Source organism: Bidens hawaiensis, unplaced genomic scaffold (genome assembly GCF_021521415.1).
Source record: "Bidens hawaiensis isolate Kalapana, Puna unplaced genomic scaffold, B.hawaiensis_p1.1 tig00014901_1, whole genome shotgun sequence".
Lineage (NCBI taxonomy): Eukaryota > Viridiplantae > Streptophyta > Magnoliopsida > Asterales > Asteraceae > Bidens > Bidens hawaiensis.
Window position 1 is genome coordinate 403,978 of NW_027492319.1, and position 72,089 is coordinate 476,066.

Consider the following 72,089-nt stretch of genomic DNA (forward strand, 5'->3'; position numbering starts at 1 on the left):
AATAAAGGCCCAGATAAAACCATATGTTGGCGGAAAATAATGACGACGGAGTCCGAAAATAGCTTCTATGCAGCCATAATAATTTCGTTCTGAGATAGTGGTGGCTGCATAGATGTTATTTTGGAGTCCGTTATTATTACAAAATAGCTTTTAAAAATTTATATAAAAATATATATTTATTAATAATATATACAAAATAGATTTTAAAAATATATATAAAAATATATATTTATTAATAATATATATAAAATAGATTTTAAAAATATATATTTTTCAACCTTGTTTTTTTGCATTCGGTTGTTTACATATATTTTAAAAATAATAGTGGTGACTGTGTAGATGCTATTTTGAACTTTTGAGCTACCAGTGCAACTGCTGTGAGCAGGCGGAACACTTTAGTAGTCCCCCTTCATATATCCCGACAGTGTCCTTTACTTGGGATTTTGGTGATTGTGTCGGGAAGCATTGGTAGCTTTGTAATAATAAAGTCCCGTATCACGTCCATGGGGTGGGTTCCCAAATGTAATAAGGAAGATGGCACCAATCTTTGATGAATTCGGTGTCCCCACAAACAGTCGCCTTGCATGATAGATCGCAAGGGCCAGCTGATGGAGGAAATATGTGGCATAACGGTACCTGTTTATGGTACTAGTTCCGGTGTATCTAGGAGTGCTCCGGAATTGACATTCCGGGTGGCTGCGGAGCTGCTGTCGGCCGGCCGAGATACCTGGGCGTAATGATTATCCACCATTTCTAGTGGGGGAAACCTGTAGCCATGGGCCGGCAAAGAGCTGCTGTGTTGATGCTATTTTGAACTTGTATTTATTCAAATTTGATGTAATATCCAGTGCCTTTTGATGTATTTTTTCAAATTTGTAATTTATTATTGGTTTAATATAAAATTTGTGTTGTTAATTGTTATTAGTTTCAATTCGTTTATATATTCAAATTTGTAATTTAGTATTGGTTCCATATCAAATTTTGTGTTTTTATTAGTATAAATCCATTTATATATTATGAATATATAATATTATTTTATATAAAATTTATTTATACCTTAGATAGTTAAATTAAATAAATATATATATATATACTACTAAGCGGCGGATCTAGCGATGTGCCGCGGATCGAAGTTAAACACAACCCTAACCCGCCTCCCCCCATCAGTTTACACATTCCATCTCAAACAAACATCACATTTGACACTAAAACCCTAATTCGCCGTCCCCCAATAGTCCAGAACTTCGTCACCAACTCCGACACGGCAACAATAAGGTAACTATGGTTTACTCTATTTTGATATAGGTGTTCATCAAACTGGTTTATTTAAGGGTTTAGATTAAGGGATGGATAGAAAACGGGTTTGGGTTACGGGTATGATGTTTAACAGTTTGGGTTTGTGATAAACGGGTTTGGGTTACCTTGTTCGATTGCTCTTGATTTAATTAGCAGATCCGTAATTAGAGACTCTGTTATTGTTTATTTTTATAATTTTGGTTTCTGTTTGAGTTCAGATCAAATTTAGAGTGAATTAGATTATGATATGAATAGATAATTGGATAGTGTTTGTGTGGATTGTGGTTTGGATTTGGATTTAGCCGAAACAGAGGAATGGTTTTGTCTTAACTGGGTTTGATAATAATCGGGTTTGGGTTACGGTTTGACACGGAAACGGGTTTGGGTTACGGGTTTGACCCTGAAACGGGTTTGACAAGGAAACGGGTTTGGCTTACGGGTTTGACAATAACCGGTTATATTTATGTGTTAACATAGATGGCGTATACATACATTTTTGGGGATGAAGTACTTGATGATTACGAGCATTTGAGGTTTGACCCGCAGTCCGATTATCAAATCCGGTTTACGCAGCTTCGGAAAATGGAGCCACAACCTTCCTCGACCTTTCTACGGAGTTTATAAATATGGTTCGAGCGGAAGAGAGGATAGAAAGAATTGTTGGGAAGAATACACCGTGGGAGAGATTGTTTACCGCAGAGCAGGGAACGTACCGGGCTCTCACGTTAGAGTTTTACTCTACGTTTGTTTTAAGGTATTTTTTTTCCTTTTCAATTAACTTATAAATAAAGTAGATTTCACCAACATGTAAATATTGTTTCAGGCCACGCCCGGAGGGAGATTTGCAGGCCCCGATGCTGGTTGAGGGTGCGGATACCAGTAAGGCGGAGGTTCGGTTCCGTATTTTCGAGAATTGGCGTTATCTGTCGATGGAGGAGTTTGCCAGGGCGCTGGGCTTGTACACAATTGAGGATATTACCGCCCCTGTTTACACGCAGAGCATACACGAATCACCAGATGACGTGTTGAAACGTTTTTGGACGGCGATTAGCGATACACCTTGGCCTACTACCCCCTTAGGAGAATACAAGCCAGACGCCAAAGCCTCTGCCATCAGGGACCCGTTGCACAGGTTTGTACACGTATATGTATGATATTATATCATATTAGTATTATATTATATTATAATATTATATTCTATTATAATATAATATAATAATATTAAATTTTATTGTTTTTTTGTACAGGTACCTACACAGGCTTATTGCACATACCGTACAGGGTCGTCACCGGGGGGGGGGGGGATCACTGCAACCTCCATGACCTCTTTTTTTTGCGATGCCTGCTTACGGGGAGACACTGGAACCTTGCTCGCTGTCTCGGCGACTACTTCGCCATTTACTCGCGCAGGCAGGGCCGCGAGAAATTGGTCGGTGGCACGTACGTTACGCGGATTGCGTTGTCTTTGGGCTACGGGAACCTACTGGAAGACCAATCCATTAAGCCGCCGCTTCTACCGCAAGAGCTGGACCGTGGACGGGCACAGGGCATGCAAATCGTCAAGAAGATTGAGCGCCAGTATCACCTGGTCACTAATTTCAATTCTGGCCCATACGTAGAGGTCTCGCTTGTTGAGCCTCCGCCAATCGAGGAGCCAGATGTGGATATTCAGGGGGGGCGAGGTTGACGGTGATGAGGACATGGAGGACGGTGATCTGGTACGTTATATTTTATCGTTTGATTTTTTTTGTATCTTCGTCTTATTAACGTTAATTTATCGTGTTCATAACAGCCACCGCATCAGCACCCGCAGCGCGTTTCGCGTACACATCGCGCCGTGCGTTTGGATGCGGCCACTAACTCCCGCCTACAAAGACTAGAGCGTCAAGTGAACTGGATGGTTGGTTATTTGTCTGCCCAGCAGCATGGAGCCCAGTACACAGTACCAGCGCCACGTTTCGACGAGATGGGGGCGATGACGACGCGGGTGGTGCCGCATTTTAGATTTATTTTTTGTATGCTGTTACTTTTTGCCCAAACTCGTTTGTTTTTTTTTCGAACTCGTAATGAATTAATTATTATTATTTTATAAACCTGGTTATGCGTTATGCTTATTTTGTTCGTTTTCAATTTTAAAATTGTTGTTTCGTTATTAGTTTAAAACAGACAAAAAATCTGTTACACCCGACATACAAAAAAAGAAAACAAACATAAGTCGTTATGTACTAATTATTATTATACAAAGGTTGTTCGTTTTATTTTGTTCGTTATTAATTTTAAAATTGTTTTCTCGTTATGACATTCGAAAACCGATCAAAATGACCTTTCAAAGCCGATCAAAAAAAGGTTACTTGAGCCAAAAAAATACAAAAGAAACAAAATAAAATTAAAAGACAACAAAAAGACAAAAACATAATAAAACAAAAAAAATAAACAGCAAAATGACAAAATAACACAACTTTCCAAAACACAACCATTAAGCGGATTATCGCCCGATCCACGGCTTAATGGGAGGGTGTTTAGGAAACACCCCATGGTGTATGTAAAAAATGCCTATATATATAATGTTTAAATACAAATATTGTTTCTTAACCTATACAGGTATGGAAATGTTGGACATTTAGATGACGATATCAATAGATGGGATAACGGTAATCATCACGTTAAAAATATATCGCTGTTAAGATTATTTTTAAAATGTTTTGTTTTTACAAGTTCATGTAACTTTTTGTACAATAATATTTATTAAAAAGAAATTATATCATAATGTCGAGCATTTAAAATTTCATAATTATCTAATTTTTATGGGTTAATTATTTAACTTTGTAGTTTGTACATAGATATGACCAAGATGAACTTACTCCTCACTACAAAGACATGTGTCGCCTCCGGGAGGATTTGTAGGCTTTACTAGCTAAGAGACCTTTGTATGCTATCTTACACAAATAAACATATAAATATTTGATTACCGTCGTTTGAGTCAATCAAAAACCTAATTATTCAAAATAGTTAGAGCAAGTAGGGTATCATATCACAAGGAGTATGTGGTCAATGTCTTTTGTGTATAGATTTAATGTTATGAAGTAACTGGTTTTTAATGCTGATCACACAAGCAATTTAAATTGGATTTAGAGAACTAAGCAACGAACAAGTAAACGAGTTGTAAACAGTTAACAAAGCAAATCACATCCGGGAAGAAAGCAACCAACAGTTATCTCATGCAACCTAACAGATTAATTATTAACGATTAACTGAAAACTGATCAATCAGACAAAACCTTAGACATCAACAATCACTTTACACACGGCACTGGTTATCAAACAGTCCTTGCCAGTGTGACTCAGTTAAGGGCAATTGTATGTTTTATCGTATTTAATCTAACCAAACAGTTATATGATTAATTATCTAGCAACCGGTAACAGTTCGTTCAGACCAACGTAAACCTAAACCGACCGAACACTCAGAAATACCAAACATCAATAATCATATATCAATCATCAATAATAATACAATAATATTCATAGTCACATGAGAAAAACTGTAAAGGTTACAAACTATACATCCCGGGTGCGATTCTAGAAGATTAGCCGATCCTTGACATCATTGGATCTTCAATACGGATGATATGAATCATATGAAGGGTCTTGGCACGAGCTATGGTGGTGGAAATCGCCTCTTGGAGCTGCTGGAAATCGCCTCTAGCCGCCAAGAATGAGATGGAATGAAAGATAGGTCAAAATGCAACCAAAAACCCTTTTAAAAATGCTGTTACGAACTCCGGACCGTGGCCCACGGTCTCTACCGTGGGTCTCGGTGGCTGCCGGGCCATACTGGACCGTGGCCCACGGTCCAACCGTGGGTCAGAGGCCACGGTACGGTGACTTCTGTCCGATTTTGGGTTGGGTTGACCGTGGGCCACGGTGGGACACTTTCCCAAAATCTTGTTTTCTTCATATCTTTCTCGTTTCAACTCCGCTTTCTTCGCCGTCCCACGTTCTCGTAATTTCATCCTCTATCTCATCATGCTCTGGGAGCTGACTTTCAACCAACTTGTATAGTGGCTCCGATCTTCCCGAGATATCATTCCATGCTCGTACAAGTCTCCAATTTAGCATCTTTAACGATCAATGACCTGAAATACAAAAGCACATATGAAGTACCAAAGTTCCTACAATAAACGATTAAAACTAATAAATAAATGAACTAAAACACATACAAATTAACCAACCATCACATCCCCACACTTATCTTTTGCTTGCCCTCAAGCAAACTCTAAAGTAAACATTAACTTCCATCATAGGTATGTAAATTATCGCCATTAAATTATCTAAAGTAAACATTAACCAACCATCACATCCCCCGTGCAGCCTTCTCGTTACATGCACGCTCCTCAAGAGATTCCTCCTAACCTTTTGGCACGCCATGATCCTGCCATTTTTCATTTACTTCTGGCGGTTTCTTTACCTCTTTCTTTTTCGTCTTCTTTCCTTTTCTTGTAGTTGCTTCCTCACCATCTCTAACTCCATGCAACATCTCATTCCATCATTTCACATTCATGCTACTACTTAGCTCATTCCTGTCAGTCACAAAACCTTTCTCTTTTGTGTGATCCTTGCTTAAGGATTCACACTTGTCAACAATGGTAACCGTTTATCACGATCTCCACACTCAATTTCCAATATCCCATTAGCACAATTAATCACCGCATGTGCTGTGGCAAGGAATGGTCTACCCAATATGACTTGTGGTTGTGTATTATTCACATGTTTAGCATAGTCAAGTACAAGAAAGTCAACTGGGTAGAAAAATTCCTCCACTTGAACCATTACATTAGTCACCATGCTTTGGGGAAGTGTATGAGTTTGGTCCGCCAACACCACAGTGGTGTTTACCCTTTCTAATGGGCCAAATTCATATTGATCATATAAACTACCGGGCATGATACTAACACATGCTCCAAGATCTAGAAGTGTCTGATCAGTTTTAAATTTCCCAATTTGAATTGATAAAAGTGGCACTCCTGGGTCTTGGAGTTTACTTGAGGTGGTATTATTCTCCACCTCCTCATCTCTCATGTTGGTCAATTTACCATTTAAACATTTTTCACATGTGCAATTTTCACAAAAAGACATTTCATATGTTTTTGGTTGTGATTCATTTTGGAAAATTGATTCATTTTGACTGATACGATCACTCTCACCACTAACATCTTCCACCACCTCCTCAACAAACTGTGGTGGTGAATCCACTTCAACAACAGAAATTTCAAAATGAGGTAAAAGACTTACAGCATTGATGTGCACATTGTTTCCCTTCTTGGAGCTTAAGCAGTAATGGTTCGGGTTGACTGTAGTATCGCTCGGGAGTTGACCTGCGCACTTTTGCAACTTTGCCATATCTGCTACGAGCTGACCAATTTGCTTTGACATTGCCTCTGCTGATTTATCATGTAACTCAAACTGTTTCTTCGTTTCAGCCTTATGATTTGTCATAAACTTCATCAATGCATCCAACTTTGAGTGCACCGACTCATCCTCATTTCCCGGGGACCCCCTCTGCTGCTCCTGATTACCCGATGAATTTTCACATCGGTTACCGTCTCTGTTATACCCCCGATTCTGCATACGAACCTTATTGCTGCTGATAACCGCCCTGGCGGTAATTACCCTGCGACCTGTTCTGGCTCGATCCCTGAAAGTTCGAGTTCAACTGAGAGGACGCGTTCCCGTAACGAAAATTCGGGTGGTTCCTCAGGCCCGGGTGATGTGTTCGAATTGAACCCTTGACCTTTGGAATCCCCGTAAGCATAATTAACCTCCTCGGTGTCATCTTCCTCATCATCATCAAACTCAGGGCAATTTTCTGCCTTATGCCCGAGTTCACCACAATCTTCACAAACCGGGAACTTAACACCAACTTTCCCGACCTCTTTCTTCTTACCCCCTTTTCAACTCAGCCAGTTCACGTTCCAACTCAGTAATTCTCGCAGACTCACTCGCGACTGACTTAACTGATTTTGATGAATTACCACGTCTTCGTCTTTCAGCTGCTGCTTCTGCCTTGGAATCTTCACACATAAACTCTAAAAATTCCCAATCATCTTCCTCGGGCTGATTCAACAGCTGACCATTACACGAGGCCTTAAGATGCTTTCGGTCCTCGTATGTCAAACCATCAACAAAACACTTTACCAGTTCCCATAGTTCGATCTGGTGATTTGGCATTTCCTGATCATGTCTTTATACATGGTAAAGGCCTCATGAAATAACTCACCAGGTAACTGTGAAAAGTGACGAATGTCTGAACGGGCCTCGGTAGTCTTCGACTGTGAGTAAAACTCGTTTAGAAAAACTTGTTGCATCTCGGCCCAGTTTCTGATACTGTGCATCGGTAGTGAATTAAACCAGAGTTTTGCTTTGTCTTTTACCGAGAACTGGAATAACCGCAGCCGGACTTCGTCCTGATCAAATGTGTCATCACCAATAGACCCGAAAATAGCCGAAAAATCGGTCAAGTGCGAATACGGGTCTTCCGAAGCCATCCCGTGGAAATGAGGAACGATGTTGATGTAAGATGGTCGGGACTTGAAAGTTTGTCATCCCGGCACTCGTTCCTGTGGGACCAACAGGGATGCTCTGTCTAAGATAGCCGGTCTGAACCGATTGTTAACACCATGAACCAGGGCCATATAATTCCTCCTCCCCCCCCCCCCCCCGGGGTTTGCCAAACCTCCCCGCTTAACTGGAATACCACGAACTCTTTCGGGTTGTTCCGCCCGATTCACTCTTTCTCGACCCCTTCCATTTCTGTTAACGGGTTCAGCCCGTCTTTGATTAACCGGCTCCTCCACCTCATCTTCATAATTATTATCACCCTCAATCTTTGGTTCACCAACCTCGTTCTCGGTCTCAACGCCCGATTCCTCCTAACCCATCGATCTACCTCATCATCAGCTGCCCAAAACCTTCGTTTCCATTATTATCTTCACGCTCATCCTCTTCTTCAGTCGGAACACTCGATCGAACATCATCAATATTTATCCGAACTCGACGGTTGGGGTTATTATTTGGAGAGGATGGTCCGGCTTGGTCAAAGTTGAGGTTTAAGTTTCGGTTAAGGTTTCGGTTTCTGTTTTGATTTCGGGTTCTGGATGCACGAGCTGAGTTATTTTGGGCGTTTTGGGCGTTTTGCTCGTTTTGGTTATTGAAATTGAGTGGTGGAAGTATGTTATCTGGGTGAAACTGGTTATTTTGTGGGAGTGGGTCTTGGTTTTGGTTATGGTTTTCGTTTTGGTTTTGGTTTTCGTTTTGGGTTTCCATCTCAGAATTTCTGTTTTGTACTCGGTTCTGCAGAGCTAACCTCTCGCTTTCGTGCTCATAAGCTAATGGAGACAGTCGGCCCGAATGGCGGGTGCGCATAAACCTGTAATCTGCACAACTAACACAACCCGCGTAAAATGAAAAAAATACAAATAAAATAAAGAAAAATAAAATTTAAACTAAAAAACTGAAAATTAAATTAAACACGAAAATCAAATAACACGAAAAACAAAAAGCGCACTAACTCCCCGGCAACGGCGCCATTTTGATGACCGTCGTTTGAGTCAATCAAAAACCTAATTATTCTAAATAGTTAGAGCAAGTAGGGTATCGTATCACAAGGAGTATGTGGTCAATGTCTTCGCCGTTTTTGCCCACGTTCTCGTAATTTCATCCTCTATCTCAACATGCTCTGGGAGCTGACTTTCAACCAACTTGTATAGTGGCTCCGATCTTCCCGAGATATCATTCCATGCTCGTACAAGTCTCCAATTTAGCATCTTTAACGATTAATGACCTGAAATACAAAAGCACGTATGAAGTACCAAAGTTCCTACAATAAACGATTAAAACTAATAAATAAATAAATGAACTAAAACACATAGAAATTAACCAACCATCAATATTTCAAGCATTAAGTATTTTTTGTATTTACCCGACTATACAGAACAATGCAAAATTTATTCAATTTTATCAACTAACATGTTTATGACAATGATTTCTTCTTTTCTCTTCCTCTAATTGAGTACTTAACATTCATTGCATTCTTCTTCCCTCATAAAGGGATCACGATTCTTCTCTTACAACAAATTCTCCTAGTGACGTCGGTTTTCTTAATTCATGAAAGTGTAAGAGTTATTGATACAAATATGATTTGTACACCATCAAAGTGGATACACTCACAATTAAATTGCTACTGGTAAACTGGTGATACCAACTTTATCTGATTATCAAAGTAAGATGTAATCGTGATAATGGTTGCAAGTAATTGAGAAAATAAAATAAAAAGTTAGGTTTTTTCATTTGAAAATGTGAATCCTCTTTATGTTACAGATTTAAAACATACATTTATACGAATGCATTGCTTCGTTAGTTATATGTGCAAAATGATCCTCTCTTTGAGACCACAAGATGTCGCTATCTAGGAGATTTTTATTTGTCCTCTTGGCCCTATCAATGATAGCGACCTATAATCACTCTTTAGAATCACAAACTGTTGTTTCTGTCAGTTCTACATGTCTTTCGGATTGTTTTGTTGTTCTAAAATGTTACCCTTACACGCAACATTAATATGGAAGAGTATAACTAGTTTATTATACATCAACGAGTACTTGGAGGTGTATCGTCACTTTGTTAGTGTTAAAATCATCTCATTATATCATACGTTCTTATGTTAACGTTGCTCTTATACAGAAAAATTAAGTTGCTTAATGAAATAGTTCAATGACAAAGATGCGTCCATTAGAGTCAATGTTACTAAAATCACTTATTTAGTTCTTGTGGAAATGATGCAAATGGGTTGTTAAATAATGGAATTTTCTTTGAACATCTTATAAGTTATAAATACTAAGACTATTTGTTTATTTGAAAGAAAGCGCATGCTTGATTAGACCTACAAACTATAGTTTCATACAAAGAACATTCCCTTGTTTTCCCTAATTTGGACACTAAAAGAAATAATCATTTCCATTAGAAATTAATGACATCAAATCAAATCATAGTGGTATCAAATTATATATCAACATGATAGTTTGTTACCATGTCATTTGTCAATGTGCCTTCTATGTATTATATACACTAAACATTATCCTTTGTTTTATCCTTGTGAATAATTTCTTACAAAATTCATTTTTTTGAGGGTGTTACAAGTAATCTCATTTGAATGCCCTCTTGATCAATTTGATTTTAAAATAGAATAAAATAACTTTTATATATCTCTCTTTTTATCACTTTTCTAGACTTATGTTACCATATTATTTACAACTATTCTTTGTATGAGTACTTACAAAACAACTGATGTGACCAACAAAAGTATGTAAGTTTTTTTCTCCATAACCAAAATTTCCAAACCCAATACCTTATACAATAAATACTTGTACATTACGCATTACAACTTGTAAACATTTCTTACACCTTAATATCTCCACTCTCACTTTTTTACCATTAAACTTCTCAACAATCAACATATGACACCTTTACATATCCTTTGCTACTCAACAACAAACCAAACCAAACTCATAACTCACCTCAAATGTTGGACTATGAATGGGGTAACCTTAACCTTAACCCACCGGCGATCATCCTTAACGACACCGTCAACCCACCCAACTCACAAACCTACGATCACTACTTCAACCAAACCACCAACAACACACAATACCTCGACCCGAATCTCTTCCTCCATAACCCGAACCCGACCCATTTCACCCCACTTCACGACCCACCAACCTACACCGGATATTACTCCACATACCCACTTGAACCGGATGGTTTAAATGGTCAAACCGGGTTCATGTTCATGCCAAAGCAAGAACCGGCCGGTTCGGGTGTTGACTTTAATAATAATATTAACAACCGGATTGGGTTGAACTTGGGAATGGGTGGACGGACGTATTTCTCGTCGGCGGATGATGAGTTTGTGAACCGGTTGTACTGCCGGTCCAGACCGGTTGAGCCGGTGGCGCCGAGGTGTCAGGCGGAAGGGTGTAATGCCGATCTTACCCTTGTGAAACACTACCACCGTCGGCATAAAGTTTGTGAGTTTCACTCCAAAGCTTCCACTGTCTTCACTGCCGGGTTGACTCAGCGATTCTGTCAACAGTGTAGCAGGTTATTATTTATTTATCATTTATATGGTTTTTGTTCTAAACTATTTAACCCTTTATAAAATAAGATGTTCACAGTTTGAAACCGTGTAACTGTCCAAACTGATAATCTGTTTGTTTTTTGTATTCTGTCTTTTGCTTTTACTTTCGGTCAGTCAGTTATTATGATTTTTATTTTACAATTTTACACTTCCAAATTGTATCGTGAAAATTGTTGTAACTTTTTATCAGTTTGGTTTAAGTTTAATTTTTTTCTTTAACTTTTGGTTGATCTTTTTTTTTTCTTTTAGCATCATTTTTATGGTTTTTTTTAACAACAATACCCGTACTCTCATTCATACCCACATTAGGTGTTATGTAGTTTTGTACCATGAGATAACCGAATTTGATTGATGATTGTTAATTAATTTGATAATTATAAGAAGGAATTACTATTTTTATAAATTTTTTTGATTAATACCCTTGGGTGTTGAGCACAATGATTGGTGTACATGGGGTTGATCCCGAGGGCAATTTGTGTCCGTAAAAATTCTGTTTCTCAGATAAGCTGCAAATTTACACACTGATACCGTGCTTCGTACTGTTTACTTTTGCTTCTATAGGATAATTGCCCAAACTACCCTTTTATAGTTTTGATCTATTAAATACTACACCTAGTAAATGACTATTTATTACTTCCTAGTTATTTACATAAAATTTTAAAAAGAAATTAATTTATTTGTGTGTATAATGCTATAAAGATTCCATCTGTTGGCGGAATTCGATAACGGGAAGAGAAGTTGTCGTAGAAGATTGGCTGATCACAACCGTAGGCGTCGAAAATCATCACACAATCAAGATAACAGCAAGTCTCTTTTCACTGTCACAAGCATTCAAAGTTCATCTTCTGAGATCACATCCGGTAGACCCTAACTATTTACATTGTCTTCTCAAATTATATGTATTAATACACACAACTTTGTGCTTCTTGTATAAACTTTTTAGGGTATGAACCGGATTCGAGAGCTTAATCTTGGTGATTGGCACAATGTTTGCATTCCTCTACTAGGCGACCAAGTAGTTATAAAATAACGTTGTAATTATATTTTAGAGTGATTTGACAAATAATTTATTTCCTCGAATTTTAGTTATGAATTAAGTGACTGATGAGCTTGATTATTATATACATCTAAATTAATTATCGAATCTAGCTTTATTTATGATGCTTTTATCATCTAATGCGTGCAAAGATTTTTGGTACCACAAAAACTAAGACTTCATATCGTCGAAAATTCTAATGTTTCACTCGTTTGTCTTGAGATATGGTTGATAATTATGGTATTAAAAAGATTACATAACGTCGTTTTGTATACTATCAATACGCGTGCACCCTCTTTTTGTTGTAAATTTGTCTGATTCATAGGAGAAAGTAAGAAAACTAGAATTTGGTCTAGTCAGAATTAAGTTGGTCTATAATTCGACTTGAATCGTTTGGTTACTTGGATCGGTTTGGTTTAAACTCTTAAATTCATCACTCGATTTAGAGTATAGGCACGTAATGTGTTTGAGATATTTTTTTATCCCTTTGTTATATTTTTAAGTGAAAATAGAAATATTTTAGAACGATGAGGGTAAAGAAGGAATTGATTAGAGGAAAAGTGAGAAGAGGTCAAAAAGTCAAGCTGTCTCCTGCATGGAAACTACATTTGGTGAACTTGTTATTCTATGAGGGTCCTTTTAAGCAGTATTCATGTGGTCCACTTCTTTAAAGTTTTCAGCTTTTCACTCACGTTTCTCTCTCCGTCTAGATGCATAAAATCAAAATAGATACTAGATCATCATATATTCATAAACCAATCCAACTTGGTCTTTATCAGAGAGTATAAAATTAATTATTCTTTCCTTAACCTATCCAATCAAACCAAATTTTCCACACTCATTAATAATCCATCCTTAACTAACTTTTTTAAATAAATATAATTTATAATTTTTGTTTTTTTATTAAAAATGACTAAAAATATAAAAATATTTTTTTAATAAATATATAATATATTTAATTTAAAATATTTATAAAAAACCGAATAATATATATTTATCAAACATACTCAATACTGTAAATAAACAAAATAACAATCGTAGCATGAAATATGAATTAAACTTACGAATGATACAAAGTACGTTCGCTCATTGCCAACTTTTTGTCATATATGCTCAACCAAATCGTTTTTTAAAGCGACGCAAGCTTCTCTATTGGTCATATAACCGGATTTTCAATTTGTTGCTTAGAGTATTGAAAAGTTTTTTCATCATCTCCACTTTAGCTTCTTGTCGCATGTCAATATTTACTTTATATTAAAATATATATTTTTTGTACTCTATTTTTAATAAAATTTATACCAGTGTGTTCATAAAAATAAACTGAACAAGACTGTGTTTTTAGATTTTTTTAAAATCTTAATTATTAAAATTTATTATAAAAAATCAATATTATAGTTAAAACTAATTAGCTTGTAAATAAAAGAAAAAAGGAATTAAATATAAGTCTAATAAAATAGTGACATGTGGCAGTGAGTGGGTTCGCAAATTACTTTGGTGTGGTGAACCGTTCGGGCCATTTCTTTGATTTTTTATTTTTTATTTTTTAATTTCAAATAATAAGACAAACCATGTGTGGTTTGCTAATGAGAGTAGTCTTAGAGTCCAAGAAATGCCAAGGTGTTACAGATTTATGTGACGAAGTTTGGACAAAAACGCATTTGAAGTTGGAGAGTGTTGGCTCAGTTGTTATTTGGCCTCACAAAATGGACCAACCGAAGAATTAAAAGGGGTTTTTAATGGGTTGCTTAATGACCAAGTTAAAGTTATTAAGTTTCTTATTAGCTAAGTTAGAGTTAATATTATAAATAGAGGCAACTGACTTAGGGATTGTCAAGATGATGCAATTAAGTTAGGGTTCATAAAGAGTTAAACCAAGTTAGGGTTTGAGAGTTATAATCAGATTTATGAGTTATATTTTCTGGTTAATATAAACGAGAGTTAATCGTTTACTTCGTGTTTATTATCGATCGGGACTTGAGAGAGGGGGGCTCAAATTTCAGATGAAAACAAATAAATTTATACCATATAAAATTTTTCTAAAGAAAACAGGTAAATTTACACTGCCGAGAAAAAATGGGGAGGGGGCCTAAACCATGCATATGCTTCGCCCTTGCCCACTTCCCATGTTGGAGTCACGTACATCAAACTCGCCAGCTCATCTTCTTGCCTCCCCCTCCACCTCTTTAGGCGCTATTGTGCTAATGCCTTGCCCCTTTGTGCCCCTATAATGCTTTACTGACACTGCTTAATGTCACTAAGTGTTGTCAGTTGATGCTGATTTAGACGATTAACCCTCTCTTCTTCATACCTCTGCTACACACTGTCTTAGTATTATGCTATTAGTGTTTCGAGTGTATTTGTCTTTTGAATGACAATATCATTCGTACATAACAATATTTGAATTTTCATCATTGAGGATTGACATCTTATTTTTAACATTTTTATTATACCATTGGGCTACAAGCTCTCTGGTTGTTTTGAAAGTTTACTTTACAGTTATCCGGTTATTATACTATACATGTGAAAAATGTGTTTTAGAAGTCACATGTGTGAGTGAGAACAAACTATCTGTCTATGAAAATAGAGAAAATGTTTGTCCGCATCACACCCTTTCAAGAATGTATCTATAACTTTTCCTGTAAGATACATGTTTTTGAGTTGGTTTGCTTTTTTAAATCATGTTATATGCTCGAATCAAATTCACAATAAAGATATAATTATTTATAAATTATTTGATTGTAATTGAAGAAACACGGATCTACTCCCTTTGATGGGTCCTAGATCCAGTGAATCAACAGGGTATGATACGGTTAACTGCCAATACGATATGAACACAATTCCCAAAGTCCAGTGACGTGAACCTGCAAAACAGACACCGTGAGCTCGTTACGGGAAGGACAAGAGGGGGGGGGGTCTTCCCGTAACCACCCTCCGGCGTGAGAATAAGTACAATTCCGATGAAGATAAAGTACTTAAGTAAATTCAGAGAGTACAGTGGGAGTGAATGAATACCTCATGATAATCGAGAGGGTATTTATAGCCGAAGGATGTGGGAAAGTGATTGGGTCAGCTGTCTCTTTAGAAGATGCTCTTGTAACCACCTGGACACGTGTCCTCCTACGATAGGTTTAGTTCATACATTGCATGTGCATCTATAACAACCTGGACACGCGTCTCCCTGATATTGGTCGATATGTAACGTTGGCCATGTGCACGGTTATAACGGCCTTGTCAGGCGTCACTAGTTGATTGGCCGAGGGATCACGTATTGCCCAAGAAAGCATCTTGATAAATCTTCTAGAAGGTAATTAGTTATTGACAGCTGTCTCGGGGTACTACTTCGTAGTTATTTATGTGAACGAATGTTCCGTCACGCGGATGACTTTTGAGGGTGCTAGGATGCTTCCGCATGCCTCGGGGGTGTTTCTGCCGCCAATAGTTATGCGGGTGTTTCGTATTTCCCGCGGGTGGCTTATGAGGGACTTTTGGTTAACTCGCGGATAACACTTAAGGGTATTTGAGTCTTTTTGGTACCCTACCTCTATCATAATAGTCTTATTATTCAATATAGTGATCACATACCAAAGCCAACTAAAAATCATGTGTTAGCGACTATTTTTGTTGATTCGGTGTTAGGGAGTGTGGGAACCAAGAATGACCCAACATTTTCTTTCCATCAAAAGTTAGTTTTGTTGCATTGTAGGCAACCAATCTTGCTTTTATTATCACTATCGGTCGTCAAATGATTAAGGTGAGAACAACTTGATATAGGCATTCTCAACTTAATTAGCATAAGACGAGAACAAGTAACCGCCAACAAATATTTAGCGTAGTATTGAAAAGTTGGAAATAGTTAGAAACGTGCGATGTCCGGATTGAAGTGTAAATCTCCATGGCGATAAAGTACAACTGGAGGACAATATTTAACTACTCGCCCAACCATTTATGCCCTCTTTTTATGATAAAGTTGTAAAGACATTTAGTAACAGATAAACGTAAACAACCATTTACAAAGGTGCAATGGATCTGTTTGCATTGATAATGTAGATGTCAAGTCACTACTTATATATAGTGACTTATTTATGTAAGTAATGAGTTACGAATTAGTGATAATCACTATTTGAACTTCATACACACATTAAATAACAAACCCAAGTATTATGGCCTCCATCTTAGATTATTTTTTGAACGGGTAACTCAACCCCCCCCCCCCCCCCTAACTAATCATGGTCGTAAAATCTAAACATTTGATCATCATGAGACATGAACCCTCAACTACTTGAAGAGGAACACAACTATATACACATCTTGATACCAATAAGGTATAAGTTCTTTCGTATTTGTGTCTCGTATATGCAAAGAAAACAAATAACACGCAAGTTAGTTTCACATATGTAATTTTCTTAGCTAACTACCACCGAAGGTATATATGCTGATGATAATGAGTGAATAGTTGACCGAGATAGCACTTTCGTGTACAAACATGCTTTTAAGCATTGGTGGAGTAAAAGTACGTTAAACGAGTGAAAATAGATACGAAATAATGGATCCATGTATCATGGCTTTAGATGTAATAGTTTTATTTGATACCGTATAACTTTGGAGAAAATTGGTTAATTTTGTGATTTCTTTTTTTTCTTTTTTATCTTATTTCTTTTCATTGTATAGTAAATATCCAATTTTGTGATTTTTTTTTCTCTTTTTTACATGGTTATATGCATATAACTTACTGTTTTTTTAATCCTAACCAAAAATTACATATGTATACAATGTTAATGTTATAGTGTATCACAATGTTCAACCACCAACAACCTTATATTCATATCCCATCTTTTCTTACTTCAACACTTATGTCACCCCATGTGTGTGATTTCATTAGTAAACAAAGGTTTGTAACACACACATTCAACATTATCTGCCATGTAGAAAAGTTTGTAACATACATATTTTTTTTTATGTATCTTAAAATACAAAACATGTCTAGATGAACACCACCATGACACCATCACCAACTTATTAGGAGTGGCCCAACAAAGATTCCAATCTCATGAAATTGGAGAAGAGTCTCTTTCAAATGACTTATCATTTTCACATTTGTGGGTGTCTTTTTCTTTCAAAGGATCAAAAGGGCATGTTAAATTCTAACGATGTCTCTCAACCTTCCAACATGTTTTAGAATCACCCCACCCACCCTATTTTTGCTTGCGTCATCAAAATTGTTGTTTAAGGATATCAACGACATAGAACATGCTTCTATTTTGATCTTTTGAGACTTCTATCAAGATTGGGTACACTAAAAGGCTAACACAAACTTGCTATATTTATTTTTATTTGTGGTATTAATGTGATCAATAACAGAATGAAGTTAGGGTTTGGTTTCTGTATGTGAGGATCAATTCCATTCTAGTTACTTGAGACGTCTATACATTTGTAAATTCACTTGGCAAGAGCCTTTAAAGTTTAACCCAACAAATCTTAAAATATTTAAAAAAATAAGAAGTTTTAGTTTATAATTTTAGAAATAAATGATAGATTGAAAATATTGAGAAAAAACTATAAAAGGCTTTAAATATTCTTTTAAGGTATACTTTTTATTTACCAAGTCAAAATTTATTTTAGAAATAAAGTTTAAAGATATATAAAAAGTTTATAAAGTGATACCGATGTCAATGGTTTAGAATTATCACCAATAGCCTAGTAAAACTAAGAAGTCAACCTTTCATGCTGATTTGACGTCCTAGACCTAACTCACTCATGAACACCATAAAAAGGAAAACACATATGGTCATGTCGACAATTCCAATGATTTCTTAAAATGAATTATATCACAAACAAGATTACATTGATTCATAATTTTGTCAAGCGAAAACGATTTATCGGAATAGATGTATTAATAAAACTATAGTAAGTTATTTCCATCAAATGAAACATAAACACTAATACTAAATTTTTAACTCCGTTAACTATAAACTTTTTGGTTTTTTTTTTCGGTTCACAAATATAATAAATGGATTATTATTATCATATTATGCTAAACTTTCTTATATAAGTGAACACAAATTTAAGTCTCTCTAGATGCTCCAAAATGTGTTGAACAGCCTAAGTAGTTGTTTTCAATACAAAATGACACATATAATATAGATTAAAGGCGAATATTAAATTAAACAACATTATAAGATGAACAAAAAATAAAAAGAATACACACAGTAAGTGTGTGAGTGTGTGTGTTGGTGTTTTACCATTTCAAAGGTTGCAAGTGGGAGGTTGTGTGTGGACGGTGTGGCTTTTTTATGTGGGTGGGGTTTTACTTTTGAACCTACAGAAAACAGAACTCAGCTCAAAATGATGAAACAACAGAGGGTTTGCAGTTCTCCACGTGACATGCACGTGACATATAGGCCCATATTGGCTGAATATGTGTACTTGGTGGGCCCATGAACGTTTGCTCTTGGACAATTATCAAGATATGGGAAGATTTGGTTACAAAGGTGGTAAGCTTGATGGTGATGGAGATGTCAAATTCTGTTCTTCCATACACTTTCACACCCCCTTTACTTTTAAGTTGTTAAAGAGACTTTCAACCCATCCACACATTCTTTATTGGTTCATAAGGGTTGGCGGGTTGAACTTATAAAAATCCTTTTTATTCTGGTTTAAACGAGTTGACGGGTAACTTGTATGACGGTAATACATTGGAAGACAACTCATTTATCAAACAATTACTTAATTAGACACGATTCGTATATTAAATGGGTTGGATTGGTCCACCTAATTTTAATTTTATTCTCATTACCTTTGGTTCGTGTTTGAATTTATCACCTCGTTCTGATTTCTATAATTTTTGTTTTCTTTTGAACTTTTTAGAAAACATTGCTCTTAAAAGTTAAAACAAGTTAATATTTTCAAATTTCGTACAATGCATTAATAAAACGTTGCTCTTAAAAGTTAAAACAAGTTAATATTTTCAAATTTCGTACAATGCATCCATTGCCTTGAACTACACTACTTGATATTTGTAGCCGTTACAATATGTAGATAGTGTATGGCGTACTTGGTAAGTTGGCATTATCTGTAGCTCTTGTCTCTTAGTAAAAGCAGGTTCAATCTAGAGAACCAGCCCAGGAAAACGGCCCAAAAAATTTAGTTGGCCCGTGTCTTGACAAGATGCAGACGTAAAGGATTGTGGGCCTACAAAATATTTATAGCATTAAATTCAACAGTTTTAACTGTTAACTTTTAGGTATTTCGAACTGTATTTTAGATATATGCCTAATAATCTACCGTTTTTTCAAAGATATATTACACTTAGTGGGTGTTTGGGATTCCTTATTTTTATCAACGTATATGTTATAAACCTTTTGAAAAGTTAATAAGGTATATAAGGTTAGAGGTGCACAAATCGGGTTTTTTCTAATGCCCCGGTTCGGGTATGGACCGGATTCGGGTATGATCGAGTATTTGAAAATCGGGTATTGAGAGAAATCGGGTAGGGTTCGGGTAGGGTATTGAGGAGAAAAACTCAACCCAATGTACCCGGGTAGGGTATGATCGGGTTTGAGTATAACCGGGTATTGGAACCGAGTATGTGTCCGGGTACGATCGGATATTAATACCCGGTTTTGAATTTGTAACTTTTTTATTCATTTTTAAATTTGTTTAAAATTTATATTTGCTTTGTAATTTATAAAAACAATTAAACTATCTTATAAAAACCATAAATCCACTTAAATACAAATTATTTACTTAATAATATGCATTTTAAAAAAAACTTAAACATAAAAGTTGTGAAGTAAACAAAAAAATATACTATAAAAACTCATGTATTATTTCGGGTATTAGAAAATTGGTATCGGGTATAACCGGGTATGGGTATAGGGTATGACCGGTTCCGGGTATTTACGGGTATAAAGCGGTTACGGTTCCGGGTACGTGTATTGAGCTCAAAAAACATACCCTATCCATACCCTACGGGTAGGGTCGGTTCCAGTTTCGGGTATAGAATACCCGGGTATAAAAAAAACCGGTTCCGGGTATTTTTTTCGGGTCCGGTTCCGGGTACGGGTTTTTTGTGCACCTCTATATAAGGTGTTTGACAAACCATAAGGCCTTATGGATTTTAACTTATGGAGAAGGCAAAATAAAGAGGCTTTGAAAAGTTAGTAATTTGTAACTTATTAACTTAATGATTGTCATTTTTAGTAATTTTGGTTTTCCCCAACACATAAGCTAATCCAAACATTTTTTTAAAAACTTCTTAAAAAGTTCATGTGTTAATAAGTCCTTTTATCAAAAAGTTATTTTTCTCTTAAATACGCAATCCCAAACACACCCTTATTAGAAGCTAACGAAAATGATTTTAAAATATATTTCTTGTCTGAATTCGTATTAGCAAGTTGATTGATTATTAACCACAATATTACACAGTGAAAGTTTTGGCAAATAACATTTTTAGTAACTAACTGTAATAGATATCACCTCTCTTAAACCTTTCTTAATCAAGTTCGTACTTGAGCGTTATAATGAGTCCATAGGCAAGGTCCTTACCACTTTCATGCATGACATTGAGGTCATCTACCTCACTAGTTTTTGAAAAGGAATGACATACGAAAAGATTTAAAACCTTACAGATAACAATATTGTTAAAAACATAACGATGGCATGCCTCATGCCATTTTTGGATAACCCAAAAATGCCTCACACTTGACTCACCTTAAACATGTATCAAAACATCAGCTAATACGCTAATGCTGACGAGTCTATAATTTAAACATTTGGGCTAATTACCAAAATAAACAAGTTTGACCTACATTTTACCAAAACAGGCATGCATAATTTAGCAAACATCTCTCCAATCAATGATTTTTTGACCAATAAACAAGTGACACGTCAGCGACGCCGACTAAAGCAGCTAAGCCTTAGCCGCCACTTTATGGACACATAATTTGTGAAAAGTAAACAGGACCCAACTTTAGCCTATAAAAATCGACATGTGTTAAAGACGGCTAAACTTAGCCTACATCTCTGGTTATTTAGGGCATCCTTGACTCTTAGCTGGCTTTAGGATACGTGTCTATTCACTTAGCCGGCTTCATATATTCCTTCTTAGCCGGCTCCAACTCGGCTTGTAGGCTAAAGCTTCACTTAGCCGTCTTTTTTCTTTCTTTTAGCCGTCTAATTTTAGCCATCAAAATTTAAATATTTACTAAACCAATTAAATAATTAGCCGGCTTTCTTGTTTTTCTCTCTTAGCCATTTACATTTAGCCACCATATTAAATACTTTAACTACCAAATTAAATATTTAATCGGCTCGCATTTTTTTTCTCTCTTAGTCGTCTGGATTTTCTTTCTTAGCCGCCAAAGTTAAATATTTTTAGTTACCTAATAAACACTTGGCTCGCTTTCATTCTTTTATTACTACTAGGATATAGCCAGTGTAAACAACTGGTTGTGTGACTATGACTACCTGTTCAATCAGTTTGGTAGCATGTCTAGCACACCATCAACAAGTACTCGAGTTCCAACATTTATATCTGAACCAGTGTTGATGCAAACTCTTGTCGACAGCCTGAATGATGTCAATTTGTTTGCTGGCCCCTCCAACAGAAATGTATAGCAAGCAGTCCCTCCTCCATCCATCATAAATCCTGCTCCTCAACCCACTGATACAACTGATCTAGTAGCCGTTGAAGACGTTTCTGATTCTGACTCAGATGACTCGTTCCAGTCTGCTGACAATGTGGAACCAGTTCAGATTGAGCCCACAACAAATGTTCAAACAGCACCGAGTGTGGTTGAATATGTCCTTGCTCGCGCTGTTGTTGGTGCTGAATCGCCTCAAGCTCCGAGACGTTGAAAGAACAAGTTCTACACAATTAGCAATAAAGGAAGCGTTCGATATCGGATCTTTCCCTACTTTGATGATTCTCCTATCGTCTACTGCAAATGGCATCCTAGTAGTGAAACTTGGGTCATTTGACGAGCAAACGGAGATCTGACCTACATATATTTCAAGGATATGCATACTCTATGTGAGCTTGACATGAACTACTTTAGAAGAATCATGGGTCACTACACGACATAGAAGGAGCTGAAGGTATGGTTCAACCGGTTTCTGAGCAAGGAATGGAAGATGGATGTAACATCTCGAAAAAAGTCATATTTATTTTGGGTTAAAAATGTCAAATTTGAATATGAAGGACTCAATAATATTTAAATAATAAATATGGAAAATGAAAAATAGTTATAGATTATATTAAGTAGAAAGAATTCCATAATTAAGGAAATGAGGGAATGAAATCCAACCCACAAGGAAAGAAGGAAGGAAATATAACTCCTTCACATGAGTATAAATAAGGAAAATAAAGTCCATCCCACACGGAAAGTGAGAAACTTTTGGAAGCTTTTATAAGGAGAAGAGTTTCCATAGTAATATTCTTTTATGCCATGCATGCACCAGTGTTCCTAGCGGAGAGTGCGAAACACCTGACGCGCACGGGCGATAGGCGCAATGTGGCGCTTTGATGGCGCACGCTCGCATCGACGCGAGCCGCCTTAATGTTTTTGAAAAGTGGAAGCGAGACCAAGAAATGCCAAGTATTCAAAGTCAAGGAGCAAAAAGAAAAATATGTTTTCCTGACCCATCGCGATGCGCGATGGATCAGAAGATAACCTATCGCGCATTGCGATGGGTATGTCACAGAATCCCAAAATAGGCGGTGCCGCGATATGCGATCACCTAAAGCCACTACGTCATCGCGTATCGCGATGACGCGGTTTGACAACTCAAGACGCGTGTCACACCATGTGGCACCACGTGTCATGCCACGTGGCAAGCCTATTGATGACACGAAGAGCCTAGTCGTGATACGCGATGGCCTTACAAAGGTCCATCGCGTAACGCGATAGATTAAATTCATTAATCTGCCGCCAGATCCATCGCGATATGCGACGGATCATTTTCATGACCTATCGCGTATCGCGATGGGTCAGCTGATCAGCCCTATAAATAGGGTGACCAGCCCCCTCATTTCATCACACTCACTCATTTCTCTCTCTAGAAATTACTCTCTCACTACCTTGTTTTCCATGCCACCGACCCGATGACTGTACCTCAAAAACCGTGCAAAAACCCGACATTTCCTCGAAGTACGTGCAACCCGACGAGCATCAAGTGTCACCTCGATCTGCGTGCCAAGAGTGTTGATCAAGAAATCTCGATAAGCGGGCAATTTTGCAGAAGTGCTGCCGAAAGTACTAGGTGTTTATAAGTCAAACAAGGTAGGGGTTCTGCCCGAGCAAAATATTATTATAATATTAAATAGGCTTAGACCCTAGTCGAGGGTATACTCGATACCTCAAAAATATAAACAGATAAAATATGAATAAAAGATATCAAGATAAATGTAATTCTTTGTTATTAATATTATTTGAGTTTTTACATAATAAATATAGAAATTAAGTATACGTTCTTCGAGAAGAAGAAACGTAGTGTTTAGAAAATGAAAATGATCGAACTAGATGTTAGAACATATTTAATAAAGGAAAGATGTTTTGAACTAAAGGTTCAAAAAGAAAATATAAGTGAGGTAAAGATTATACAAAAGGACTAAAGGTCTAAGCTAGATTGTCAATCTAGTATTAACAAATGGTTATACTAGTTCTATAGGTCCGAGATAACAAGAAAGACAAACTCGATCAATGAAGTGACGATGCTCATTTAAAAGGTGAATATGCCCCAAACTTTTGCAACTCTTTTAATCGAGTCATATAAATTGATTACATGAGATTACGTATCTCTACAACATTATGAATAAAAGTAGTCGTTGGCCCTCAAGCTGTCGTGTACGTTTGTCTGGATCCTTTCATATGTGGTTAGAATGTGGGCACACCGCGCCACACTTGGTTATGCCTCTGCCATGACGGGCCGAACCTAATTTATGTCCGAGAGAGGGTAATCATGTGTATACTGATGGTACCTAAGTAATCTCGAACGGTACGGTGTTTGCTGAGCGGTTTCGTGTTGAGCTTAAATTTATAATTGTGATTTAGTTTTTAACTTATTATTCCTAAGACACGATGGGCGGAGTCCCAAGTTATGTCTTGAGGGGTAATTAAGTAAATTAAATATTTTTGCGTCAGTTTATTCACCAGCATGTGTTGCTGACGTATTAAACTGTTTTACAAGTAATGAAGATTAGATGCTTGGGGACAAAGTAGCCATTAAGCGATCGATGGTTCAGATGAATTTTGTGAATGTTAAATATAAATGGTGGTTTTAACAAACAATCTTTTGTAAATATTAATAAGGTATTTTTATAATCTCGTGTTTTGAATATATAAATATGTTTATATTATATCCATGCTAAATTTACGCATTTAAATCGTAACTCTAATTTATTTACAAAAACGGTACCAACTATGGGTCACACGCCTAAGCCTGAGATAGGTGTGTGACAAAGGATTACCCCAACTTCAAACTCAATAAGACTAAATCCTTCCGACACCCAACGGAAGTTGATCTAGCAACGGGAAATAAGAAGAGGATGTGGAGATACAAGACACACAAAGACGGGCGAACGATTTATCATGGTGAACCTTTCTTGCCCAAGTTGTTCCAGCACTTGGGAGTTCGACAAACACACAGGGGAAGAAGTGATTCACTGCAAAGACATGCACCACCTCCGTTTCTTTGACGAGCACGAGCTGTTCGCGCTCAACAAGGAGATCTTTTGAAGCTGCACAACTCCCCGCTAGGAACAGTCGAAGATGTCCGAAGGGAAAACATGGATGGAATAGTTGAGAAGTTCAACAAGTTTGTGCATTATCTTGTTAACAATGAACTGTTCAACTGCGAGTCCGGCTTCGACTACAAGACCGACTGAAGACAAGAGCTAACAGATCACATACAAAATACTAGAGGGAGATTGTAGAACCCCCGTTTTGTATTGTAGTCTTATGTATGTTTGGGCCTAAGGCCATGTATGTTGAGCCCAACGGGCCGTGAATAATATATGTAAGCATGGCATTGCCTCACCTACAAAAGGTGAAGTATGCACATGCCAAACTAACCTTTTGCCAGATACTACAACCTTATCCTCTCAACAACTCTCTCTACCCTCTCTCTCTTATCACTTCGGGTAATAACTAAACACAAACAAGATCCGAGATCTCGATTGGCAAAAGTGATTTCCGCTAGCTTGTAGTTAGAGATTGATTCAAGAACTTATAGTTGTTTGATCCATTCATAGGACCTACATTGACCAACAAAGCCCCAAAGGACGACGGTAACAAGCATATTTTTAAAACAATGAGAAAAAAAAGATCTTGTGTGATAAGAAAGTAAAAAAACTTTAATATGGTGAAGATGGTTTTACAAGATAGAGTGAAGATAGTTGTATAATTTTATAAGAATGGGTGGTGAAAAATACATTTTGGTAGGTAAATGTATTTAGTTCTGATAACTAAAACATGCCATCTAGGATAAAAAAATTGTCGGCTAAGAGAAAAAAAATAGAAACCGGCTAATATTTAATTGAGTAGGTAAAAGTATTTAATTTTGGGGGATAAATTTACACCGGCTAAGTGATAAAAAGATAGAAGCCGGCTAAGTATATAATAGGATTGGTAAGGTTGGTAAACTATTCAATTTTGGCGGCAAAAGTTAAACAACTAAAAGAAAAAAAAGAAGACGACCAAGTGAAGCTTTAGCCTACAGGCCGAGTTGGAGCCGGCTAAGAAGGAATATATGGATCCGGCTAAGTGAATAGTCACATATCTCGAAGCCAGCTAAGTGTCAAGGATGCCGGCTAAATAACCAGAGATGTAGGGTAAGTTTAGCCGCCTTTGACACGTGTCGGATTTTTATAGGCTAAAGGTGGAACCCGTTTACTTTTCACAAAATTCCGTGTCCATAAAGTGGCAGCTAAGGCTTAGCCGCCTTATACGGCTTCGCTGTCATGTCACTTGCTTATTGGTCAAAAAAACTCAACGATTTGAGAGATTTAGGCTAAATTAGACACGTCTATTTTGGTTAAATTTAGGTCAAACTTTTGATATTTTTTTCTTAACTTTTGTATCAAACATTAATATCTTTCACAAAAATTTTATAAAAGGTTTTATATGATGTTGTAGAACTTAAAACAAAGTTGTAAATGTTGACAATTTTCATAGAAATTTTGATGTTGACTACTTCCAAAAATATTTTAATGTTTGATAAAATGTTACGATGATAGCGCGCCGGATAAATATTGTGATAAGTCTTTCGCAGAATTGCTCTCGATTTATAGTTCATCTCTAAACCTGATCAATTGTTTAATATTTGCGTCCAAGCTTTCGATGTTCGCTTTGACCTTGCGATTCACTATCTAGAGGTGGATGAAGCGGGCCAAGTTTAGCTTTCGCTATATTTCTATCGGTCGAGCGAACTGGTTCATCCGGTGGATCAAGAACAAAGTCATTTCGGTGGCGTGTAAATTTATTTTGGTATGAGAAGTCGAGTGGTAGTGAGAAGAAATGGGTTCGTTGGTGCTAGTTGATGTTTTTAACCGTTTAGACAATCGGCCGACACACATCAACGATGTGGTAGACACCACTTTGAAAAGGGTTGGTTAAAAGTTTTTTGTGGTCAAAACGATAAAAATTATATTTTTTTATAAATGTTAGGTTATTATTACTTTTAAAAGTGGTAATGACTAAATTCTTGAAACCCATAAATCACAACGGTAAAAGAAATGGACAATTTTTCATGTAACGGGCTTGGCTAAAAAAGGGATGGCGCCCCTTCATAATGACCCCGTAGTCATTTTAGCGTCCGTCCATAGTGACGAGGCCTTCCCTACACGCTCTCCATATTCTTCACTACACAAAGCATCAGGGCCGGCCCTGGAAATTCACGTGCCTTGGCCGAGCTGAAAGAAATATGCCCCTTAAACCTTAACATACTAAATAATGTAAACACATTTTTTATACGACGATAAAAATTATAGCGATTAACATAAAAATTAGAAAATCATGATATTATAATGAGTTTATGACACACTTAATAGATTAATAGCTAATTGAGGATCTGTGAAGCTCTCATAACATTTTTTATAGCAAATTGGTGAATTAACTCTTCCAGTTTATACTCTCTAATGGTCCGTTCTTGATAACTTTCATCGCCAGCCCGCTAAGTCTTTCTTGAGGCGTTTTGGGTCGAAAATAGGATTTAAATAACTATAATTTTGAAAAACTCATATTTTCATATGCTACCGTGACTGTTGGTGTTCGAAGTCGACGTGGCTGCTGGTCTTCGAAGTCGATTTTGCTATTATCGCGCCTATTCATTTCGTCTATTTGTTTAACTTATATTGATTAATTAAAAGTACTTGGCATTTTTAAAATTTTAGTGGGCCTATAAGTCTTTGGTTAATCCAAAAAAACGGGGTCTAAAAGGTGTTTGAGTAATATGAAGATAATGATTATAAACATTCAGGTATTCTATATATATAACATCAGGAATTTTAAAATTTTTTAAGAAAACATGCCCTGGCCGGTCGCCCGCTTTGCACACCCCAAGAGCCGGCCATGCAAAGCATCATACGTAATTGGCGCTTTGGAGGCGTGAAGACGCCTCACTAGTGATGGGTGGGAGGTTGCCTTTGCTTTAGCCATGTTTGAGCTAAGAAGATGGGTGCCATTGGACGTCACCACTACACATTACACATGATCATCTTTTATCTATTATAAAAGAATGTTACACGTGGTGGGGAATTGAAGGTTCACGAAGTTTTCCGGATTTTGGAAGCATTGACTCTAGCTAGAAACGGTCCACCACAACTTTCGATTAGTTTGAAATTAGTGGAAACTTCGACTTTCACATATCCACATGTTTTTGTCGGCAGATATTTCAACTTAAAACCTTGGATGTCAATTAAATCCTTTCAAGCAAAATGAGAGGCGCATATAATGCTAATAAATAGAATCCGAATAAATTAATTTATATGTATTCGTAAAAGAAATTATGATGTTTGGTCGAATCTAAAACCTTCGTCATCTAACTTTTTTATTCTAACTCATATCCTGATATCCTTTACGGAGAAAATAAGGAGGGTAATCATCCTTATATCTACGGGTGATGTTACAACTATTTCAAATATGTTCTAATGTTTCAAGACCAACGAAATTGACCAAATTTGGGATAAAACTTACAATGTTAATTAAATAAATGATGTCATGAATCAACTTTAACAACCTAAATAAACATTGAAAAATCAAAACTCAAGTCATTTTTTGCGCTTATATAACATTTCATCATTTGAAAATGATATATCTGAATTTATAAAGTGTAATTCGATTATCGGTATAACTATATCTATAATACACAAAAAGAACTTTAGTGTTGCCACATGACACTCATACTTGTCTTCGGCCGTGTATCAACTTTCAATCTCACTCGAGTATTATAAGTTGTAAATGATAAAAGTATTGAAAACCACATGATATAAATGTCACAAGACTAACATTCATGTTTTTATTTATGGCATCAAGAACATATGTTACACCCGACAGGTTGTTATACGCAACTCATAGTCGCATGAATTATATCCATGCATCTACCATCTCGGGTAACTTCCATATTTATCAAAGCAAATCATTTTGTAAATTAACCTTCATCTTCACTTAAGAAATCCTATTAACGACTATTGTAACGAAAATTACACATGCGATTCAAACGATTAACGAGAAGATTGAGGTAGTATTCGGGCGATTGAGTAACCTCCATAATAATCTAGAGGTTTACAATGGTAAGCGGCAACATACATGTAAGTATTTCTACTTATATTCAACATTATTTGATTCATTTCTATGTTATATCACTTGTAACCATACATATGCTATAGAAGCTATTAGTGTTGGTTATAAAGATTTCATTTTGAATACTTATATTTTTGTGTGTTTATAATGAATCTCATCAACTTTTTAAGGGGATATCGTGATTATATGTTTTTAGGTTTGCTTTTGTTGGATGTTGGTTATGAAGCTGTTTACGCCAAAGCAATGTGATCTTATGATGGTACTACATTGAGTGTATATTTGGTTAGGAAATGCAAGGCAATTGACCACTAACCAAGCAAGGATGAGTGGATTTTGTTGGAGTACATGTTTTGGTCATTGGCTTTATAATATAGTAAGCATTTGTGGTTTGAACGTGACGAATTTTCCTCGTCAATAGATCTCGACTTGTCTCGTACGTACGTATTAAAGCTAGGATATCAAGCATTGGTGCATTTAATTTGTGGGTCAAAAAAATTGGCGATAATGTCAATGCGGATGTATGAAATGTATGAGACGTCTTTATAAACTAGTAGGAAGATATCTACCCTTGACGTTGTACGAGGTTATCCGCTACTATTACTAGGGAGGGATTTGTTTTTTCTAAATTTTGTAGGTTTAATATAAAAAAAATGATATTTTAGGTATATGACAATAATGAACTAAATGATATTTAGGTGTCCAGCCATATGAGGTTGCAATGAATATGAAAAATCGCCTGTAAATTTAGCATTTTTTATACGTAGTGTAAATTTAACCTTTTTATCGATAATTTGAGCCCGCCCCCTCGTTTGTGAATTTTTTTAATACATTTTGAGTCCGGCTCCCACGGTATTTTCGTCCAAGCTTCACCACTGAATTCATGGATCGGGAAATTAATTAGTTGGTTGTCGAGCTAGGAGCTCATTTTAGCACCGATGGATGCCTTAGACTGAAGATATGATTTCCAGGTGCTTCATTATTTCCTTGACGAATGTATGACTCAATCAATATGTGTCTAGGATGGAATGCAACTTGAGTTAGGGTTAGGTTAAACGTACCCTCTTGTGTACTTGTCATTCCCTATGTCCTAGACTTTCAATTCATTCAACAAATTTATTTGACATATTACTATCCTATAATATTTTTAGTCATTTCAAGTCTCCTTTAACATATAAAATCAAATACTATAAAGTTCATTTTTTTTCATTTTCTCTCCTTTTATGTTTGTTGTTCTTTATTATAATAATAATTTTATTTATTATCATTATAAAATGTATTTAAAGAATGATATAATGCCTTTATAAAAACAATAAAACATTTTGTTTATATATATGTTATCATATGCCTCACACATCACAAAAGATCTTTTAATTAAATAATTTTTTATAGGTTCGAATTCATGAAATTATTGTTATATAAGAAAATAACCACCTTGTTGATGAAGTCGTATGTTGTTTAATCTGTTTTATTGATGAAAAAGATGTGTTTCTTTTTAAGAGTAAGCTATCTCTAAAAATTATTTAGAAAGACTTGTAGAAAAAAAATGTTTTTTTTCTTTCTAATTTAAAAAAACGTTTTTTTACATAAACAACTTTTGTTATTTAAAAAAAACAAAAAAAAAGGTTTTATAATACGGAAAAAAATGGAAAAGGAAAACTATTTAAATAGTAAAAAAAATATAAAGATTTAAATCGTATAATGTAAAACTTGAGGGGATACATTTAGTAAAAATGAAAGGAAATGGGTACGTTTTGCAACACCCTTAAGTTAATATTACAAGAATTTATCTAGACCTTGATGGTATATAATATCTTCCTTATACTAATTAGTTATATGATAAAAACTCCAACATTTCATATACTAACTTATATTATAAATAAGCAATTATATGCCATTGTATTTATAGTTTTCGTAACAACATGCCATTGTATTTATATGCCATTGTATATCATTACTCGTTTTGCAGAATTCGTCAAACATATTATAAAAATAAATAACAATTTTCATACTCTTTTGAGTTTTTGTTAGAATTAACAATCATATATAATAAAAACACACCAACACAGGTTTAGAAAATAGACCGTATCAAATAAACATGTTTGAACAAAATTGAACATTATACAAAATGTATACAAACAAATGGAGTAAAACAACAAAAATTATCACGTACAGTCTTATTTTAATAAAAATCTTTGTGCTACCACCCTACCATTTGGAAGTATTCTCAACATTTACTTTACTCGAAACATCTTTTATATATTGTACATTGTACAAACGTTTATAGATTATGACGCAAGATTTAACTCGTAATAAAAGTTTATTACTCCATCTGTCCCATTATAAGTGTCATACTTTGATTTTTCAAGTCTTTCCTGTTTAACTTTGACCGACAATATTTTTGTTTGTGTTATATAATACTTGATGTAAAATATATGAATGGATTGGGTTTTAAATGTATTTTACATTGATATAATTTTCATCAAGTATTATATGACACGAACAGAAATATTTGCGGTCAAGGTTAGCAAAAGAAAGACTTAAAAAGTTAAACTAAGACACTTATAATGGGACGGAGGGAGTAAAAAACTATTGACCATTCAAATATTTTAGCAATTAAGTCTCTTGTTGGACCGTAATCCGGTTATGAAATGATCACCTAGCTTGGGTTATAGATTATTATCCAGAAAATAAATTGCTTTTAATTGTAACTACACAAAAGTATAATACAAGGAAAAAAAACCTCACATTTTGCACACCCATAATTTTATTTTATTATTGAAGCTTATAGTTAATTTACATACACAAACATTAATATTCATTGAATACTTCTAGCACATGACATCTTTAAGAAGTTTGTACCTTCGAGTACTAGTCCTCGGAGACGGAGCTCCGGTCGGCGACTTCCTCTTCTCCGATCCCTCTTCACGGTTTTGTAGCTTGATCTTGTCACCAGAATATTCGGACCGACGACTAACACCCGCAAGTTTCTTGGAAGAACCTACATGTTCGGAGCTTTTAATATCCTCGGCTTTGCACCAATCACAATGCTCCGGTGGTTTCGATGATTCGTTGTAATAGTTGCTACAATACCTAACACATTCATAAAATAAAAATATATGAATATGAGTTACATATATTAAACTAATGACGATGTTAAAGTAGATTATGTATATATATATATATATATAAGTGCGATGCCCACTTGCTAAAAAAAGAGTTTTAAGGATGCTTTCAACGATTGCCGGAATTAAACCTGGATTTTGTGATGATATTAGGCCTCAAAAGTCAAAGTCACTACTAAAAAATTGTTTATCGTCAACTTAAAATAATAACTTTCCTGTTTAAAAATGGACCTTTTTATCTTTTTGATGGAGAGGAAATTCTTCATGATTTGTAATGAATGAAGCTTGCATGGTTTTTGGTGATTCTGTGGTCTAAGATGTCGAAACATATAGAGATGTCAGGACTTGACAAACCGAACCTACTTGGTAAAATAAAGCAAAGCGAATCTCACCCAAGCTTACCACGGTCTCTCAACTCAAATGCGCCATCTCAGATGGCGGAACCTCCTAGATAGCCGCCTCATCAACCAGTTCCGTCATTTGAGATGACAGACTCGCCATAATCACTTTCATCAAAGACCTACACCTCCAAAAATCATGAGAGATTTCTAAGACTTCGGTTGGTGGCTTACTGACAAAGGTAAAGCCTCTTAAAACTAAAGGCAGGGTTCAAGCCCTGAAAAGCATGATATTTGCCGTTAAAACAACAAAAAAAAAAACTCTTTGAAAATGGTGGTGGTGAGGCTGTAAAACCCGCATAGACTAGAGAAAAGAGATTGTTTGATCGGAAATTAATACGATTAATGATTAGAGAAGATCTGTGTAGGAAAAAGATGAAAATTGATCGGACATACGAGTGTTGGAGGCGGTATTGACAGGTTGTACATGGGAAAATCTTGTCAAGGAAACCAACGTCACCACACATGCAACAAACACCATTCTCCTTCTCTCTCTTAGACTTAATTTAGAGAGAGAATTCAACCAAAGACTTGTAGAGATTTTTGTGAGAGATAGATAGGATGCACATGTGGACCTATACATATATGTTTCACATTGTGTTGAAAAATAGTCATGTCCACTTTAAAATAAGGTTTCACATTGTATTGAAACTGCTTCGGTTAAATCAGTTTTGTGGTGAGTGATCGAAGCCCAACAATTAGTGGACCTTACGTGGCTTGTTACTTAGGTGACGTTTAATTTTAAGGAAAAAGTATTTATTCAATAAGAAAAGTAAAACAAAAAACAAATTTGTCCCTCTCTATTTAATCTCCACAAATTGAATTTAGGAGAAAATAAATTGTCGATGTCAATGTTGTCTGGTAAGTTAGACAATTTATTTATGTTGCGACCTTTCAAATAGAGAAACTAGTATGAAACACGTAAGATCCGTCATTCAAAATGCCGATCTTGAACACCGCAAAGTCATAAAATATTTCTACATGGAATGTGACCTGTACAATTTAAATTTAGTGGTTTTTTATTTGAAATGGCGGATCAGACCATTCACATTGAATCTTTGTCTTCATCTAACATACTTTTATCAAGATTTAAGCTTTCAACTTCTTCTTTTTTATTTTTTTGTTGTGTTGTTGATTAATAAAAATGAAATCATCATCAACAGGGATGAGCTCAGGAGGGTATCAGTACCGACTAGTACCGATCCTGAAAATCCTAAATATTTTGTACTGGTACCGAAATGTTTGGTTCGATACCAGTATCGGTTCGGTATCGGTATTTCGTGCAAAATTTGAGAAATATCGGTATCGTATCAAACTATACTGGTACTGAAAACTCAAAACTTGGTACCGACGATACCAAATCGATACCGAAAACGCTCATCCCTAATCATCAAGGTCTAGTCGGAAAAAAAAAACAATTTCCTAAACCTCGTCAACAATCTTCACAATAACCGCCACAATATATAAACCCGTTAGACACCTGGATACCTTCCACAATTTGAAAACGACCCATATATCATCGTTGTATAACCAATTTGGACAATATTTGTTGAGAAACTTTCAATAACTACTACAAGGTCAACAACAACCGATGTCCCAATCCCCCCAACAATTCATTCAGTTCACTGCTTTTCGTCAATCATCCCCTGAGGCGTCCGATTCAAGCGATGATACATTTAGAGGATGAGGAGGAGATACCTATTGACGTTAACAAGAATGCACGAGAAAGAGGGAGTAAAAAAGGTAAAAGGTAGACCGATGTAGAAGAGGTGTCTTTATCGAAGGCTTGGATTCACAACTCGAAAGACCCGATCTTAAGCAACGAGCGAAATCGTGATGGGTTTCGGAAAATGGTATATATTTTACCGTTTAGTTTTTAGTTAAAATGTTTATATTTGGTAACACATTTCTTTTTGTCTTTTTAATATAGTAAGGTTACCTCTCAAGTTCAAGAGGAGCTCGGGAGCAACGAATGAACTCTTGATCTACTTAAAATGCCGGGGTCTTGGTTTAAATTTGAAGAAGTATAATGGTTTTTACCTTCAACGATCCGCTATAGGCCAAGATAGTGACGACAACGAGGAAAATGTGATAATGAAAGCAACCAGAGACTACAAATGGGTTGTTTAAAAAAGGGTTCTCACACATGGTGGTGTGGGAAGTTTTTCGTGATCATCCAATATGGGTCTCTATTCCTCCAGTGGAGCCGATTCACAACCCATAAAAGTTGAAGTACAAATGAAATGGGGGCTACACGACGTATTCGAAAGCCTAATTTTCCAACCCCGATCCTGAAGATGATACAAATCCACATGTTTTTGTTGAGCCTAAAAACCACTTATAAAGGACAAAAAATCCGTCGCATCCTCGTCGGACAAATACGAGCTTCTAAATAAGATTGACTAGTTTAACACGGTCAACGAAGCCAAATCCGAACAAAGAACCCACGTTCGAGAGGAGAAGTTCTGTCTTATGCAAGAAGAACAAAAGTTTCGGGTAGACTTCATGCAAAAACAACTAGCTTTAGACGAAAAAACAACAAACTAAATACTTGAATTTCATATTACCCGATCACTCCACGTATTCTGGCTCTATGTTGGAGATGATATTAAACCAAAAGCGACAATTGGCACAATGTTGAGGATAGCAATTAACTTACTAATTTATTTTATTGTAGAATTATTAATTTATTAATAATATTTGAATTTTTATATTATTTAGATCTTATTTCAGTTTTAATTATTGTTTGAGGTTGATTTAAATAAAAAAAAAATTTATAATAAACATACATTAAAGGGGGTAAATGTAACACTCCGACCAAAGCGACGGAACACGTCGGGGTGGAACTATAATTGTTCTTAAACACAAGACACTATTAGGTGACAAGAATTAATCACCTTGTTTTCATTCATTCATTCAAACTCATGTACAACTTGTCCAATAACAAAATACAATAATTCAAATAAAATAATAACAAGATAACATTTGATTCGATTGGTATAAAACCCTAAAGGTCCCATTTAAGTGATAAATCTTCAATTTTCATATTCAACAATCAAACTTGGCATACATAAAATTATATTTGATCAACACGAAAGTTGGTGAGCAATATACTAGTTTTATGTATGTATATCATGAGGCCAAAGTCGCAGTTCATATGTGTAAATAGAATATCACTACAATTATTGAATATGAAATATAAACACCTGAGGACCCGTTCTAATTGGTATTTACCAAATTATTCGGATAAAACAAATGAGATACTTTTTTATTTGGCACAACGCCGCAATAGTATAGGGCATATGATCATAATTAATGAGGATGAGGCCAAACCATAAAGCAATAAACACGTAAGCATAATCACAATGAGGCACACACAATGAGGTTTGATGTATTTAAATTAAATTCGGATTGTATACGGTCACACATGCTACCCCCAAAAGTGTAAACGCGTAAAAGGGGAGTTAGGTACTCACTTGGAAAAGAAGCAAGTGAAAGTAAATCGGTCTTTAACAAAACAATTCAGGGCGTTAGGTTTAACGTGCGGGTTCCTGAATAAAAATATTCTATAGTTAGTGATTTTTGGATAAAATAATAAATAAACAATAAATAATAATAAATAACTTAAATTAATGATTTTGGGGGGTTTTAGGTTAAACTTGATAAGTATGCATATATTTGTATAAAACAAAAGAAACGGAAATATAATATAAAGACTATCGTGGTGTTTTAGTGGTTGATTTCACTCAACCTTTATTGAGTGAACACGAGGGGTTCAGTTCGATACAAGATGCAGGAATTCGATTAAATAAACACCAAATAAAATAGTTAAACGCGTGTTTGATTAAAGTCAGCCCGAGACTTGATATAAGATCAAGCTAAGTTCCAACATATCCAAAGTATTAAAAAAAATTAGAATACTTACAGAAATAGAAATTACATGAACTTAGAAGCTTAAACGAGTAAAAAACCCAACAGTTGAGTATGAACTCTAAAACTCAAGAACAATGGGGTTGGATGATGAAACCCTTCAATCAAATGAAGAGAATCATCCCAATAATGTTAAGTAAACAATATGCCATATCTAATGTTTGTAAACAAACAAAAGGATTTTAATCAATTTTGGACAAAATCTATCATTGATTTGAATAACACTTAAAAAATATAAATAAATTTCAAAAATTATAAAATTCTCCTGTCTACTAAATTAGTATGTTATGAACATCTTTCATTTAGAAACTTTTCCCAAATTAGAAATCAAGATAGGCTAAAATGACCGATTTTCTCAATGAAGTTCATCATAGGATTTAGCTTTTCACAATTCCAGTTCGTTATGACTAAGTTATGGTTCAATCTTTGATGACCAAACTTCTTTCCAGAACTGAAACGCCATTAGAACCTAAGTTCTTGATGTTTTAAAATTATTTTTTATGAAGAACAGATGTGTCACTCATTGTGTGATTTTAGTACATGTTTACCATCTTATTATACAAATCTTCACGGTCCAAGAATCAACAATAAAAATTAGAAACTAGAAATGTGTAAGAAGATATCAAGGTGTGATCATCAAAAATCATCTTCTTTATGTTCTTTGTCTCCTCCATCCTTTACACCATGGTGTGTAGATTTTGGTAGGATCATAAAAATGATAGTTTCATGATTAAATAACCATTTTAATCTAGAAAATTGAAAGAATGAAAAAAATATTGAGCAAAAGAGATACTCAAGACTTAGAAGAGTTTATATAAGGTGGCTATTAGGGTTTATATAATAATAAAAAGATGTGAACTATGGAAAGTGGGTTTGTCCCGCATTGATGAAATAGGAAAATGGCTCTTCACACATTGCTAGAATAACAAATTTGTGAGCTTCTTATAAGGAGCAAGGCTCACAAGATTATATTCTTGTTTGACAAGACACATTTAGTGGTCCTAGAGAGGGTGTAGATACCCAAAGCGCACGTGCACACCTTTTGGCGAAGTGCGATAGGCGCAATGTGGCGCTTTGTTGGCGCACTTCGCATACTCTAATCAACGCGAGCCGCTTGAGAATCACCTTAGTATTTTTGGTGACCGCGCAACACGATGAATAAACAAAGCTCATCACGATACACGAAGCCTCGTAATTACCCGAAAATGTTTGTGGTCATCACGCTACGTGACAGGTTCTTAGTTGACTTATCTCGATACGCGACTTGCTGGCTACACAGTCGTGACATGTTGCATGCCACATGTCAGGCCACGTGGCATAGCTAGGGCTGAATCGACAAGCCTATAAGGACATCACGCTACGTGATGACCTTCCTTTGTGAGCGTCGCGATATACAACCACCTTCAGAATCAGTTATAAAAAGGGCTGATCAAGGCATGCATTCCTCACACATTTTTGCATTTTCTCTTACGTTTTCTCTTATAAGGTATCTGGTACCGAATCTCCGCAACGATACCCAAATCCGATCGAAAGAATCTTTAATATACGAATTTCAATCTCTTATAAACAAGGTGAGACTGTAATATCATGAAATTTTCAGACCAAAAATGCCAAGTTTCAAAGTACAAGGACCAAAATAAAAATTATATTTTTCAGTCCGACCGCACTACGCGATCCCTAAAGACCCAACGTCATCGCGTATCGTGATGACGTGGTATGACAACAGTCACATGTCCCGCCACGTGTCCCCACGTGGCACTGCTTCAGCCACGTGGCACACGTGGCAAAGCTACTGGGTGATTCAACAAGCTTAGTCGCGGTACGCGACGGCATTCCTTTGACCCCATCGCGTATCGCTATCTATTTAAATAATATTAATGGATCTGTTAACCCATAGCTATACGTGATGGATGCTCAACAAGACCTATCACGTATCGCGACAGGTTGGCTGATCAACGCCTATAAATAGGGCCATCAGCCCTCATTATCATCACAACTCAAACACACAACACTTTCTCTCACTAGAATGCTCTCTCACTACCTCAAACGTGTCCCGACCCTTCTCATTTTCCGTGCCACAAACCTGACATTATATCTCGTAAATCGTTCCGATTCCAATGATGTCTTGAAACACGTGCCGACCCGACGACCCTCCTTGAATTTCGTGTCGACAAGTCTTGAAAACCGCGTGCCTTGATTTGCGTTCCAAAGAAAGTGTTGATCAAGGGAAGTTCGAGAAAACGTAAAGGGCGTCGAAGTGCTGCTCAGGTGTCTAGGGTATGATAAGCCAACCAAGGTAGGGATAATGCCCGAATAAAATATTAATAAAATATTAAAGGGTTAGCCCCTAGTCAAGGGTATACTCAATAACTCGATAATAAACAAAAGAAAGTAAAACAAAGAAAATATAAAAAGATAAAGATATGAATATAATTATTTGTTATAGATAAAGTGTAATATTATTTAAATGATTTTAGATAAAAATAAAGAAATAAAGTATACATTTCTTCAAGAAGAAGAAACCTAGTGTTAGAAAAGTAAACAAGTAAAACTAAAAGTATATTTTAAACTAAAGGTTTAAAAAGAAAAATATAATCGAGGTAAAGATTATACAAAAGAGACTAAAGGTCTTAAGCTACATTAAAGATATGGTAATAACAAAAGATTATACTCAACTATAGGTTCGAGGTTCGAGATAGCAAGAGAAAGACAAACTCGATCAGTGAAGTGAAGTTGATCTTTGAAAAGGTGAATACGTCCAACTTTTATAAACTTGTATTAATCGAGTCAAAGTGAATTGATTACATGAGATTACGTATCTCTAAAACATTATGAACAAAAGTAATCGCTGGCCATCAGGCTGTCGTGTACGTTTGTTTGGATCCCTACTTATGTGGTAGACGGTTGTCCCACCGCTCCACACCTGGTTATACGCCTCTGCCACGATGGGCCGGACCTAAGTTACATCCGAGAGAGGGTAATCATGTGTATACTGATGGTAGCTAAGTAATCTCGAATGTTGTGGTGTTTGCTGAGCGGTTTCGAGTACAGCTTAAGTTTGTAATTGTGTTTTGTTTTTAACTTGATTATTCCTAAGACACGATGGGCTGGACCTAAGTTTTGTCTCGAGGGGTTATAAGTAAATAAAATATTTTATGCGTCTGCTTATTCACCAGCATGTGTTCCTAACGTATTTTCAAACTGTTTTACTGGTAATGAAGGTTAGCCGCTTGAAGAATCGAAGTGACATCTAGGCGATCTGATGGCTCATATCATTTTGTTAAACTTTAAAATATGTAATGGTGGTTTATATAAACAAGTAATCTTTTGTAAACATTAACGGGCATTTTTTTAATCCTGTATTTTGACATATAAATATTATATTTTAATCCATGCTAATATTTCCGCAATTAACCCGTAACTCTGATTTAATTTACAAAGATGGTACCAACTGTTGGTCGCACGCCCAGGCCGTAGATGGGGTGTGACAAGATTTTGTGACATCGTTTAGTTTCTAATCTTGTGATTATTGTTACGATTATCCTACTAGTATATACTATATTGTATTAAACTATGTGCTTAACTACCATGATGCTCATAAACACTAAACCTTCAAGGTGAGACATTCGAGTTTTTGTATAACTCTCATTTGTGTTAGACAACCAATTTTCCAACATTGTCATTGATTTTACATTACAATGATTTAAGAATTTGTATGCTTACGGGATGGTTACTACTGGCATGTGAGGTTTTGTATACAAGCCTTACCTTATTACATGTTACTTATTGTACTAGTGTTAGTCAATAAGTAAATGACCACAACCACATATACTGTCGAGTGACAAATACCTTTATGTAATTTGTAATGAGGCAAACGTAAAAACATCTCGATACTGTAATTGTAAAAATGTGTCAATTATAGATGAATGTATTCACCAGTATTTCCTGCTGAATAAATATTTTTAAACATGTTTCAGGTGATGTGCTAAAGACACAAGAATGATGCATGCGGGCCTTCCAACTTAAATAAGTGGCTTATCACCAGAATAAAGAAACATGTATTGTAAAAGATGGTTTATCCCTATAAAACCTTTGTACGTATAAATGTGGGTTTTATCTCAGTTTATGAAACGTAAAACACGGTATTTAAAACTCTGAATAAATTTGCTAGTTACGATTCTAATGAAATATCTGCTGAAAAATATTTTAATAAACACTGATACCACTACTTGCGTTCATGGATCCCCTCCCGAGGTAGGGCCGCAGGCTATGGAAATTTAAAACTTGTAAATGGGGAACAAAAGGGAAGTAATATAAGGTGAATGGTTTTGGACGGTTTGGGCATGTGTTTTTATTATTTTGATTCATAAATATGATATAATATAAGCCCATATTAGTTACAACTTTTAGTGAAGAGCAAAAAGACCCAACATGTACTTTTATTGTGTTCTAAAGTGTGTAGCATACAAATGTGAAATGAAATATTATGTATAGTTAACATGTGTGTGTGTATATATATATATAACTTTTCCTATCCGTATGTCAAGTTAGGTTATACGAGTTTCTAGACACTTTGAAATATGTAACGTAACATAAGTAAAGATGTGATGTAACGATTTTCGATTTAGCAAAATTAGGAAATAAACTTGCACAGTATGAATGATATAAGTTATTTATAAATGAATAATAACATGATGAAAACAAAATCATCCAACATTCATTGACTAAAGGAGGTTTTGAAGCACATCGAAATTTTCGGGTTTCGAAATTGAAGAATGTCACTGTAAAGCTAAGAAAAAATAGAACGTCATCACGCTTTTAGAGAAAAACAGGAAGAAACTTGTTACATCCAAGGCAAATCCCACATTGGTCGTGGATATGAGTGATCCTTGGTTCATAATCAAATACCCCGCCTCTTAAATAATCAATGCGTTTTGGGCTTAATGCTTGTGGACTAGAGGAGAGCTCCACACTTAAGCATGCTCAGATGGAAGTAGTACGAGGATGGGTGACCTCATGGGAAGTCTTCTCGGGGTGACCAAAAACAAATCCGTGAGCTCTTCGAGAGAAAATCAGACAATATTGGTGGTGCGAGGAGCCATATGTTACAAACTGGAAAAAACTGACGCAGTGGCATGCAAGATACAATCGAAAAAAATGGGAAAAAACGGACCACTCCCCATGCTTTTAGAGCATCACAAATACGGTGTTTTAAAAGGAGAGATGGGGTGACGTGGATGAGAGATAGTGGGGTGAGATTCTGTGGATGAATATACTAAGAACCAACTAAGAATGCTACATTAGATTTTTAAATCAACCTACAAAACAAGCAGGAGATGAGGTGTCGTATTGAAACAAGAACGAAATCACCGAAGGAGAAATAATGTCCCTTTATTTTGGTGGTTATTTACATTATTTCCCCTCCAGTGGTTACAAGTACCCAATTTGCTTATCCCTAGTTTAGGTTCACCTTTTCCCTTGTAGAACTATGGTTCCATTTGGGTCGGTTGTGAACCAAAATAGAAATTTTGGTTTTCTTATGGGTTCAGTTCGGTTATGGGTGGGTTTTCTGTCTTAATAGTTTACTCTTACTTGAGGCCTTAATGTGCTTTTTGTCTTCATAAGTCAGCGCATCTATAAAACTGCTGACTTATGAATCAGGTGATAAGGTCTTTGAATCAGGTGAAGGATTCATGAAACAACTCACCCGACAACTGTCGAAAGTGACAGATCTCAATTCTAGCCTCATGTGATATATGTTTTTGGTTCGTCAAAATGATATTAAATGCGAAAACCTAATTTTCCAGTTATTGGTCTCATCGCGTGTCGAGCTTAACCTTGTCCAAGTCCATCGTGTATCGCGATGGTCTAAAAGTCAACATTGTAATAAAAATAGTCCATCACGTATCACGACGGACTTTCTTCATTCTGCCTCGTTTTGCATGCTGGTTATCTCGAGTCTTCATTTCGGGCTCATTCAAGTCCAGATTGACTGCATTAATCACCTGAGACCAGTAACAAGATAAACACGTATGAAGTATCGAAGTTCGTGCAATAAACAATTAAAACTATACAATTAACATGCTAATATATATACATAATACATGGCTATCAACCACTCTCTATGCTTTTAGAGCATCACCAATAGGGTGCTTTTAAGGAGATAGGGTGAGGTGGGTGAGAGAGGGTGTGATGTGGAGGAATAGGGTGGAGTGAGATTCTTGTGGAAGAATTACTAAGAACATCAGCAATGCAACACATTCGCTCTTATTTCAAACCCAACTCAGAATGCTACATTAGATTTTTGAATCAACCTACAAAAACCGTAATTTCTCCTCCGGTGGTTATTTCCGTTCTTGTTTCAATACGACACTTCATCATTTGCTTTCCCTTTGCTAATGTATATCAAGTGTGAATTGGGGGCCTATTCTCTAGTGTACGTTGTAGTTTTTACTCACAAACTAATGGGGGAAATGGTTTGTAAATCCAAATTGTGTGACGTGGGCACCATTATAGATGCTTTAAGAATAGGTTTTTGAGGTGAAAGGGAGCATGTAGGAGAAAGAGATGATAGTGGATAGAGAAAATATTTTTGTGGCTCATATGTTATATGACACATAAAAAATACCCACAAAAACATCCTCTATTAGTGATGGTCTAGGATAAAACACACATGATGGAACAAATATTTAACTACACTCTGTTTATAATTTAGTGGTTTAATATTTGAAAATGAGGCATGAAAAATCATATAAACCCTTTAAATCTTGGGATATTGGATTTTAATAATTTTACTTTGGCTTGGTGGGCAATATTAATCCCCACATAAGAAATTCCTCTCTAAGAGACCCAACTTGCAAACTATTATCCTTCACTGAGCCTTTTCTAACCGGGTCTAACCCAGTTAGTTTTTAGTGGCATGGACGTTGACATGGCACATTTGTTATTTGATGAGGTGGTTGATTATGTGGCACTCTCATCACCACCTTACCTTCACCACACCCCCACATACACTTCACTTCCACCATCGCTGCCAACTCCACCACCACCATTAGCCACCACCACTGCAAAATCCCGCATTGTTGACCCTAATCCTAATTTAAAAACGCCATTTGCTACCACCACTTAGTATCGTGTGTCCCATCACGCTAGATAGCAACAGGTTGTGAGGTGGTGTAGAAGTGAGGAGGTTTAGTGACTCGTTGGTGCCAATGTGGAGCTGTATATGCGAATGGTAGAGTTGTGTGATAGTTGAAGGTGACGAAACGCAGTGTTGGTGATCATATTTTGTGATTTTGGCACGATAGTCAAGAACTCCGGTGAAGGTATGTAACTCGACCTTTTGTCCTTATTTTTCATAGTCAGGGCTTTCTTAAGGGCACCTGATAAGTCTTAAAGTTGATTTACGGAGATTTGGTAGATCCGACAAGTTATTCTAGGGTTTCGACCAAAATTGTTCTCCTGACAAGATTCCAATTTGGGGGTATTCAATAAGATTCGTATTTACTGGTTCCTGGAACCCTATCTATGTATACAATAAGGTTTTGTTCGAAAACAATGAAGAAAAAGAGCCAAAAAGGTTGGGAGTTTTGAGGGTGGCTGAAGGTAGTGGGTGGCGGTCGTTGTTAAAGCTGATGGCGGCAGTGGTGGGTGGTGGTTGATGGTAGTGAGATTCTGATGAAAGTGTCATATAGACAGCCATCTCATTAAATTATAAATGTTTGTGCCATGTCAGCATCCAAAGCACCAAAAAACTAACTAGGTTAGACCCTAGTTAGAAAAGACTCAGGAAAATGGTATTTAAGTTGGAACTATAAGGATGAATTTTTTTAGTTAAAATTAATATCGGTCATTGAGTCAAAGTTAGGTTTATTAAAACCCAATATTCCTTAAATTAGAGTAAACTTAACAAACTAGATTGTTACTAATTTAATATATTTTTAATATATGACACTGATTATAACCTGTTTTGTATATATACATTTTCTAACTATTAATGAACAAAATATTTTTAATTTTTTTAACGATCATTTGGATAATTAACAGGTCACTAGCCAACCCGATCATTTCCTTTTAAAACGAATATTTTTTTTAATTATTTTTTATTTTATGTAAACTAATTTATAATTATAATGCAAGAAAACAAAAGTATGTTGCTATCATGAAAGTGGTCGATTAAAAAAAAGTAATTTGCCTAATATTAAGTATGTTATTATATTGTGTATTATTTTTTTTATTTTCTTTCTCCTTATATAAAATTAAATGTTATGTTATATTATATAACATTGTATTATGTTATGTTATGCTATATCTTAAATTATATTACATTATTGATATGATATGATATCTCAATCATATCATTTTATATTATATTTATATATTACAAGAACACAAGCAAAAAAAATAAAATATTTATCTTTACATTATTACAAAAGTTTAAAACTAATAAAAGAAAATACTGAAATGTAATGTTTATTCATTTATCATAAAATTACAGAATAATATTAAGAAATATCGTTCATGTATAGAGTCTAACCCTTGTGTAGGTTATACGCATTATGTATTTGTACCATGTAGCATGCATTTATATATATATATATATATATATATATATATGGGAGAGTTATACTAAAAAGAAGAAGTTTCCTAGGAAGACTAGGAATAAATCATAGCCATTAGATTATGTTAATCAATGGTTGAGATTTAAAATTACCAAAAACCGAGATAGTTTCCTACAATTACTCTTTAATCATTATAACCGACATAGTTTCCTAGAATTGTTCTTTCACCATCATTTGTAATGCCAAATGTAAAAAATTTGTTGGTTCTTACCATTCTTAGGAAACTCCTTATTCTTATTTAAACCTTTTTCTATATATATATATATATAATGGTTCAAATAAAAAGAAAGATTTTTTTAAGAACGGTAAGAACCTATAGATTTTTGACAAGTGGCATTACAACCTATGTTGAAAGAATAATTCTAAGAAACTATGTCGGTTATAGTGGTGAAAGAGTAATTCTAGGAAACTATGACGGTTTTTGGTAATTTTAAATCTCAACCATTGATTGACATGATCCAATGACTATGATTTATTCCTAGTCTTCTTAGGAAACTACTTATTTTTAGTACTAAAAAGAAGTAGTTTCCTAGGAATACTAAGAATAAATCATAGAATTACTCTTTCACCACTATAACCAACATAGTTTCTTAGAATTATTCTTTCACCATATGTTGTAATGCCACTTGTCAAAAATCTATTGGTTCTTACTATTCTTAGAAAACTATTTCTTTTTATTTGAACTCTTTTCAATATATATATATATATATATATATATAAACAAGTTAGTGTATTGACCTTTTATACAATAACATGCATTTTTATCATGTAAGAAATATAAAGTTTTAAAAATATAAATTATTAATATAAATTTTAAAAAATTTAGTTATTTATTAAAAAAAACTAAATTCTATTAATTGTATATATAATTTGAGTATAGTATTGTTATATTAAAAAAACATGACATATTAAGCTAGGTGTGAATAAAGGTGTATTGTGTTCTTTTAACGATACATTAGGATTTTGGAATTTGTACAAGGTCTTCTTTTTAAAATTCAACAATTTTACTCTACAACATCAGGAATCAGGATACATGGCATGCAATGCATTCTTTAGAAACTTCATTTAGAGCATTCGTATTTAGAGCATTCGTAGTAGATACTTTATCTCTATAATTACATTAAATCACTACATTTTCTCTCTCTTATTTGTAATTAAATAATACTTTTTATAAATTTATTATCATTTTTTTCTTTCATTCACCTACAATCACTTTTAAAAACTATTAAAAAATTATAAAAAATGAATAGTTTATTTAAATTTATTCATGAACACGACTTAATTTGTAGCCCACTATAATGCAATGTTTATTTTTAGCTAGGTTTTTAATATGAATATGAGCAAGATGATATTATAAAAGAATGCATATATGATAGAAAAATGCGTGTTTTGCTATTAAAAAGTACAACCATAAACAATAAATTATGTTTGACTTATTTAATACTTTTAATAAAATATGTAAGAATTAACATATGACAAGAATGGTACTTATAATATAGACATATTAACATTTATTTTAAAATTTACAACCTTCCTTAGTAAAAAAATGCTATTATTGTTAATATAATCATATATAATTTTCCTTAGTTGTTCAAATTGTCAACTTTTTTAGTTTAATACAAAAACTTATATAAAATGGCTGTGGCTCAATGATAGAGCATGCACTTTATTAGTGAGAGACAAAGAGGGTTCAAACCTATCACCAATTTATATAGGAAATATGAGGGATGACCCTGGCTTGCCAGAGTTTGAGTCATGATCTCACACGGTTTTACTAGCTCCTTGCTGTCGTGCCGTTTGGCGGGCGTGGGGGTCGGGTTTATCCGGAGAATCCCTCAATAGGTGGACCACTAGGGGCTCCATCTGTCCGGACTAGTGGCCGGCTCGGGCTACCTTTAACCAATGAGAGCGCGTACAAAGTACCCGACATTACGTGGTTGATAGTTCCAAAAAAAAAAAAAACTTATATTGAGTTCAAATTTAAAAAATTTGAATTGCTAATCCAGTTGATAGTACTTTCAAATACTAAAATACATGCCCACCCCTTTGTGATGTGATGATAAAGATGTGTTACTCATCAAAGGTTGAAGACGAAAGGTTTCAAAAAAAAAAAGAAGCCAAATACATTTTTTTATTTATTTAAGGCTTAACTTAAAGGAATATTTTATTTATAATATATTTTATTTTTGAGAAAATCTATAATTCAAATCGAGTTTTAAGTGGGGTAACTTAAACATATATAATCAATTAATTAAAATTTCATGGTTTAAAGTTAATGTTATGGGTTAATTCAAGTTCTAGAAATCAAAAAATTCGTTTTGAAAACCAATTTGTGAACATGACTCGAGTCAATCAAGAAAGTTACAAGGGGCAAGATGGAGGTACCACACATAAAGATGTTGAGATGGATGCATGGACTTTGTGTTGAGATGGATGCATGGACACAAATGGTTGAACGAATAAGAAATTAGGCTTCTAGGGAAAGACTAGGTTTGGATATATAGTATCTTAGAAAAGATAATAGAACGTAGGTTGTGATGGTTTAGGCATGTAAAGAGGAGACATGCAACGATGCCGGTTAGAGCAGTGGAAGCAAGAAGCCCTCAATGTAGAGGGATGAGGAGTAGTAGTAGACACAAATTGACTTGGGAAGAACGGACCTCTCTGAGGACGTAGTCCAAGACAGGAGTTCATGGAGACGTAGAGTTAGGGTTAAGGATTTTTAGGGGTGGACACTTTTGTTGGTTAGGTTTATAGCTATTTGTGTTATATGATGCCATATGGGTCTAGTTTTACTATGTCACTTATTTCACAACGTGTTTTGTTTTCGGTACATGTAAATTTGTATGCTGCATGTTTTGGAGCCGTGGATCTCTCTGGAAGCAACGTCACTACTCTTATAAATAGCGGTAAGGTTTGCGTAGATCATGATTCTTGTTGTATTCGAGTCATCCTAATGTAGTTTCACCTATGGATCAAATTCGCCTTAATTCAAATTTTATTCTTTTCGATTTACATTCAATTCCAGTAATAGCAGACGAGGTCAACCACATTCACACAACTATCACCATTTTCTCTCCAACTTTCTACCTTCACTATTTCCGACCTTAAACTTAGACGACACTATAATCTATCACGAATCTACAACGCAAATATATTATTATTACCCAATCTAACATGTTTATCATCAAGTATACTAGAACCTCGGCTTTACAAAAACATACTACTTCCAACGAGTTCACATAGTCGAAAAGTAACATTGTATGAAACGTAGTCTTTTACCTTTAATCCGAATCAATAAAAAACGGTCTTTTATGACCAAACTGGTATCTTTTGCAACTATAGGGGGGGAAATTGAACTGTCTGGAACATGTTTCTAAATCCATGCACTAGATCATCGCTTGCTTATATAAACACACGTCAAACCCCACTGAATCACATCACTTCTTGCTGCTTTCACTACTGCAAAAATATCCCCTTTCTCACCGTCACTTGAACTCCAAACCCTAAGGTTTCATCAGATCGTTCATACAAACTTCGATCTAACACCGATCCACTTTTCTTTAGCCATGGATGCTCATCAGACTGCTGAAAATATTTCAACCGAAGTTAGGAACTTGCTTGCGAGCTTGAATAAACAAATTCAAGAATCTGTGGTTCAAGATCTTGCTCAGGTATATAGATTTATCATTGGCTTGATTTTGTATATATGTATATATGGTTAGTTATATACACCTGAATTTTGTTTTGTTTTATTTTTTTATTATATTTACTATTTTTGTGCTTTTGAGAGATTTGTGTGCGTTAACTTTAAAGACAAAGTTAAATCCTTTTAAATGTTGTAAACTATGCTAAAATCGTATCGAATGAGTGTTTTGTTTGGGAAGTTTTGATTTTGTGTTAAGTAGGGTTTTTACTTTTTATTTAAATCCGGTAAAATGTTGAAAAATAATGCTAAAATTGTGTTGAATGAGTATGATTGTTTGGGAAGTTTTGATTTTGTGTTAATCAATTTTTTTTAACTTATTGTTGTAGTTTTGTTGGTGGATTAATTGGAAATTAATGAGTTGGTGGTTCTAGGGTTAGGGTTTAGATTGTTTTTTAATTTAGGGTTTCGGATTTTGATATTGGAATTTCAATTTGGGCGTTGAGCAAATAATGACATTATTTGTGAAATTGGGTCTGTTTGTTTTTTTTACTTTTCATTTGTGAATTTTTTTTTCTGCTTGTGCTTGTTTTATTTGGGTTGATTATTTTAATGATTTTCATTTTTGAAATTTTATGGTTTTGTGTTCATTAAAATGTTATATATGTTGATTTATATTGGCCTCTCCTTTGAATTAAAAAGGGCATTTGATTATTCTAATTACCAGGTAGTTAAAAATGGACGACTCAGTGAAGAATTTCTCGACATTTTTTCAACCGCGCTGAAGTTATCAGTGGGTGAAAAAATTGGTTTTGGTCTAACTTTGTTAGACTCAGAAAATCATGATGCCAAAGTTGAGGGTGAGCTTTCTTTTCTGTTTACATCTTCATTTTTATTGATATTAACATGCACATGCATATGACAGTTATATTGCTGATTGCAGGTAGGAAATTCTGTATCTCACTGTGTGATAATGATGAAACGCTAGATACCGATGCAGCTAAAGTGCTAGATGTGCTCAGTACGCTTGAGCAATCAGAAGTACTTTCCAGACATGTTGATTCATTTAAGGCAATTATACTTGAAGTTTGGTTGAATGCGAATTGCCGGTTTATCTTAGCAGACAAAGTCCCTGATGTAAAGATATTGAGGTGAATCTATGATTACTTTCTTTTTCAATATATGGAATGTAATTATATGTTTCATATAATTTGTTAGTCATCTGACATTCTTTCTTTCTTTGTATGTTTCCTTTTACTTCCTAAATGTTCAGCCGGACAGACTTTCACATTGTGGACCCCACTGAAATGTCGGCGCAAACGAGTGCTTCACGCTTTGCTAAAATGCTAGGTATGACTCTTATTCCTGTTTTTCAGTTCATGTAAATCTTTTTTTTTTTTTTCAGATATACTCATCTTCTTTATTTAGATGTGTCAAAAATTGGGTTCCAATATGTAGAAACATAGATATTACATCAATATAGCAGGTAGGCGGGCAACAAGTTGCGCCGCCACCCCTTTCTGATGCAAACCCTAACCTACTAAAGACATACCCCTGCCCCTTTGGAGTCGACACATTGCTATGCACAACCTGTTGAACCCTGGTTAGAAAACGGATAGCTTCCCCTGCCAAGGAGCCAAATGTATCAAAAGCCAGAGGGACAAAAACATGTTGGTTCTCTTCGCAGGCTTTAGCATGTTTCTCCACCTTCTTCGTTTCAGTCCTTTTCATTGCTTGCCCAGCTACAAACCCATTATCCCTCAAACCAGCTAAGGGAGATACCCCTGTGAGGTCAACACAAGCGTGTTTTCCCCCGGCCCAACCAAAGACGAGCAAATCTGCCGGTCGTAGAGTGGATCTCCCTTCCGTGGGGTCTGTAAGGAAGTTTACGGGGGCTTCCTTTTTAGCTGATATCCCTGCTCACCTTAAGATGTCCCAAAGAACGTCCCGCACCCAATCATGTCGGTATTTGAACCCAGGCATCTCCTTGCAATGAACCGCATGCTCTCCGAATTTATCCAGGCAGGCCTTACGGCAGATCGAACATGTTTCGTCTTCTGGGTACATTGGGACCATCAAACGGTACTTAAGAATGGCCCTATACTCGACCGCAGACATGCTTTGGCCCAAGCCATCAATCGGGATAACGGTCAGAAAATCTTGGGCATGAGGACCTTGTAAGCATTCAAAAACCGCCTTCTGTCGGGGGGACAATCCAAAAACTTCTCCCAGGCTCTGAGCGATTTTTCCAAAAAGGGCATTCGCCAAAGTTTTTTGAGGCTTTGGTGGGGCGGTGTCCATATTAGAGAAACCGCCAATGTCAAAGTCTGGGAGAGCGCCATTTAGGCGTTCCAGGGCCTGCACGTAGTCTGGGTCCAGGTCGACAACTCCGCTATTCCTTAAGATGTGATTCTGTAGCTTCCAAGACTGAGCCCTCGACGCTACAAAAGCGTAAACCCCAACATCATGAGCCGAAAGAAGGCCTAAACCCCCTAAGCGCATCGGTAAAGATGCAAGTCGCCACTGAAGATCACCAAAGAACGGGCCTCCACATACAACTATGTCTTCGATGGCTTCTCGTAGCCCCTTATCAAAACAGGATACCGCATCATCCATCATATGGGGGTGGCATGTTCGTAACCCAAAAAGCAACTTAGCGAACTCCTCCTGCTTAGGTCTTGCATGGGGGTTGCTAAGTTGCTTTTTGGGTTACGAACATGCCACCCCCATATGATGGATGATGCGGTATCATGTTTTGATAAGGGGCTACGAGAAGCCATCGAAGACATAGTTCATGTAAATGGAAAATAAAATCACACAATTTTACTAATACTAATTTCAAAAACCATAGGCTCATGGAATCAACTGTCTTACCACTGTGGAGGGCTACGAGCAGCCGGTTTTCAGCTTCGTGCTGATGTGACGTTTTCTTTACTCATGTCCTGCTATAGAAACGCATGTCAGGTAAGTGATTGGATTACCTTTATCCATAGAAGTGACATTTTTGTAATTTGGGTGATACTTATTAGAAAACAATACAGGATCCTTTTCCGCTTGCTGCTGTTTGTGGCAATGTATGGGAGATTCCTGAATCTCAATTGTTGTTTCTGAAGCAAGCCGTTTCAACACGACCGGAAGTCTTCACGTTTGCACATTGCAAAAGACAAATGGTATGAATAAGATTAATAGTATCTATATATACATCATATGAGTTACACTTGTTGGATCTGATCATAAATACCTACTTATTTCAGGAACATGTTGATCATAAGTATCAACCGAACCATGCTATTCAACCGTGGCTATGCCTTGACTTGCTCGAGGTATTATGCCTATTAGCTGAAAACGGCCATGCAGATTCTGTTCGGTCAATGATGGAGTTTCCTCTAAAAAACTTCCCTGAAGTGGTCTTACTTGGGATGGCCCATGTTATTGTAATGCTTCCACTGTTAATTAACTAATTCTGTTTATTTATGTTATTTTTTTCTCATAGATTTTGGTTAAATATGCAGACAGCAGGTCACCTTCTCCAACATGAAGTTTGTGTATCAGTTCTACCTATGCTCTTTAAGGATTCTTCCAAGAGTGGAACTATACTCCGTTTGTGGGATGTTAACCCTTTGATGCTATCGAGAGCGTTAAAGCATCCCCTCGTTTTGGATCTAGAAAACATGAGTGGAGTTGTGGAATTGTTTGAGAAGTTAGAGGTCAGATTAATATTCATTTTTAAATTCTTCGCAGTTATTATGTTTTCGTATGTTATGTTTATTTTTCACATTCTATGTGTCGCAGATCCTATCACCTATACTGGATCTGGTAACCATGCCTCTGGGAATTAAGCTGGCATCTCTTGCATCTGCCAAAGAATCCCTAGATTTGGAGGAGTGGTTGGGCACTAATTTGAAGGAATCGGAAGATATTTTCGTTGAGGTAAATGAAAATTATCGAGCTCCCATACTTTAACTGATCGTGTATGATTGTGAACTGTGAAGCTCACTGATCGAAGCTTGTTATCATCTCAGGAGTGCCACAGATTCCTGAACGAGGTTGAAGAGAACTCCGGAGATATTTGGAACATTTTTAAGGAGATAGTTCCCATATTTTCAAAGGTTTACCCTATCAACATGGTTTCTTTATAATTTATACCATTTAGCTTTAGTTATGTTTCATTCATGCAATGTTGAAAATAGTAACTTCTTTTCTAGGTCCTTAAATCGCATGCTGACTTGCTCGCCTCCAGTAAACTTTCCGAGCAAATGGCAAGTTTGAATGTGGAGGACACAGATGATGATCCTGAACCATCAACATCTGAATCATGTCCCGATCACACAAATGCAAAGGTCGATCAACTCTCATTCTTGGGGTCTTAAGTATACTTTTGATAGATTGATACGCGCATTCTAAATTATTTTTTGTTTGTGTAGATGCAGAACTCATCTTCCCATAATACTGGATCTGTAGCGGAAAACCAATCTTCATTTCTGAAAACACATTTTCTTAGGTTCGACTTTCTCTTTTCACTGATAAAGGTAGAAAACTGGAATTAGTTTCACAAAAATTAATGATATTTGTTATAATTTACTTTTCCAGTTTGTTACCAACGGCTATGCATAAGGCTGTCGATGAACTACTTGTTACTAATGTTAATAGAAGCGTTTCTATAGCAAGTCAAACAGCAGTTGAACTTGCCTTAAAGGTGTCATTCTTGTTCAGTTAGTTCCTTATATGGTCAAATTTCTCTAAATATTTACTCAAGGTTTTTTATACAAATTTACAGGATTACATAAATGAACCGGATGAGGACTCCATATACAACGCATCAACCTTTATGGTTACCTCTCTGGCTGGAAGCCTGTCATATATCACTTGCCAGGTTTCGTGTTGACTGTTTAATTATATAATGTTTAGTTTTTAACTTTATAAGTTATATAATATTGTTATTGACTCTGCTTCCCCCTTGTTGTAGGAACCGCTCCGCAATCTGATGTCAACTCATCTAAGAAACGCTGGCCAGGGGTTGAATTTTGCTAGTGAACTCTTGGAAGACACAATGAAACGTGTGGTTGATGAAAACCTTCATTTGGGATGTGCATCTATTGAGAGAGATGCAACTGAAAAGGTTAGATCCAAAAATTCTGATATTAAATAGCATTAACATGAGTGCATTCAACAAGTTTAATGAAATACTAAAGTACCAACTGGTCACTTGAAAAATTAACCACATGCAGGCACCATAAGCACCACAATATATACTGTTGAAATTTAGCTCTAAAATTCCATGTATTGCCGCATTAATGAATCGCATACACATCGTGGACAAAAGCTTAATAACTCTCAATTAGTTAATTTTAAACTAGTGAAGCTAGGAAATAAATAAGCGATTAATAAGCTCATTACATAAACAAATAACTATCAACTTCAGAAAGTTAATAGATTGAGGTTAAATACATAATATGGCATTCAAACGGCAAATCTATCATTGGATAGCTATTTTGAGCAAGAAACTGGTAGGATGACAGAATATGGTAACGAAATACTTCAGATCAGTTCTTAACGCTTGCAGTCGATTTTTAAGGGTCCGCCTTCTTTATAAGCAGATTCCAGAATTATATGCCTTTGCCTAATAAATGACTACATGTTATGAACTTGAAAATAACAGTTAATACCAATCTCTAGTATTGTTCTAGTGACACGATGGTTATGTTACCTTGCAACTTGTGTTTATATATTTCAGTGCATGTGTCCTGCAGGGGCTTATTATCGTCAAAAAAGAAATCAATCTGCGTGTGTCGATCAGAAAGAAACAAACAGAAGGTTCCCAAGGGTTCATTAGCAAAGCGATTGAACCTTCATTTACGACAGATGTTGCGATGGCTAAAATCCTGGTCCTGTTAAGACAGGTCTGAAATTGTTTAAAATTTACTCAAATTTTTTTAAGCTTCTAAATGGAAACAGTGCATCTTTTTATATTAGTTTGAACATGCTATGCTTAACAAAATAATGTTGTCAAGGCATAAATCTTTATAAGAACTTATGTTTCACTGTCAGTTGTTTCAGCTTGAGTATTTGATTGCTAATGATGCTACCCAAGATCAAATACAGGTGTTATTTCTTCATTATCATTTATAAATTAGTTTACTTATGCCTATTGTTTGTTTATTATAAATCCATTTCTAAACTAAAATCCGAAGTTAGCATGGTTTTCCTTCTTTCCACCCGCGCGCTTCAACCGTATTATTTGAATGCTTTCATATTAACTTGATAGTTGTTTTCAGTATTATGCTGCAGAGGTTCGTGCGGTTATCCTCAAATGTATATGCAAGGATGAGGCTGCCTTGGTTGTGGCTCAGAAGGTATACCGGTTTCTATTATTTGGGTTACATATTCTCTTACCAAGATCTTATTAATATTTTTACTATTAATTAATTATCTAGACTATTATTAGTCACATAGGGTTTAGTAGTCTTTAGTCAGCGTGCCCGTAATTCCATTTCACTTTACATTTACCAACTTATTTGTAGGTCTTTGAAGGTTTATACATAAATGCATCAAACACTGCAAGTATTGATTCTTGTCTTATCGTCTTAGCTATCATTTGTGATGTTAACAAGCTTGTGCAGACAGAGCTGACCGGTTGGGTATGATCATTTATTTCACATGGATTGCAATTTACTTTTCGAAGAGTTGCTTGAAATTTAAGAATGTGTTTATTTGGTTTCACTATTGCTTTCTCCTGATTTAAGACTTAATTGATACATTGTTTCTGCATGCAGGTACTAAATGCTGATGATAAGAAGTTCAACAGAGATATTACGGTTGGCCTGATTAGAAGACGGTTACTGAACCTTGCAGAGTATAGTGCTCACCTGGCCAGGCTTATTTATGCAGGAAAGAGCGGTATGTCTAAACTAAACCTTTTTTTTATTAAATACATATGCAGATGATGGCGCTTCCCATTCACTTCAGAATTTTAACATGAATGTCCACATTTGCAAAAATCATGCTACAAATGTTTTAGTTTTTATACTTTATCACAGATATGCTTTAACTATTATATGATGTGCAGTGACCGCTATAGAATTTGCCTTGTCCCTTGTGAAGACACTAGAAGCTAGTGATGCCGGAGTATTATCTGAGCTTGGTAGTGTCGTTGATGCATTGAGCAAGGTTTGATATTAATCCTAACTCGTAATATTTTGTTCTTGTTGATATCAACTTTGATGCGAACTTTGATCATTGTTTTGAAAAAAAACAGGTGGCTTACCTTCCTGTAGCCAGAAATGATGGCAATCTTGCACTGATATCTTATGAACCAGATCCTCTTCCCGGGCAGGTAGTAACACTCTTTCAATGTATTTTACAATTTCTTATCGTCTTCCGATTTTCATCAATAATGAGAGTTCATGGTATGCATAGTACCATTATATCTATTAATTAATTAAGTAAATGTGATGTCCTTAATAAGTAAATTAATATAATCATGTATTATTATCGTTCAGATGGATATATAGGGGAGATTTTACAACGGTTACATTACATGATGTGTTAATTATTATTCTGCAGGTTTCTATGTTGTTTTCTGAATGGTGCCAGATACATGCCCTCCACGGTGTAAATGATGCAGTATATGCTTATTTTGTTCAAGACATTTATCAAAACGTGTTGGCACGATCTGATGATATGCTAAACCGTTTCTTCTACATTATCCTGGTGATTCTGATAGCTCTTTAATTTCCCTTGTCTTTAACCACGCACACACATATACACATGAAAAGAACTAGTTATTGCATGCTAATGGTCACCTGCTATATTAATAGGATCTCGCTGTATCACACTACCAAGCTGTTGAGGTCAATGCAAGTCGCATGCAATATCACCCACAAGAAGAAGCATCATCTTTCCTTGTTATAGATATATGCACAGACCTTATCTTTTCGGTCTTGAAGGTAGGGTTAATGGGAATTGCTTTTTATATATACATGGCTAATGTTTATATGATTATATCATCCACTTGACATATTTCTTCTTGTTTTGGATAGTTTTATCCAGTAAATAGCATGAACATGGCAAACAAGCTCTCTCTTTTACTAAAGGTACATATTTGGAAAATATATTTTTTTATCAATGGAATAATAATAATAATAATCTGCCTTTTATGCTACAGGTGTTAGCTGTGATTGTCGAAGTCATTAAAAAAGATGCAAATGAAAGGAAAACGGCCTTCGATCCTAAGCCGTATTTCAGGATATTCACCAACATTTTTAATCACGTTAACAGTGTGAACTCCATCCTTGTTGGTGCAGATTTGCAGGTATATGTTTTTCTTTGATAAAAAAATACATTATTATTTTTCTGTTTCATGTTACTAATTTCCTTGGCTTCTACAGGTTTTGGCATCCATAGCACAATCATTTCATGCCCTGCAGCCTGCAAAACTTCCTGAATTCTGGTACGTGCGGCTTGCTGTTAAAAGGAATGCATACTGTTTAGTGTTTACTAATTTAACGATTCACTTTTGCATACATGTGTGTACATTTATCAAGCAAATTAGTGCATATTTGATGAGAAAAACTACTGTAAATAATCTATTCTTAAATATAAACTAAGAACCATTAACTATTTCTAGTATTGATCGTTTATTATTTGAAAATGATGCATGTTCTTCAGCTTTACATGGCTTGAGCTAGTTACTCGCCAAGATTTCATGCCAAAGCTGCTCAGTCAAGATGATCATGAAGGGTGGAAATACTTCAAGCCTCTTCTGATAGACTTGTTGCGATTCATGGAACCTCTTTTGAGGAGTGGAGAACTTACAGAGCTGGTTTGCATCTTTCACTCCCTATATACATACATGCATACGCACACACACGTCTTTTATTAGCATTTACAAATTCAGATTCATAACTAATTTGCATGCTTCTTTCTTTATCATAGGTCCGTGTTCTTTACAGTGGCACAGTCAGGATGATGATGGTGTTGAGTCATGATTTCCCGGACTTCCTTTGTTATTATTATTATTCTGATTTACATGATCTCATTCCGCCACATTGCATTGAGTTGCGAAGTATAATTCAAAAGGCATTGTCACATATCATGATGACCCCCGGACTTGAATACCACCCAATTTGAAGGTATTTGCTGAAGCGACAAGCATCTAACGTAGACAGTGACCGGAAATTAGTTATCATATGTTTGTAGTTGTAAGTGTAAATTGCTTGTATTTCATTGAGTCTGATAGGTCAAGAACATGCTACATTGTGCCATTATAGAAATCGTGTAGAGTTGTTAATGTAATAATGTTGTGACAAATGCATCTTCTTTCTCCTCTCAGAAATTCTTATAGACCTGGGTACGTATCATAATATTTGCTTAGCGGTATATGATACATAAAATAAAAAAAAAATTGCACTAATTTTGCACTTTGTCGACAAAGTTAAGGGGTAGTCAGATTCGTCATTGATAATTTTCATTTAAAAAATCTAAAACTCTCTTGTCAAAATAGTTTATAATAGTTTTAAGTTAGGGATGAGTGGGTACTGGTACTAGTACCAAAATCTTCGGTTCAGTACCGGTATTGAAGACAAAATTCGGGAAATACAGATTCGTTGGTACCGGAAACTCAAAACTTGATACCGAATCGGTAAAAGTGCCCATCTTGCTCATCCCTAGTTTAAGTTCACCTTTGCCCTTATAGAACTATGGGCCCATTTGGGTCGGTTGTGAATTACCAAAATAGAAATTCTGGTTTTTCTTATGGGTTCGGTTCGGTTATGGGTGGATTTTTGGTTTTACATTTGGGCTAGAATTGTTGGTCCCGACTCCCGAATAAAAATTGCCTAATATTATATATTTGGACATAAAACTTTTTTTAAATACTTTGTCAATTGCCTATTAAACGAATTTGGGCATTAAAGGTTTGCCCCGAAAATAATGTGTTTGGGCCATTAAACCAATAACAAACTTTTAAACAAGTTTGGAGTAATTTAGTTTTATGGTTCGATTTGGGATACCACGATTTGTTTTACAAAATAGGAAAAGTGTAACATTTCGATAATAAATCCTAGCCGTATTCTAAGTACCCGTAAAACAAATAAAGTACAGAAATGTTTGGGATACTGCAGCTTGTTTTACAAAATATGTAGTGTTCTATTTTTCATGACTTGTGAACTTACTTAATACGTATTGAATAAGTTAAAAATGTGTTTGGAATTGTTTTACATGTAAAGGGATAAGTTGATAAGTTACAATAGCTTATCTCAAAAATAAGTTATAAGGAGGTAAAAATAAGAAATCCCAAACACCCACTATATGAACCACTGGGACTAGCATCCTAGGTGTTTTTTTTTCAACCCGTTTATATATGAATAAACCAATTTAGGTGACTTTTTATATCTATCAGGTCCAATGGGTCGTATGTTTAATTAGGGGGTTACAGTTCCCGACATGCAATAAATCCAACACAAATAAATGAGTTAAAGGTCGAGTCCAAACGGGTTTGGACGTTTGGTTACGTTGACCCACATAACTTGTTCAATAAACAAATCAAGGATAAGCATGTTAATCCATTTAAAATTAGAAAAGATAAAAGAAAATTATAACTTATACATTTAGTCTGCCAGCTTAGACCATCCGTAGTGGAGAGTTATGGGGTAACTTTATGGCCCATAACTCTGAGAAACACCGCCCCCCTCTAAGTTATAGGGTTTTTTTCTTTTTGCAAGTTATACACAAACGTTCGATAATGGCACCAAAATAAATATAAAAAAAGCCTTTACTTTTTACCTTTAAGAATTAAAAAAAAAACAAATAAACAAAGTTATGGAGAGTTATGACTACACTTGTTTTTTGTAAAAAGCCATAAGCGTCACGTGACGCATAATGCCCGGGAGTGAGGCTTTATGACTACTCATGGTCTTATTTACAACCCCACAACTACAACTCGTTACATGGGTGGCGAATTGTGGATAATTGTTCCAACAAAACTCCAGCGTTTCTCACACTTTCTTTTTTGGTAAAAAGGTTGAACCCGACAAAAATTACTAATAACTGCAAAAAACAAAATGCAAACCAATGCTAGAAGTTTGTCGGGACATTTCCCCCGATGCAAACTTAGGTTGCATGGGTGCGGATCCATATGGAGCCCAGTGGAGGCAAGTAGAGGTGCACAAAAAAACCGTATCCGGAACCGGACCCGAAAAAAATACCCGAAACTGGTTTTTATTATACCTGGGTATTCTATACCCGAAACCGGAACCGACCCTACCGTAGGGTATGGATAGGGTATGAATTTTGAGGTCAATACCCGTACCCGGAACCGTACCCGATTTATACCCGTAAATACCCTGACCCGGTCATACCCTATACCCGATACCCGGTTATACCCGATACCCGATACCAATTTTCTAATACCCGAAATAATACATGAGTTTTTATAGTATATTTTATGTTTACTTCACAACTTTTATGTGTAAGTTTTTGTAAAATGCTTATTACTAAGTAAATAATTTGTAATTAAGTGGATTTATGGTTTTTGTAATATAGTTTAATTATCTTTATACATTACAAAGCAAATTTAAATTTTAAACAAATTAAAAAATGTATAAAAAAATTACAAATTCAAAACCGGGTATTAATACCCGATCGTACCTGGTTCCAATACCCGAACCCGATCATACCCTACCCGGGTACATAGGGTTGAGTTTTTCTCCTCAATACCTTACCCGAACCCTACCCGATTTCTCTCAATACCCGATTTTCCAATACCCGATCATACCCGAAACCGGTTCCATACTCGAACCGGGTATTAGAAAAAACCCGATTTGTGCACCCCTAGAGGCAAGGGCCCCACGCAACATAAGCCCACCAGTGTATTCAAAATTTATGTTTCAAAAATTGAAATCCAAATTGACATGTATTAACGTGAAAAGAAAGAAAGACGAACATAAAGAGAATTGTCGCTAACCCAAGAAAAAAGATGACCATGATGCGTTCAAATTGCAACCCATTAGAAGTCCAAATTGTATAGTTCAATAAGGTATTTCCTGCTACTGGTTTTTTTCTATTATTTTATTTATTCCAGTTGTATTTGGTCTATGTTTAATAACTATGAGTTGTTTGGTGTTGGTGATTAGTTACTGAAGGATTATTTTGCAATTGTGCCAATTTGCATCTTCTACTCTACTCGAGACTTATGACTTAGGAGGATAGACTCTTTGGACATCTCAAACTTAAGTGCAGTTAACGTTATTATGGTTTGGTTGCCTATTTTGTTACTCAAACTAGTGTTGTATTCAGAGAGTTCACTGCAAACTGATGTAATCATATCGAACCATTTTGCCCGATATGCTCTAACTTGACATGACTCATTATTGGCCCCCACTAATGAAAGTTCTTGGAAATCGCCACCGACATGACTCATTTTTGGCCCCCAATAATGAAGTTCTTGGAAATCGCCACCGTAAGGTCGTAAGCATTGAGCTTGTATAGGTAATGAAACCTGATCACAATTTGCATTCCGTTCTAGATTAAACTTCATAAACCAGTTTTATTTTTTGAGTTGTTCAATAAAATCCTAAGTACAAAGTGTGATCATGACGTCGAAAGAACCTTCAGCCATTTTTAAGATCATGTGGTAGGCATGACTTGTAAGACGCTGACCGGCCCTATGAACAATACCATATTGCATATACCAAGCCAGCCATCGGATGGCTAATTGCACAGCTTATAAATAATTGCACAGCTGGGATTTATGAATAATGTTGGCGATAAATCTTTAACGGGTCAAATAGATTAAACTGACCTAGTTAATTATAAAAACTATTTTGAATGCATGAAAACCTTTACAACATACATGCTTCTTCATAAATATTTACTATTCCCATATTATTAATGTAAAAAATCAAAATTCAACACATAACCCAACAGATTTTTGATCATAAGGATACCTCAACATTCATATAGTTAATCAAACCGGTCTTTATAAAAGATAAAGAAAACCAAAGCAAAATCTCTGACCACTTAAACCAAGAAAAGGTACAAACTAAAACTAGTCATTGAATTCAACTTTTGACAACATGATACTCGCATTACTCCTTGCGGACAAAGTAAAGCTTACCCATGACATGGAGTACAGCAACAAAAGCAATGAACCCGATGCTCATCACAAGAACAACATTCGGAGAGATCTTCAATCCAGGTGCATCATCAGTGTAGAACTGGAGCATGTTGCCAGCTGTACCACCAGCTGCACCACCTGCTCCACTCGTTCTTCTCCTACGTAAGTTGGCTGCAGCTGCTGCTGCACTTCCTCTTGGTGGAGCTGCTCCATTCAAAGCCATTCTGTACCAAAAAAGTGTACACATTAAAACCAAATATATGGTCGGTTTGGATTGTGCTCCATACCGAAAGGGTCAAATCAAAAGAATTAGCAAAATGGGACACGCATCAAATGTTGAATTCATGGAAGAACAAATAAAAAGTATACCTAAAAGACCAGTACTTCTCCCAAAGAAGGACTTAATATTTTGAGTTTTTAGTGCCAAATGAGGTATGTTCAAGATCAATATGAATATAGTTCAGTTTAGTTTAGTTTGGTTCAAACCAAAGTATTGAAGCATGGATCAAATTACTGAAAATATATAGCAAAAAATGTTTAAAAGTTAATAAAAGCAACGATTTTAATCAATTCATGAATATGAAAATTATTACCAGATTGAACTTTCGATATATAAATTAGACTCATAAGTCATAATTTGGTACAAAAGTAGCAATAATACATATAGAAATCACAATTTTGTTAAGAATTAAGATTAAATTACATACACAAGCTTTAAATCATATTTCCACAATTCTTACCCAACTCCACAACACAAAATATAACAACGGATTATGTATTTATATTCCGCAAATAATGCTGCAATATAGCCATTGAAAACTTCCGATTTCTTAAGAAATAATATTCGCATCCTTAATTAAGTTTTTGCCCGGCTTAATTTCTTAAAAATTCAATAATCCTAATCATATCCTTCTGAATTTGTTACAGAATAACCATTGGTAAATTTGACCTAGCATTAACCTAATTATAACTTTCAAGTTAAAAATTCCAAACAAGTCCCAAATTAATACAATCTGCATACACATCACAACCAAATTCTGAATTCCAAAAGCAGATCCAACAAGCATAACAGCCAAAATTCAACCAATTCATCAGATGCCCAATCGATCTGAATCTAATTGTTATACACATAGATTGTAAATTCAAATCAATTACATATCCTGAATCAAACAAATCGATCGAATCTACAGTTGACAACAAAGGATCGAACAAGTCAATTAAACTCCAGATCTAAATTATTATTAAATTAAGAATTCATGAACAACACAATTATTATTATTATTAAATCGATGGATGTGATGAGAATTGTTAACTAACTAACTAACTAACCTGAGGAGAGAGATCAAAAGGATGTGAAAATTTCTTCTTGATATTATTTTGCCTTGGAAACTAACGTCGGCTTGTTTTTGTTTGTCAATACGAGTTTCAATTTATGACGTTTACTTTCGTAGGGTGCCACATCAATTAACCCAATCAGAGTCTGCCACGTAAGAGTCGTGATTATCTATTTAAAGCTATATTTTATTTATAAAAATCGCCGTAACCTACTCATTACGCGACTACATGTGGCCCAAATGGGTTTAGATGCTTGAGTTTACATACTGATGTTTTACACGGTTGGATAATAAAACCGCTATAATAATTCATAAATTTCTAATTAAATTTTTTTTTTATAAAAATGGTATAATTCTTATAATCTGGGTGATTTCTTTTTTTTTTAACGCAAACCAAGCTACATCTGGATAATAGGTAAGCGAGCAAAAAGCTGTACCGATATCCCCTTTTGAATCTGGGTTAAAATGTTAAATAATGAAAGAAATATTCAAACCTATTACACTGTTGTAAAAAAATACCGAGTTTTTTTCTAGGTGTCTGTTTAAAGATTAAACCAAACCGCTTGCTTCAAATACTATCTTCACATTAGACAAAGCTATCATTCATTCTAGTTATTCTCTCTACACTTTTTGTTTTGTGAAAGATCCCCGATGATTTTGTGATTCGGTTCAAACACAAATGGATCAACTCAAGGTTGAAGTTAGATTTTACATCATTTAGTAGCCCATTATTTGAAACCAATAATTAAGCATTTTAAGCCCAAAACTGCCCTGGGTTATAGCCCAAATAAAATATATAAACCATCTTAGCATCCCACTAATAACCCAATTACCACCAATTACGTTGACCCGAAACAAACCCGATCATCAACTAAACCGAACCAGCTTAGGGTCAGTGTTATGTCGGCAAAAAACCCGATCTACCGACTCATGAAATTCGAAACTTGATGTAAAACCACAATATACAACTACATGATATTTCCATTTAGTCAAATTACAAGTGTTGCTAAGATGAATCAACTATGATTGTTCCAAAACGTGTTGTTCCGTACACGCAAACCGGTCCACGCCATACCGTCCCAGGCCCACGAAACAACTATGATAATACTAGTCATAAATTATCACTTATTTGTCTCTAGCAGCAAGTTTTTGTATATTTATTAACGTATATATTTAAAATAGACGTACGAGAGTAAGATAATTGATTTAATCTTCGGTTTTATGTGAGTGTATATCTTCACATATACGCCGTATATGTTTTGTGTATATATATATGGTTTGTTTGTTTTTCATTTGTAATAATTCATTCTGAGATAATAAAACTTTCTCTGTTTCTGCTTTTGTTCTTCTTTATTGTGTTTATCGTTCATTAACGATTACATGGTATCAGAGCATGGTTGTTAGTCATGCTCTTCTTTTAAATCGGATTCTAGCAAGTTTTTCTCATGATTCATCTGATCTTGTGATCCTTTAGTGATCCTTCTCCTTTTTGTTCATGGATTTGAGTGCTCTATGAATAATTTCGTTCGTGTTTTCATTTCTTTTCTCATTCATCAAGAGTTTTATTCTATTAAAACGTTCTAAACATGGCATGTTTTGGTTTATGAACTTTTTCTTCTTTGTTCATAAACTTTTTCTTTCTGTTTTGCGCTCAAAGTCCTCTCAAACTCATTTTCCAACTTATACGCCGTATATCTTATACGGCGCATAAGTTTTTCTTGGTGCTCGTTTTCCGAGCGTATAAGTTTCTCGATATACGCTAAGTTTGTGTTTCGTATAAGTCCCTTCACTTATACGTTCTCTGACATATACGATGTATATGATATACGACACATAAGTCTCTTTTTTGCATTTTCGTTTTTGTTGTGTTTCTCCAATGGCAGCCTCGAACAGTTCTGTTGTTCAAAACATGACCATTGATTCCTCTAATCCTCTTTACCTTCATCCTTCTGATCATCCCGGTATGATTCTTGTTTCTAAATTCTTTGACGGTGCCGGTTTTGGAGTTTGGAAAAGAGCAATAACGATTGCTCTTTCAACCAAAAACAAGCTCGGCTTCATTAACAATAATGTGATCATGCCAGCTAATGAATCACATCTTGCATTTTGGCGAAGTTGCAATGATTTGGTGATCTCATGGATTCTTAACACTCTCACTCATGATATTCGTGATAGTGTTTTATATGATGAAACTGCTCAGATTCTTTTGAATGAGCTTAATTCTCGTTATGGTCAAGCAAATGGTGCTAAGATTTATCAATTGCAAAAGAACTTTTGCCAAATCACTCAAGGTAGTAGTGATACTTACTTTGCTAAAATGAAGTCGAATTGGGACGAGTTGAATGCAATTAATACCATTCCTTCTTGCACTTGTGGTGTTGCTCACGCTTTTGCTAAGAGAGATGAGGATCAAAGGCTAATTCAGTAGTTCCTTATTGGCCTTAATCCTAGTTATGACATGATTAGAAGCAGTATTTTGATGATGTGGCCCCTTCCTTCTATCAATCGTGCTTATGGGATTCTCATTCAAGATGAGAAGCAAAAAAAAGATTCACACCATCACTGATTTCACTGCATCTACGCATGCAAGCAGTGGGGTCCCGTCAGTGGAGAAACGGGGAGAATAGAAGGACTTTGGTATGCACTCATTGCAAGAGAAATGGACATTCAGTGAACAAGTGATATAAGCTAATACGATTCCCAAAAGATTACAAGACCAACAAAGGAAAGAAGTTTGCTAACCTTGCTAAAGATCAACATGGAATTATTCCTTTAACTGGAGATCAAAGGAAGAGTGATCCTAGCCAATCTAATCAACAAATTATCACTCAATAACAATATCATGACTTGATGGCTTTATTGCAGCAGAATCAAATTCAATCTGAGCCTTCACCTACTTATGCTGCTAACAGTCCCAAAATCATCATTCATGAATCTTTCAGAGGTATAATGTCTTGCACTTCTTCGAAATCTAATTCTAAATGGATCATTGGCACTGGTGCTAATGATCATATGTGTCATGATGAAACTTTGTTTTCAAGCGTTTCTTCTCTCAAAAATCCTATTTTCATCAATCTTCATAATGACACATCTGTAACAGTCCATCAACATGGAATTGTTTCTCTAACTGATAAAATTTCTCTATCAAAAGCTCTTTTCGTGCCGTATTTCAAAAATAATCTTCCCTCTATGTCAAGATTATGTTATGATATTGATGGTATCGTTCTTTTCTCTAAAAACACTTGTGTTTTGCAGGCCCTTTTCTGTAGAACCCACACGCTCTTGGTGATCTGCTGAATGGTCTTTATCTTCTTCAGGCCACTAAGCAATTTCATGTTAATTCTTTTGTTTCAAATAAAACATGTAATTCTATTGTTAGTTGGGAAACCTGACACAACAGACTTGATCATTTACCAAGTTACAAATTGAAACAATTATCTTTCTAGGTTGAAGTTAGATTTTACATAATTTAGTAGCCAATTATTTAAAAGCAATAACTCAGCAATTTAAGCCCAAAATGCCCTGGGTTAATAGCCCAAATAAAATATATAAACCATTTTAGCATCCCACGAATAGCCTATTTACCACAAATTACGTTGACTCGAAACAAACCCGATTATCAATTAAACCGAACCTACTTAGGGTTAGTACTGTGTTGCCTGTTGGGAAAAACCTGATCTACCCGACCCATGGAACTCGAAACTCGATTACCCGTAAAAACAATTGTAAAAACACAATATACAACTACATGATATTTTCAAAACAAACCCGATTATCAATTAAACCGAACCTACTTAGGGTTAGTACTGTGTTGCCTATTGGGAAAAACTTGATCTACCCGTCCCATGGAACTCGAAACTCGATTACCCGTAAAAACAATTGTAAAAACACAATATATAACTACATGATATTTTCATTTAGTCAAATTACAAGTGTCGCTAAGATGAATCAATAACTATGATAGAACTAGTTATAAGTCGTCACTTATTTGTCTCTAGCAACAAAATTCTGTATATTTATTAACGTATTTTAAATAGACGTAAGAGAGTAAAGATAGTTGATTTAATCTTTGGTTTTTATGTACGTGTGTAAGCATTTGCTACGGTTAAAAGACAATGGCATCATATATACAACTTGCAAATTTGATAATACCTTAAGTAAATTTGTTTAAGTAATTTTGTATCATATAAGTCTACAAGACACGTAAAAATTATGAAACTATAAATGACGTGCATAATTACACAAATAATAATAATATGATTTATTGATTATTAAACCATAAGATTTTAATATTTTTTATTTTTTATATTTATAAGTTAGGTCAAAACTAAAGGCGAGCACCGACATAATCAACTACCAAAGGTGAAATATCGAACTAAAACTTATAATGTTAAAAGATATTTAAATAAGCAATTTACAGAATTAAAGGAGATGGTAGTCATGATATTGTACAAAAAAAAATGTATTTTCTATTTTAAGAAGATTTTGTTGTCGAAAGTAAGGTACTTGTGTTGTTATGCGGCATTTGGGTGGGGCTTCCATTATTTCTACATAACTAGTACGTCTTATTATGCAATTAAATATCCAGATAATTTTATTGTTTATAAAAATTTTTAAGATGATTTCCAAAGCAAATTTTGATATTTATATTAGTTTTCCATTATATTCAAACTATATTTTAGTAGTTTTATCTTTATCTATGTAACTATATTTCTCAATCTTTGTATTTTTTTTGTTTTAATTTAAAAGACAAGAATAGTCACGAGTAAAATCAAGTCTAACTATACTATTAAAGCAATAAGCTTTAAGTTTATATACCCCCTTCTTATTAGTTGATTCTCATAGTTTCCATTTATATCAAGACCTTCTCTAATTTTCAAGGTATTAAAATAAATCAAAAATATATTAAATTAAGATTCATCAATGCTATTAAATTATTATTTTTTCTCTTTCCTTTAATCTTTAATTTTTCATTTTCAATACTTAAATAATAATGTAATAATGTAATATTTTAATTAATAGGAAAATTGGATTTAAATAATCACACCTTTAATGAATTGACCAATAATAATCCCACCTCCGGTATTTCCCGCTGGCAGTCCCATTTTTTCAATGTTTTTTGTTTTATAAACCAGCGTTAAAAAAACTTAACGAGGTTAAGTTTTTGCTTATGTGGCGAGTGACATGGCTTTTTCAATATCCTACCTAGGGGTGTCAAACGTGTCAGGTTGGTGGGTTGACGGGTTGATAAGTTTCGGGTTGACGGGTTAGCGTGTTGAAATTCTTCAACCCTAACTCAACCCATATATTTATTCGTGTCGTGTCGGGTCGACCCATTTAGATTCGTGTCGTGTTCGGGTTGTGTTTCGGGTCAACCCATTTTACTTTCATATACGTATACGGGTAATTCTTATTGACTTAGTAATAAATTAAACAATTAATTTCTCTTAATTATATAAAACTTGTTAATAATTTGTGATAAATTTAATTGTTTTTGTGTTTATCTCTAATTATCAATTAACAAACTTAGGTTCACATATTTAGCCTAAGATAAGAATAAACAACCGAAATAACCATAAAATAGATAGTTAGACTTAATAATGTAAAAATGTTTGAAGTAAAAAGTATATAAAAGTAGTGTAAAAAAAGTTTTACTTTTAAAAAATTGATATATGAAAAATAAAAAATCTAAGTATTTAACTTTAAAATTTAACACTTATTATCTCTATAATCAAAATATTAACTTCTCTAAAGTTGTTAAACAAGTTAACAGGTCAACCCACTTTTTAACGGGTCGGGTTCGGGTTGACCTGTGTTTTAAACGTGTTGGGTTCGGGTTGACCTGTTTAAGGAAACGGGTCGTGCCAGCCGACCCAAAACCTATATTTTTTCGTGTTGGGTTTCGGGTCGTGTCAGGAGTTGACACCCTTAATCCTACCTGGCTTTTCCCTTTATACTCACCCCTTTCACCCCTTATTTCACCCCTTTAGTTATTAAAAATCTCTTTATAAAATAATAATATAAATGCAAATCTCTATCTCTCTCTCTCTTTTCCGTTCATACACCATCACCACCACCATTTCTCCGGCGAGCCTCCACAGCCACTGAAACCCCTACCCCACCAAACTCTCTCCTTCCCTTTTAAACATTGGCCGGAAACCGCAGTCGCACCGTCGTCGTACCCACCTCCACAACAACCTTTTATCACTGTTCGAGTTTCCAGATAAACCCCTTTGTTCGACCTTTCTGTCTCCCATCGACAACACCATCTAAAAACCTATGGCCATAAACACCGTCGTGCCTTTGCGGTGAACTTATGGTGGCGACTGCGCTGTCACTTATAAATGGATTTGCAGATCTGAAACTCATTTCTCAAAGAATAGATCTGAAACGACTTAAAGAGGCTGTCGTAGTGGCTGACGAAGGTTTGAGTTGGTTGCAAGGTTATGGGTTATCACCGAAAAAAAAGACCTCTTTATACAGATCCGAAACGACGACGGTGCGGCGACGATTTCCGGTGGTGGTGGTGGTTTCCGGCCAATGTTTAAAAGGGAAGGAGAGAGGTTGGTGGGGTAAGGGTTTCGGTGGCTGTGGAGGCTCGCCGGAGAAACGGTGGTGGTGATGGTGTATGAACGGAAAAGAGAGAGAGAGAGAGAGAGAGAGAGAGAGAGAGAGAGAGAGAGATTTTTGTTTTAAGTATTTACGGGATTTTGATTAAGTATTTACGGTTGTAAAAACTAAAGGGGTGAAATAAGGGGTGAAAGGGGTGAGTATTACACGTAAGTAATCAGAGCGGGGGGGGGGGGGTGGATATAAAGGGAAAAGCCAGGTAGGATATTGAAAAAGCCATGTCACTCGCCACATAAGCAAAAACTTAACCCCGTTAAGTTTTTATAACGCTGGTTTATAAAACAAAAAACATTGAAAAGGTGAGACTGCCAGCGGGAAATACCGGAGGTGGGATTATTATTGGCCAATCCATTAAAAGTGGGATTATTTAAATCCAATTTTCCTAATTAATATTACATTTAGCTAAAAGTGTAAATTTATATTAATTAAATAACAAGACAAAAAATTCTATTTAATGCAATCTTTTAAAATCGTATGTATAGTTTGAATTCGAAATATTAAAAAGTTATTTTTGAAAATTTTATTATTTTTGGTTGATTTCATTCACCATCTTTGTTATATTTTTGGTTGATTTTATTCACCACCTGTGTTAATTTTATATATAATATATAATAAATAATTTAATTAATTATTTACGTATTTAATATAGAGATTATTGAGAATATATATATATATATATATATAATATATAGAGATACCGATATATAATATTATAATTCTGTTAAAATATTATATTATTTAAATATTTAAATTAAATTTGACAAATTGAATAGGAAATTAAGGATATTAGGAAATGATGACCCAGTGTATTAAGGAAAGGTTTAATTATGGATTTGTAAAATTTTAAATTTGATATTCCCTCCTTCCTATTTGAATTAGTTATTCATCTTCAATATTTAAATAATAATGTAATAATGTAATATTTTAAGATTACTAATACGTTAAGCTAAAAGTGTAAATTTATATTAATTAAATAACAAGACAAAATATTCTATTTAATGCAATCTTTTAAAACCGTAGCTATAGTTCGATTTCGAAATATTAAAAGGTTATTTTTGAAAATTTTATTATTTTTGGTTGTTTTCATTCACCACTTTTGTCATGTTTTTGGTTGATTTTATTCACCACCTGTGTTATTTTTATATATAATATATACTAAATAAATTAATTAATTATTTACGTATTTAATATATTACGGAGAATATATATATATATATATATATATATATATATATAATATAGAGATACCGATATAAATTATTATAATTCTGTTAAAATATTATATTATTTAAAATTTTAAATTAAATTTGTGAAATTCAATAGGAAATTAAGTATATTAGGAAAGCATGACCAGGTCTATTAATGAAAGTTTTAATTTCGGATTTTGTAAAATTTTAAATTTGATATTCCCTCCTTTATATTTGAATTAATTATTGACATAATTATGGTCTAAATTTGAATGAAAATTTTATTTAATTAACAATCATTAAGTTTTGCTATTATTACCTTAGTTGACCCATTGGCCCACTGATTTAATTACACTCATTTACTTTTAAGATTTAAAATACAAATCCATTGACTATTATTTTTTAATAATAACAATTTACGTTAGTTGACCCATTCAACCATTCACTTATTATTGTCAATATATTATAACAATTATTAACTTTTTATTTTCACACCTTACATGAATTACAATTACAATACATACTATATGATTAGTAACTTACATTTTTTACATTATGTAACATTCTATTTTACATATCTACCATTACATAAAATTAAAGAATTCTGAAATATATTAATTCATTTCGAATATAATTTTGTAACATTGCATATTATTTGAAAATCTATTAATTACATTATCAATTCTATTCCTTCCTAATTTAATTCTTTTTAAATTTTTCGAAATTCCTAACTTTATGTATCTAATCAATTACATTTATACATTCCTTCTATAATTTTCGATAACCCTAATTCA

At 35.0% G+C, this 72,089-nt stretch overlaps 6 protein-coding genes across 8 annotated transcripts; 4 read left to right on the forward strand and 2 right to left on the reverse strand.

Annotated features, from left to right (window-relative positions):
• The first annotated feature begins 10,760 nt into the window (after positions 1-10,760).
• Positions 10,761-12,703, forward strand: LOC143548033 (squamosa promoter-binding-like protein 8). 2 transcript variants are annotated; one of them, XM_077039300.1, is made up of 3 exons: positions 10,761-11,444; positions 12,181-12,341; positions 12,425-12,703. In XM_077039300.1, exons 1-3 carry the CDS (start codon positions 10,867-10,869, stop codon positions 12,448-12,450), a joined length of 765 nt encoding a protein of 254 aa, XP_076895415.1. In that variant the 5' UTR covers positions 10,761-10,866; the 3' UTR covers positions 12,451-12,703. The 2 variants fall into 2 exon arrangements, with proteins under 2 accessions (XP_076895415.1, XP_076895416.1); XM_077039301.1 differs by having other exon boundaries at positions 12,181-12,288; positions 12,425-12,466.
• Positions 12,704-32,102: 19,399 nt separating this feature from the next.
• Positions 32,103-43,843, reverse strand: LOC143548040 (uncharacterized). The gene is made up of 4 exons (XM_077039309.1): positions 43,766-43,843; positions 42,682-42,768; positions 33,230-33,333; positions 32,103-32,403 (listed from the first exon to the last, which is right to left on the reverse strand). The coding sequence occupies exons 1-4, from the start codon at positions 43,841-43,843 to the stop codon at positions 32,142-32,144; spliced, it is 531 nt and encodes a 176-aa protein (XP_076895424.1). The 3' UTR covers positions 32,103-32,141.
• A 5,110-nt stretch (positions 43,844-48,953) lies between these two features.
• Positions 48,954-56,541, forward strand: LOC143548041 (uncharacterized). Its single transcript, XM_077039310.1, has 23 exons — positions 48,954-49,058; positions 49,758-49,890; positions 49,974-50,181; positions 50,304-50,380; positions 51,882-51,994; positions 52,060-52,200; positions 52,285-52,464; positions 52,543-52,737; positions 52,823-52,960; positions 53,023-53,139; positions 53,236-53,370; positions 53,455-53,531; positions 53,621-53,726; positions 53,808-53,903; positions 53,997-54,149; positions 54,781-54,930; positions 55,079-55,132; positions 55,306-55,383; positions 55,552-55,668; positions 55,804-55,927; positions 56,097-56,197; positions 56,286-56,363; positions 56,530-56,541. The coding sequence occupies exons 1-23, from the start codon at positions 48,954-48,956 to the stop codon at positions 56,539-56,541; spliced, it is 2,688 nt and encodes an 895-aa protein (XP_076895425.1).
• A 544-nt stretch (positions 56,542-57,085) lies between these two features.
• On the forward strand, positions 57,086-58,289 carry LOC143548034 (uncharacterized). The gene is made up of 5 exons (XM_077039302.1): positions 57,086-57,123; positions 57,195-57,341; positions 57,418-57,479; positions 57,698-57,851; positions 57,965-58,289. Exons 1-5 carry the CDS (start codon positions 57,088-57,090, stop codon positions 58,157-58,159), a joined length of 594 nt encoding a protein of 197 aa, XP_076895417.1. The 5' UTR covers positions 57,086-57,087; the 3' UTR covers positions 58,160-58,289.
• Positions 58,290-61,934: 3,645 nt separating this feature from the next.
• Positions 61,935-63,577, reverse strand: LOC143548036 (protein transport protein Sec61 subunit beta-like). Of its 2 annotated transcripts, none has more exons than XM_077039304.1 (2): positions 63,474-63,577; positions 61,935-62,368 (listed from the first exon to the last, which is right to left on the reverse strand). In XM_077039304.1, the coding sequence occupies exon 2, from the start codon at positions 62,365-62,367 to the stop codon at positions 62,116-62,118; it is 252 nt and encodes an 83-aa protein (XP_076895419.1). In that variant the 5' UTR covers position 62,368; positions 63,474-63,577; the 3' UTR covers positions 61,935-62,115. The 2 variants fall into 2 exon arrangements, with proteins under 2 accessions (XP_076895419.1, XP_076895418.1); XM_077039303.1 differs by having other exon boundaries at positions 63,470-63,577.
• Positions 63,578-65,354: 1,777 nt separating this feature from the next.
• On the forward strand, positions 65,355-65,906 carry LOC143548042 (uncharacterized). The gene has a single exon (XM_077039311.1). The coding sequence runs from the start codon at positions 65,355-65,357 to the stop codon at positions 65,904-65,906; it is 552 nt and encodes a 183-aa protein (XP_076895426.1).
• The last annotated feature ends 6,183 nt before the right edge of the window (positions 65,907-72,089 follow it).

Excerpts from the sequence above, each read along its gene's own strand:
- LOC143548033 (XM_077039300.1), top strand. The coding sequence starts at position 10,867 with ATGTTGGACTATGAATGGGGTAACCTTAACCTTAACCCACCGGCGATC. Across the intron at positions 11,445-12,180 it reads TTCTGTCAACAGTGTAGCAG|ATTCCATCTGTTGGCGGAAT; the intron begins GTTATTATTTAT and ends AATGCTATAAAG. Across the intron at positions 12,342-12,424 it reads ATCTTCTGAGATCACATCCG|GGTATGAACCGGATTCGAGA; the intron begins GTAGACCCTAAC and ends TAAACTTTTTAG.
- LOC143548040 (XM_077039309.1), bottom strand. The coding sequence starts at position 43,843 with ATGCGGGATTTTGCAGTGGTGGTGGCTAATGGTGGTGGTGGAGTTGGC. Across the intron at positions 42,769-43,765 it reads GAAGTGAAGTGTATGTGGGG|GTGATTAATGCAGTCAATCT; the intron begins GTGTGGTGAAGG and ends TACTGGTCTCAG. Across the intron at positions 32,404-33,229 it reads CAATACCGCCTCCAACACTC|GTATTGTAGCAACTATTACA; the intron begins GTATGTCCGATC and ends TGAATGTGTTAG.
- LOC143548041 (XM_077039310.1), top strand. The coding sequence starts at position 48,954 with ATGGATGCTCATCAGACTGCTGAAAATATTTCAACCGAAGTTAGGAAC. Across the intron at positions 51,995-52,059 it reads GCTATAGAAACGCATGTCAG|AAAACAATACAGGATCCTTT; the intron begins GTAAGTGATTGG and ends GATACTTATTAG. Across the intron at positions 55,928-56,096 it reads TATTTATGCAGGAAAGAGCG|TGACCGCTATAGAATTTGCC; the intron begins GTATGTCTAAAC and ends TATGATGTGCAG.
- LOC143548034 (XM_077039302.1), top strand. The coding sequence starts at position 57,088 with ATGAACATGGCAAACAAGCTCTCTCTTTTACTAAAG. Across the intron at positions 57,342-57,417 it reads TTGTTGGTGCAGATTTGCAG|GTTTTGGCATCCATAGCACA; the intron begins GTATATGTTTTT and ends TGGCTTCTACAG. Across the intron at positions 57,480-57,697 it reads GCAAAACTTCCTGAATTCTG|CTTTACATGGCTTGAGCTAG; the intron begins GTACGTGCGGCT and ends CATGTTCTTCAG.
- LOC143548036 (XM_077039304.1), bottom strand. The coding sequence starts at position 62,367 with ATGGCTTTGAATGGAGCAGCTCCACCAAGAGGAAGTGCAGCAGCAGCT.
- LOC143548042 (XM_077039311.1), top strand. The coding sequence starts at position 65,355 with ATGGCAGCCTCGAACAGTTCTGTTGTTCAAAACATGACCATTGATTCC.